The sequence below is a fragment of the Glycine max genome, chromosome 13 (genome assembly GCF_000004515.6).
Source record: "Glycine max cultivar Williams 82 chromosome 13, Glycine_max_v4.0, whole genome shotgun sequence".
NCBI lineage: Eukaryota > Viridiplantae > Streptophyta > Magnoliopsida > Fabales > Fabaceae > Glycine > Glycine max.
Genome location: NC_038249.2, coordinates 25,311,205 through 25,372,152, shown reverse-complemented (window position 1 = coordinate 25,372,152; position 60,948 = coordinate 25,311,205). Strand labels below are relative to the sequence as shown.

At 31.4% G+C, this 60,948-nt stretch overlaps 5 protein-coding genes and 1 pseudogene across 5 annotated transcripts; 2 read left to right on the top strand and 4 right to left on the bottom strand.

Annotated features, from left to right (window-relative positions):
- The first annotated feature begins 3,026 nt into the window (after nucleotides 1–3,026).
- LOC100810777 (serine/threonine-protein kinase SRPK) lies at nucleotides 3,027–11,610 on the top strand. Its single transcript, XM_014765539.3, has 4 exons — nucleotides 3,027–3,531; nucleotides 4,304–5,266; nucleotides 10,671–10,718; nucleotides 10,810–11,610. Exons 1-4 carry the CDS (start codon nucleotides 3,331–3,333, stop codon nucleotides 11,236–11,238), a joined length of 1,641 nt encoding a protein of 546 aa, XP_014621025.2. The 5' UTR covers nucleotides 3,027–3,330; the 3' UTR covers nucleotides 11,239–11,610.
- Nucleotides 11,611–14,422: 2,812 nt separating this feature from the next.
- On the bottom strand, nucleotides 14,423–17,832 carry LOC100804918 (sulfite exporter TauE/SafE family protein 4). Its single transcript, XM_006594115.4, has 12 exons — nucleotides 17,598–17,832; nucleotides 17,162–17,321; nucleotides 16,761–16,961; nucleotides 16,579–16,640; nucleotides 16,397–16,454; nucleotides 16,174–16,229; nucleotides 15,979–16,065; nucleotides 15,840–15,890; nucleotides 15,498–15,737; nucleotides 15,296–15,389; nucleotides 15,009–15,149; nucleotides 14,423–14,879 (listed from the first exon to the last, which is right to left on the bottom strand). Exons 1-12 carry the CDS (start codon nucleotides 17,757–17,759, stop codon nucleotides 14,797–14,799), a joined length of 1,395 nt encoding a protein of 464 aa, XP_006594178.1. The 5' UTR covers nucleotides 17,760–17,832; the 3' UTR covers nucleotides 14,423–14,796.
- Nucleotides 17,833–33,136: 15,304 nt separating this feature from the next.
- On the bottom strand, nucleotides 33,137–35,477 carry MP2 (maturation polypeptide). The gene is given in 2 exon segments (NM_001251617.1): nucleotides 33,137–33,664; nucleotides 34,266–35,477. Coding segments are annotated over 2 exon segments (1,392 nt in total). The 5' UTR covers nucleotides 35,421–35,477; the 3' UTR covers nucleotides 33,137–33,427.
- A 1,211-nt stretch (nucleotides 35,478–36,688) lies between these two features.
- On the bottom strand, nucleotides 36,689–43,008 carry LOC100777099 (probable glycosyltransferase At5g03795). Its single transcript, XM_003541392.5, has 4 exons — nucleotides 42,574–43,008; nucleotides 38,554–38,792; nucleotides 37,981–38,329; nucleotides 36,689–37,409 (listed from the first exon to the last, which is right to left on the bottom strand). Exons 1-4 carry the CDS (start codon nucleotides 42,790–42,792, stop codon nucleotides 36,741–36,743), a joined length of 1,476 nt encoding a protein of 491 aa, XP_003541440.1. The 5' UTR covers nucleotides 42,793–43,008; the 3' UTR covers nucleotides 36,689–36,740.
- Nucleotides 43,009–46,321: 3,313 nt separating this feature from the next.
- On the top strand, nucleotides 46,322–46,847 carry LOC100776033 (blue-light photoreceptor PHR2-like; annotated as a pseudogene).
- Nucleotides 46,848–53,770: 6,923 nt separating this feature from the next.
- On the bottom strand, nucleotides 53,771–56,876 carry LOC100817730 (probable glycosyltransferase At5g03795). Its single transcript, XM_003542519.5, has 4 exons — nucleotides 56,490–56,876; nucleotides 55,780–56,018; nucleotides 54,957–55,305; nucleotides 53,771–54,534 (listed from the first exon to the last, which is right to left on the bottom strand). The coding sequence occupies exons 1-4, from the start codon at nucleotides 56,748–56,750 to the stop codon at nucleotides 53,866–53,868; spliced, it is 1,518 nt and encodes a 505-aa protein (XP_003542567.1). The 5' UTR covers nucleotides 56,751–56,876; the 3' UTR covers nucleotides 53,771–53,865.
- Nucleotides 56,877–60,948: the final 4,072 nt, after the last annotated feature.

The following is a 60,948-nucleotide window of genomic DNA, read 5'->3' as shown; positions in this document are numbered from 1 at the left end:
ACACAAAATCTGATATATAACCACACAAATAATTATGGGCTAGTCAAATTGATACTAGCGACACAAAATCAAAAATGATTATCAACCCAAAAAAGTAAAAAACCAATTGATTATTAACTCAAAGGCAAAAACTAATTGATTATGATATAGGGGGATTGAGAGTAGATTGATGCATTAACAAGGTGTGGCTAATTTGATCAAGTGATGGTAGAGTGAAGCTTATTCGAGAACCAATCAATGTCACTAACGAGCAAATCTGACCACGATGGGGTAACGGTGCGAGGTTCTTGAGCACAATAAGAAAAGGAAGAGTTTGTTCAGGAAAGTAAATATTATATCGATCCTTTATAAGGCAAAAATGACCTTAATCAAAGGCAACAAAAAGGTTAAATACCTTAATCATACTTAGAGACAAATTATCAAATTGGTAATATGCTAACGAGACCTAAGGTCCAAAAAAAATTGTATATTTATATTGTTGAGATTTTCAAATAAAAGACAACTATTCATTCAAATTTATTATTCTTATTTATTGCTCAAAGTTAAGATTATATTTAAACGTTGAAGAATCTTTTATAAATATTTCACCTTTCACACAAATATCATACCAAACATTGGAATAGGACAAGTATGAACAAATGATACAATTAAAGAGAAAAGGTAATCTCCACTCTTAAGCAGACACAAATATCATGTCAATTTTCAGTGTAATTGTCACGTTAATAAGAAAGTAAGACACGATAAAAATCACCACTTATAAACTCCTCTAATCTCTATTTTATTGTCAAACAACACAAATATTTATTACTAACATGTTTGTATTGTCGTCTCATTACTTTGGATGCAGATCATTCTGAACTTAATAATAGTTATTTCTATGTCAATTTAACTATTGGAGGTGAATTCTTGTAAATACGTGACCTTTGTACTCTAAACTAAACACATGCTACCGTCTCTATTTCTATTCCCTCCATTCAATTTCTAGCTTATTTTATACTACCAAACACAACAATAAAAGGGTATTAGAATATATTGGTAACATTTGCCTTTTAAATTTCTTTATACTATTTTCTTTCAAATCTGAGTTAGGTATAAACTATCAAGTATACACGGTATTCTGTTTTTATTTTTGCATTTCATAATAGATGATAGGTTAAATTACTTATTTGGTTCTTATTGTTTCATGGTTCTTACCTTTTTAGTCCTTATAGTTTGAAAGTATTTTTTTTAGTCTTTATAATTTATATTTTAATTCTCTTTTAGTTCCTTTAGTTTAAAAATGTTTTTTTAATCTCTATAATGAACTATAAAGATTAAAAAGATCACTTTCAAAAAACTATACGAACTAAAATAGAATTAAAATGTAAATTATAAGGATTAAAAAACTATTTTCAAACTAAAAAAACTAAAAATTATGAAATTATATAAACCAAATGAATAATTTAATCTAGATTATAAAAGGTTCTTTAATTGGTATCTTAGATTTTCAATAATTAATATTTAATATAAGCGTCTTATTTTATTACAATTAATCGTTAAGTACAAGGAAGAATCAATACCCTCACAAAGGTAAGTAAAAAAAAAAAGAAGAGAAAATTTCCTTAGTTATTAAAATTATTACCATTAACATAAACATTGTTTAGAAGTTAATAATTAAAGTGATGGTTGACAAGGTTATCAAACTCGAGAGTTTACATAAACTCGTGAGAATTTTATAGACTCGACTCGTAGACTCAACTCTTAGACTCATAAGAGTCTATTTCATATAAAAATAATAATAAAATATCTATAAATAATATACTAATTAAACATTGCAAATATAATAAAGCAAAATAATAAATCATAAAGTTCAGAATATTTAAATAATCAAGTATAATAATAATACATCACTAGTAGAGTAGATGTTATAATAGTGGTAGATCATTTCTCATCGAGGATTTCATGTTATTAGAGAACAAAAGTTTGATATCATTAAAGGTGGAAATTTTGTATTTGAGAATAACGCACTAAATGAAGATATGTTGAATGCTAAACACAAAATAATAAAAAATGACTTACATTTTAGTCTTATTTTTTTAACTTGTTAACTCGTTAACTCGGTGATAAACTCGAGAGTCTACCGAATTTACTTAGAGTTTACTCAAGAGTCAACTCACACAGGAGAAGTGGACTCGTAAACTCGTAAGAATTAGCGAGTTAACTCGAGAATTTAATTTGATAAGCCTGATGGCCGATAAATAGTTTTACCAAGGATCAATGATTGATTAGATTTGCCGAGGACTATATTTAGGTTCATGATTGAATAGTTGGTATTCATATTTTACTGTTTAAAATAAATAATCAGCTAAGTCATAAATCTCATTAGACCATTAACATCAAATCACTACAAACAAAAGAAAAAAGTGATTAGTTAAATGTCATGCCTTTTCTGGCTGGACCAATTCTAACTAAACTTCTTCTTGGGAAGATATTTTACGCGAGAATATTTTATCAAGTTAATATACTCAATTATACTGGTTAAACTAATTTTATTTAACAATTCTGTCATTTTGGTTTTCAACAGCGTAAGCACTTTTGCATAGCCCAATCACTTTGTACTGCAATTAAACCTCCACAAAAGTATTTTTCTGTTTTCCACGCGAATGATAAGCTGCCATCCCATCATGACATTCTTAAAAACATTGGTGCCATTATCTCTTATATATTTATATACATTATATGAAAAAAAATATTATACTTAAAAATTACCTTAAATTTTTTTAAAGCAATTATAATAAAATAAAAAAATATTAATATTTAATTAGATGATAGCATAATTTTTTTAATAGTTTTAACATATTTTGATTAAATTCTATGAGAAAAAAAGTGATACACCAATAATGTAAAACATCCAATATATAAATAAATCACCATATATTTGAATAAAAGCCAAAACAAAAGCTAATAAATACTTTACATTATACCAATATCAAAATTCAAACAATGCCAATAAATAAAAGCCAAAACAAAAGCTAATAATTTATTTGAATATATCTTTTTATGTTAGAGAGAGGTAGGACACATGAGGAGGTAGTGGGGTGCAATGAAAAAGGGAAGGGAAGGGGGGTGGGATTGGAATGAGTATACTATACATGTTGTTGTGGTGTGGATGAAGAAGACACCTCACTGAATTAAATTAACCAGGGAAAACCCACTCTTGCTCATTTCCCTTCTCTTTCTCTAAAACACCAAACCCCTCTTTTTTTCTTTCTATCAAACACAGTGCGTGCTTTTTTGTTCGTGTTCTTGTTCTTTCGTTCTCCTAATTGTTTCGGTTTATGAGTGAATGAAATGGGGGACAAGCACCAGCAGCACCAGGAAGACAGCAGCGATTTCACCTCCGAGGACGAAGGCACCGAAGATTACCGCCGCGGCGGCTACCACGCCGTCCGAATCGGCGACACCTTCAACGCCGGTCGCTACGTCGTTCAGAGTAAACTCGGTTGGGGCCATTTCTCCACTGTCTGGCTCGCTTGGGACACCAAACATTCTGTCTGTTCCTCTCTCTCTCCCTCCCTCTCTTAAACTTTTTGTTTGGGATCTTTTTTTTTTCTTTCCCTAATACGTTGTTTTAGGTTAACTCATGAAATTCTTTTGTTTTTCTCTTTTTTGAGTTCAGCTTCGTGTTAGTCTGGTTAATTTCCAATCTAGACAGAATACGGGAAATTATTGGCATTTAGCAACGGTTGACACTAAATTAGGAGCAATTTTTTTTCTTCGAATTTTGTTGACTTGCTTTGTTTTTTTTTTTTTTTGATTAATTTGTAATCTAGAGTCAATTCAAGAGATTATTGGCATTTGGCCATGGTTTGACACTAAACTAGGAGCAGTTTTTGTTTTTCTGATTTTGTTGAGTTGTTTTGTTTGTGTTTTAGTCTGCTTAGTTTATAATCTAGAAACAATACAAGAGATTATAGGCATTAACAATGGTTTTGGCACTAAAATAGTAGCAATTTTTGATTTTCGAATTTTGTTGACATGTTTGGTTTTTGTTTTAGTCTGATTAATTTCTAGTCTAGAAACATTACAAGAGATTATTGGCGTTTAGCAACGGTTGACACTAAATTGTAGGAGTGATTTTTTGTTTTTCAAATTTTGTTGATTTGTTTTGTTTTTTTGTTTTGATTGATGTATAATCTAGAAACAATAGAAGAGATTATTGGCATTAGGCGATGGTTTGGCACTAAACTGGGAGCAGTTTTTGATTTTCGAATTTTGTTGACTTGTTTTGTTTTTGTTGTTTTTTGTGTGTGGAGATCTGCAGAGATACGTGGCTTTGAAAGTTCAGAAGAGTGCTCAGCACTACACCGAGGCGGCCATGGATGAGATAAAAATTTTGCAGCAGATTGCGGAGGGAGATCCTGATGATAAGAAATGTGTGGTGAAGCTTTTGGACCATTTCAAGCATTCTGGTCCCAATGGGCAGCATGTTTGCATGGTGTTTGAGTACCTTGGGGACAATCTTTTGACTCTTATTAAGTACTCAGATTATCGAGGGTTGCCTATTGCCATGGTTAAGGAGATTTGCTTTCATATTCTGGTTGGATTGGATTACTTGCACAAGCAGCTTTCTATCATACATACTGACTTGAAGCCCGAAAACATCCTGCTCTTGTCGACAATTGATCCGTCTAAGGATCCTAGGAAGTCTGGTGCACAGCTTATTCTTCCGGATAGTAAAGATAAGATGGCACTGGAGTCAGCAGGGGTGAAAGATATGAAGACGTTGAATGGGGATTTGATTAAGAATCATAAAAAAAAGATTAAGAGAAAAGCTAAGCAAGCAGCCCATGGATGTGTTGAAAAGGAAGCTTCTGAAGGAGTTGAGGGTAATGCTGAAACCTCTGGGGCTGTGGAGTTGTCTCCCAATGCGAGTTCTGCAAGAGAACAGGCTTCTAGTTCGGCAGGAACTAGTCGGTTATCCGATGCTGATGCAACAAAGTTGAAAGAGCAGGGTAACAAAAGAGGAAGCCGCTCTATGAGACAGAAGCTGCTGGCATTGGTTGATCTCAAGTGCAAGTTAGTGGACTTTGGTAATGCCTGCTGGACATATAAACAGTTTACTAATGATATTCAGACAAGACAGTATCGGTGCCCGGAGGTGATCCTTGGGTCAAAATATTCTACGTCTGCAGATCTTTGGTCTTTTGCTTGCATTTGTTTTGAGCTTGCAACTGGAGATGTGTTATTTGATCCTCACAGTGGTGAGAACTTTGATAGGGATGAGGTATGTGTATTTTGTTTACTTCTTTATATGTTCTACCTGATCATTTTTACTCCATGAAGTGAAAATTTTAGGTTCCATGGTCCTTGATTTTTCAAAAAGAGGGTTGGAATTTAATGAAATATATAAATTATAACATATTCAATAATAATTTGAGATTGCCATCCTTACCAGTTATTGGAATCAGCCTATGTTTTTTTCGCTAGCATATCCCCTCTCTGCCCCCCAACAAAACTAAGAAATAAGATTTCTTGTGACGTTTAGACACAAACTTAGGGTGTTTGAAAACTGCAGACTAGATAAAAGATATGCCATATGGTAAGGTACATTTGATGAAGGTTGAATCAGATCTGTGAAAGTCTGGTATTGATCATGAAATGGGCTGCAGGAACAATGTGGCACTATCCAAGTAAATGAAAGGACTATATATATGGACTTTTTGAAGTTCAAACTCATGAAGGTCTTTGAATCCTAACGCAGAAACTACTTAATGTGAATCATACTTCAGAACTGAAGTTAATAAACCTGCAATGAAAAGCTCAAATATCATAGAAACCATAAATAGAACCACTGACTGAAGTAAAACCCCTTCACTGAAAACCCTTTATCTTAAACTATCAGTAAACCAAAGCACCTAATTTTAACCCATAGAATGCTGCAGTTAAAGCCCAAGTCTTGATCAAAACCATATATGGCTCTCAATGAGTGCAACACTTATTACTCTTAATTATTGTGTAACATCCAATATATCATTGATTAAAAAAAGCAAATTATTTATGCTTCATTGTGTGGAACATCCCATATCCTATTCATGAAGTTAGTTTTTCATCTTTCCTTGTTTATATGGTAGTGGCTTTTGAGGGCATGATGTGTATGATTCCAGGCCACATATAACTGGCTATTGGCATCTTTGATCCTGGTGAGCTTTCAGTGGAACATAAACTGACTAGCCCAGTCTTGGAAGATCTTTTTTTCATTTATGTAGCAACAATTTACTTAGATTTTTGTTTTTGTTGTAAACAAAGAATTTTAGAAGAGACTAGAGAGGAGTAAATAAGAGAGGATAAGTTGTGTCTTCTAACATAGAGAAATGGGAAATGAGACAAATTTCTTTACAAAGTTATGCTGCCTTACTAGACAATATAGGTTAGGAATGTAAGCATTGGGAAAAAGAATGGGGTAGCACAGTAAAAGCCCTAGTAATAAGGAGATTAGATTGATGGTTGGTAGGCCAGGTGTTAGAAGTAGAGGGAGACTGAAAAGCTATAGGTGAAACAATTATTAAGTATTTAGAATCAGAAGTCAATAATTTGTTTATAGACATGGGTGCTAACAACTTAATTAAGTGCTTATCATAAGTTGTTTTATAATCAAAGAGGAAAAGGAGTTAACCCATTTCTCATACAAGTTGTTTGTTGTTTTCATAACATACCTTGAAGGGCATACTAAAAAAGCTGAAAAAAACTTGTGGACATATCATTTACCAAAAAAAAAACTTGTGGACATATCATAAGCTATTCTTGTAAGCTCTCCCAAATACTTACACAAGTGTTTGTGTCATAAGATAAGCTCAAATAAGTTTTAAATAAGCTTTTCTAAATGCATTATGACGGAGTATTATAACATCATTTGATCCTTGTAGTCAACCCCATCTAGTGGGAAAACGCTTGGCTGTTGTTATTGTTGAAAAGTTATCTAGTCTTGTTGAATATTAGTTATGGAAAGTAGCAACACATTAGTAAACACGATGGGGTAAACATTGAATAGAAGTTAAATCTAAATTCTGTCAGAGGTACTTCAGCTCTAAAATATCCTTTTAATGAGTTTGGTATACCACTGAACACAAATACACTTGACAAGGAAGAACTAATTTATGTTCCCAGAAATGTTGCCCAAGAACTGAGTGAAATAATGAAATAGAGTAAAATAAAATGCCTTGTTTCAGAGCTGCTTAATAGTACTAAAATTGAAGGTCTTTGTAAGAGCATTTACTGATGTAATTATACAATCAGGTTGCTAGTTTATGGAGTTTTTTATTTTTATTTTTATTATTTTTAATATGTAGGCTGTACTGGAAACTGAGTTTTGATATTTCAGATACATCATTGACTAACACAAATTGGTTATCATAACTTCTAGTCTTGGCATTTGTAAAATCATGACCATCGTGTATTGGATTCCAGCATGCTACGAAAATAACCAATGTTTTACAATTATTGTCTAAATATTTTTAAGTTAAAATATCTAATTTTACAAATGCTTTTTTCTGCCTTGCTTTTGTCCTCCTTGTTCCTTGCAACTCTTCTTTTCCTTAATAATATTATTGTATTTCTATCATTAAAAGGAATATAATATATCTCGGTAGAAGGCCATAAGATTGTAAAATTGTGTGATTTCATGATTTAACTAGCGATCTTGACTACATTGGGTTAGACGATCCAAACCCATCTTTTCTTTTTTATCCCATCAGATTTCTGCTGCTCGTTTTTGTTTTATTATTATCTTTATCTTCTTTGATTACGCCATTTCTATCATGGCTGCTGCTTCTGCTATGGGCTCCACATGAAAAGTGGCTGCCATGCGGAACCCACTCTGCCACTGCCATAGAATGGTGGCCTGTTAAAAACCTGCCACCATAATCCGCCATGGTGATTACATGGCCACTTTTTTAACAGCACTGACTCTGGTTATAGTAAGGTTTTCCTGTAGAATTAGGTGATGAAGTGGTGATAGGTAAAATGAAGTGAATTTTGGTGATCTGCAGCACCTGTGATATCCTATTACTTTATTGATACATTATGGCTCTATAAAAAAAATTGCTACTAGGATGGGTATTAAGAAATAATATTTCTACGAACTGAATTTAAAGTGGATGTGTAGTGACATGGAATGAATAGATGTGTAGGGGATAATCTCAATTAAAGGTGGGGTGACGTAGAAAAATCTAATATAGACTATATGTATAACAGAATGCAATTGAACATGTGGGGAGAGAAATTGAAAATAAAATGGGGGTGGAGATTGGAGAATTATCCAAGTAAAAGTTATTAGGGTGATACATTAACAAGAAAATGAGTACTTTGTAGAACATTATCACTTAAAATAGTAGTTAGTGGCAATAAAGAGTTAATGCCTAGTATTTCATATAATTTCTTAAGCATATTGTTGCTGAACCTAGCATTATGGGTTGAATTGATGTTGCTGAAAGTTACATCCTCTTCAGCTGTGTTAACTTGTACGCCCTTCCATTTTCTTTCCTAAATTCCAAATAAAAGATATTCATTATTGAGAAGCCCTTTGGAAATCCAAATTTCAGAGCTCCCTCTAAAGTGGAGTCATTTGCTTGTAATGTAGCACTAAATAGCATCAAGGCTCATAATTTCTTGCGGGTTCTAGACCTAACAAGATTTTATTTCTTGAATCTTAATGTTAATAGATGTTTAAAGTGTTGTTCAAATTCAAAGACAGCTGTTGATTTAGTTGCATAGGAACTTAGTCCAGCTCCAGCAGGCAATTATAAATGGAGTTGGCCTTTGGTGTGTTTAATGAATTTTGGCTTAGGTTTCCTTGGATAATTTGGAGCCGTTCTTTATTGAGTTTGAATGTTTGGCGGACGCAAGGATGTTAAAGTTTATGACTATTTGTTTTTTTTTTTTATATGCTGTCATGTGATGCCTTTGGCTGGTGTGGAATGATGGGATAGCTTTGAAATCTCTCCTTAGGGAGAAAATGAGAAAGGCATGGTTATTTATCCAGACATTCTTAAAGTGGAAAGAGCTAATCAGAAACATGTTAAGCTGAAGTTCTAAGACAAGATGCCAAAATGTATCTTCCCAATTTTTTGTGAACAGTATAACCATTAATTTCACAATTCAATTTGATTTGCAAGTCACCCTTTGAGAGAGTGAAAATGGTGCATTTTGAAAACCAACCTATGATGGATAGCATTGAGTCATGAACCTTATGATCCACAAGTTTGAAAATCAACCTCAAGATGTGCATTTTGAGTTTTTGACATCCATGCTTGGTAACATAATCTGTCTAAAGCAGGAAATTGTGTGCTTTCTGTTAGTTGACCTCGTGAACTAGCCATTAAGTAAAGTTAAATCCAGGAGGTCACCATTCCTATATAAATGCATTAATGCCCCTCATAGTAGGAGTAACCTCATCACCTATTAATTTTTCATTATGAAATTTCAAAGCATTGAAATAATTCCCTGCAGAAGAGCACAAAAGCAATATACAAAACTCAGCTCCTTTCAAGGAAGAGGGCTTGGCCCAAGCATTATGTGATAATAGCCTGTACGTAGTAAACCACCAACCGCCAATGTCCCCTTCCTATAATATCAAGACAGACTGCAGACTGCAACTGTGACATGGAGATTGCCAATCTTTTTAGATACCCTAGTGGTTGGTTTTAGATGAAGGCAAAATTCTGTCATGAACCAATTATTTTGAAAGCTTAAGCTGTTAGGTGAAGACACATTAATGCTTTTATTTTATATTATTTTCTTTTTTATGTTAAATCTCTAACATACCCAAATGTAAAAGATATTTGTCTCAAAGCATGTAAAATGCATAAACATACTTATCTTGTGCTGAAATTCAACTTTTTAATGAAACACGAAAGAATGAGGATAACATGGATTATTGAACTATAGGCTACATTAATCATAGAGATTTTGATAACATGTCACATACATACTATTCCAAAAACTCAAGTGGTTATTTTAAGACTTATGAATTGTTTTATATTACATCTCTAACATAACATGTCCCACACACAAGAGCTCTTCATACCTGTGGCGTGGACAATGACCAGAAGAACTCTTGTGCTAAAATTCAACATTTTATTGGAAGAATGAGGGTTGCAAGGATTGAACTTTAGATCTCATGGTCACAGGCTGTGAGTACAATGTTGTGAACATACTATTGAAAAAATGTAAGTTGTTAGGTGAAAGACACATGAATGATTTTATATTACATCTCCAACATGTGATATGGGCTTTCATATCACCAGCAAGGAATAGAGCTTAACCTTGCGGGTTGTGGCACCATAGTCCAAAGTAAATCCCACCAACATCCCTTTCCTACAATATCAAGACATACTGAAGTTTGTTCCATTTTAAATTTTGGCCTGCCTAAGTATTATGCAAAATTTCTATTAAAAGAATATATTATTTTAGGCAAATTGATCTGTGTGCCGTTTACATATGGAACTTATTGGATGTGCTTATTTATTCCAAGGTCTACATAATAATATGCTTTGCTTGGGAGTAACTTCATTCTTTTTGTTATGATGGTTTTATTTTCAGTACTGACATTTTGAAATAGTTTACTTGTATTTGCTCTTCAGTTTTGATGTTAATGTCTGATGTATATGTGTTCTGTTTTTAATTTATCTCAGGACCACTTAGCATTAATGATGGAACTTCTTGGAATGATGCCACGTAAGGTAACAATATTGTTCTATCCATTTCTTGGGTCTTAATATTTATGGTTCATTGGTTTGTGATTAACTTGAGTCTGTGGATTATAATTCTCAGATAGCACTTGGTGGCCGTTATTCCCGTGATTTCTTTAATAGATATGGTGACTTAAGGCACATCCGGCGGTTGCGATTCTGGCCCTTGAATAAAGTCCTCGTGGAGAAGTATGACTTCAGTGAGAAAGATGCAAATGATATGACAGACTTTTTGGTTCCCATCCTTGACTTTGTTCCTGAGAAGCGGCCAACAGCTGGTCAGTGCCTTCTCCATCCATGGATGAATGTTGGTCCACGCCTTTTGCAGCCATCTATGCCTTCTAATCACAACCCTGCTGCTGAAACTTCTGCTTCGGATCAGAAGAAAAGGGACAAAGATGAGAGGGAGGCCATGGAGGCAGGAATTGGAAATATTGTTATCAATTCAGATTCAAAACCACTAATGCATTCTCCATCAAAGAAAGTCTTCCAAGGCAGCAGCCTGAAGTAGTTCATCTGGCAGGAGCTCTTTCCCGTGTGACAGTTAGTATGTTCTTAGCGTGCCCCTGTACATTTCCCTCATTCATTGATGTTCTTGGGAATTGTTTTGGGAGCATGTTCGTTTAGCCTTTGGTTGGTTTCCAGAACTGCTGGTTTGGATGGGGTAGGACTTGATTGAAGCCGGGTGCCAGCTAAATCCTTTCAGGTCTTCCACAACTCACTACTAAGAATACCATTATGATATACTCTCTGCCTTGTTTCTCATGCTTACGATAGGTCAAAGATGCCTTTGTCAATTGGTACCATCGACTTGTTTGTGAACAGTGTTCATTATCATGTACTCTTATGCTGAATGATATTATTATAAACATGTTTCAAGTCATTCTTCGATTTTTGGTCTTTGGGTTCTGTGTCCTGTTTCTTCTCTTAGTAATTTCATTTTTAATTTTATAGTAACAAGAATGTTGAAATCAATGGTGGATTTGTTTCTTGTATTTCGTTTCTTTTCCTTTTATATTTGAGCAAATGGAGGGGAAATTAGTCTCGTACCGAGGTTACGGTCTGTCACAGAATCTAGTAATGAAGGAGCACAGAAACTAGGAATGAGGAGTATGAAGTTCTTAAAGTAAATTTTGTTGATGTTATTTGATTGTGCCAGTTAAATCAATTTTCATTGCTTCATGTTTTTACTGATTTGTTTTTCCAGATTATCATTATTAATTTATTAGTATTATTTACTTCGATGCAGTAATTATAAAATCCTAGTTGAGAGACTAATTCTTGATGTAAGTTACTTAAAACTCGTTAGTTGGGTCTGCAAAATATAACATACTCTCTACAATAAAAACCATTTTTCCTTTGCTAAATTCATTGAGAAAAGCTGATGCTAATAATCGGCTAAATAATTGGCCATATATTTTTTGGCTGCAAATATGAAAAAAAGCCAAATCCTTTTTATTTGTGTGCATGCATTTTAATTTGTTTTATGGGAAGTGATTTTTTCTAGACCACGTGTATGGTAGCGTGACTGCATACTCAAGACTCAAGCTTGAGTCTAGGCAAATTAAAACAATCTTATGCTAGTTTATGTATGTGTTTGATGGTAGAGAAGTGATGTTTTAACAATTTTATTATTTAAATATAAAAAATTAAAACCATAACATTACAAGTTCTGTAGTTTATCTTTATTTTCCATCTAATTTCTATCTTTTTCATGTATACATTAAAAAAATACACGTGAAGATTTAAAGACATTTTTTTAGCTGTCCAATATGAGCAAACATTTTTCGTGTTTTAATTTGCCCACGAGAAGCATCTGATTTTCATGCTGAAGTAGTGAAAAACCTCCCTTCCGATACTTATCTTTTAAAAAATGCTAAATGGAAAATAATTCTTGTACACTTTATTTTTTAGGTGTAACAAGAAGAAGGAAGAGATAGAGAGAAAAAGTAAAAGGAGAAAACTTGAAAGATATAATAAATTATGTAACGAAACAAAAAGAGAAAGTAAAATAAAGTAGAAAATGATAAAAATATTCTATAGGTATTGAATATACCATTATTGCTTCAAATACTAATAATTATTAACCAAGTATAGCTAATTGTTGATCTTCAAGGACAAGCTGAGAGAGACTTCTTTTATTTTATTTGTTTCCTCCGAAATTGTTTTCTTAATTAATTAACGTTCCTTATTCTTGAATCAACGTCAGATTAACCATTAACAATTGGCCAGAAGCCACCCTCAAAAACATTCAATTATTGTCTGGGAACAATATGATTTGTTTATGCCTCTCTGTTTCTTTCTAAATTTAAACAACATTAATATTATTCAATGGAGCCAATGATGGTTGCTGGGGTTTGGAATTGCATCTTATCAGTTACTAAGAGGAAGTAGATTATATATACGTATCAGAATCCTTCGAGTGATCTTTTGACAAGGGACACATTAACTATAAAAGATATTTTTTATAAATATATGGCTATAAGTAAAATTCTTTTTTTTTTATGCAAATTAAAAAAATCGATATCTAACTGATTGGATCTAGCTCAATAATTGAATAAGGTGCATGGATTATTAAAAAAATTTGACATTTCTTAAATAATAAATTGTGTTGTTTAAATGAGGCTGAACCACTACAATTAAGTTCCAAAGCATTTGATCAGATCTCATTGAGAAGAGAAATCGAGACAATTAAAATTTTAAAATGTTTTAGCAATAAAGTAATTCTTTAGTTGACAAAAAGAACATCAGTTTTATATTAGTGAATCTAGAGAACTTCCTCTTTAATACCTTATAGTAAAAAATTCATGTAAAATGACAAAGTTAAATGTTATAGTATTGTAGCAAAAAAGATAGGCTGAATGAGATACTATTGATCCGGCAACGTGGCCACATTGATGATGACCACTCTGTACGTAGAACACGACAAGAATCCAACGATGCATACCGTACCTCAATTTCCACACTGAAAACGAATTCTGTATACAAAAATTTCGGTTCATTCAATTTGTTGAAAGAATCCAAACACACATTAGAACAGCGACATTTATTTATTTATTTAATTTCATACTTCACTTTTGACTGAAGACCGTAACGCTGGAAGGATATGCATATAGCATGATATGAATGATGAACCCCTAAAAATTTCGTCCACCGTAACCCTGGAAGGATATATAAGTTTGAATATTTTTGTAACTTTATAGCAATGTGTTAAAGAAAATGTAATGTTGTTAGTTAAATTAGTCAATTTAGTGTCGATTACAATATCCAACAACTCAATTTAGTGTCGGTTACAATATCCAACAATTTTTCTTCATGGATCAAAGATGATCATATGTGTGATCGTGATTCATCCAATAAAATTTTACACACTAAAATAATTAATTATAATTTTTTTTATTAAATAGATCGTTGTTGCATATCATATAAATACAGAAGAACCTTGGATCATTTTGCCAATTCCATGAGTTATATGGTATTATTATGGATGAATTATTGCACATGTTTATTGTATGGATATAATTTATATATTAATATTCGTCTTAGTTCATTCCAAGGTCTAACAAGTCTTAAGGCATATTGAATATTATAATAATCTTTTTAGATCTCAGCTTCTTGAGCTCCACTCATTTTATATGAGAATATCTGAACTTTTTGGGGGCAGAGGTATCTTGATCTTTTTGAACATCCAAACATATAAAACAACTGATATCATTTCCATTATTCTTTTTCTCTGACACAAATTCAATACATCTGAAACCACTCTAAGATGTGTTAGCGAGGAGCTAACACTCATCCACAATTTTATTAAACCACTATAAGATATGTTGTGTTAGCGAGGAGCTAACACAGCAACACTCATTTACAAATTTATTCTCACTGATAGTAAGGCAAGAAGATAGCCTTATAATTTGACACTGATCTTCCCTGCTGGTCAACTAGGCATTGACCAACATTTGTTAGTGTCATTGTCCTACACACTTAATTTTACAAGCTTTTTTTCACACCAACTTTGGATTTTTCTTTTTGTTTACTATGCCCAATGCAGTGCACTCTAGAATAAAATATATCACTGACTGGAACAGAAGCCTAAGAATCCCATGAACTCATGGTTGTTTATCATTTGAATGCTGTTCTCAATGCCAACGACACCTGAAAAAAAAATGTTACAATTAGACACTTCAATGCAAAATGTGTTACATACTTACATTAATATATAGTTAGTACTTAAGCAGAAAACTAATATAGATCAATAGATGAGGTCGGTTTAGTTTTCTTTACCCATGGTGAGGGCGCTAGCAAAAATGACACCTGAGAGGATGAATACAATGATTGATGCCCTCCCAAGACATGTAATCAATCTTCTTACAAAGAACTGTCCCCAGAACCCAGCCAAAACAGACACTGAGGTGAGGTATAATGCTGCAAAGAAATACAATGAAGTATGCTAGAGTTATTATGCTTATATTTATAAATAAGATCACATCAAAATCAAGAGACTCTAGATTGATAGTATTAATGGCCTAGCAAATTGAAGAAAATAACTACCAAGAGTTTATATAAATTACCATAAGGAATGGGGAACCTCTTGAGAAGGTAGAATTCAACCACTGACAAAGATGATGAAAACATCATCACAAATGTTGCTGTAGCACTAGCAACCTACAAGATTATGATCAAATATTCTTTTAAAGTTAAGTTTCTAGAATTATGCTCCTAATTTAACTAGTGTTAGCTCAATTGAGAGAGCATATATACTATATACTTTACCTGAGGAATGACACCAATCTCTAGAAGAAGAGGTCCTAAAACAAACCCACCTCCAGAACCAAGTAGGCCTCCAACAATTCCCCCTACAATGCCACACAATGCACAAAATGCAAGGTTAATAGCAGTCCATTCTATAGAAGCCTCACAGATGCATTCTGAGTTCCCTGTGTTCATCCTCCTTTTATGCTCCTTGTACAACTTCACTGCTTCATAGCCAAACACCAAAAGTGCAATTGGAAGCTGAAACAGAAAGAGAACAAGTGCAAAGCAAATTAGTCCAACTCCACTGCATAATAAGTTCAGTAACAAGTTGAGGTTATGTAATTGGTCTTATCATCTAACCTGCAAGCCAAAAAGCACCCAATACCATGCACTGCATGCCTCTACATCATTCTGCAGACCATAAACAAATGTTACGTACATTATCACAACCGAATAGTCTTGTGAGTGACAGAGAGAAGAAAGGGGTGAGGGAACTTGCCTTGATGACTTGAACTAGTAGGAAACCAACCCACACCACTATCAGTACCAGAATCCTTTTCCACCTAAGGTTGAGACATAAAATTTCCTGAATAGTTTTCAGGTGAGAAAAAGGTTGACTAAGCAAAATTTACACACTCATTTCAAATAGAGCAAAATGACTAATTTGTCAAATGTATAAGAGAAATTTACATACCATAGTTGATTTCTTTTCTTTAGGAATCAACGGTTCATATTTTGTGTCGATTCTAACTGCAAATTTCAGAAAACAAAGTCATTATTAACATTCAATACGCAGTCAAAGAAACAATCATATGCTTAAAACATCGAAATCCTTCATGAATAGAAAATTTTCTACACTATTCAATTTTTTTTTTCTTTAGTATGATGCAGAGATACTATTGTGAAAGTGTACATGCCTGTCTTATCTTCACCCTGAGAATCAACCAAAGTCGCTCGCTGCATGGTCTTTTCTCTCTGCAAAATAGCAAACAAAGATTAAAGACAAAAAGTTTATAAGTGACTTTTCCCAAAAAGTAAAAACTTGTGTTGGTTGCTTAAAAGAATTAATGTTGACAGTCTCAAATCATGAATTTTCGACCTTGAAAATGGTCTCTTCCCTCCACATCTCGATTCCTTTGAAGAAAGACCTTGAAGAAGTCCCTGCACAAAAATTAAAAACAAATTATTTCTTTTTCAAATAATGAAACAACACTTTTCTATGACTGTGGCCCAAAAATTGATTTATTCAAAATTGCAAGTAATTTTTTTTACTACACATACCTATGAAGAGAATGATGATGAGAACAGTGATAAGCCAGTAGGGGAAGACAACACTGAGAGCAACACCGACAGTGATTCCAAGCATGAGCATAGGCTGAAACAGAAGAGCCAGATCATAGTCTAATATGGGCACCTCTTTTGTTGGATGTGGCACTCTCACATTATACCAAACCGATGATGTTGATGCCCCCATTATCATACCTGGACAACAAACAAGTCAATAACACCAAAACCAAACTTTTTTCACAACTCAAAACACCAACCACAACCAACAATTATATATGAGCAGTGCTACACACACAAAAAAAAAAGACACATATGTGAGCACAGATTTCAACCAATTTTTGAGGAACCACAATCAAGAAATTAACACCATAGGCATAAGAAAAAGTGTTAATTACATTTAGAAAGAGCAGCAGCAGACTTAGTATCAAAGCCAAGAATCAGATTGAGCATGGGAACGAAAATGCCTCCCCCTCCAACCCCACCAACGGTTCCACATGCTGAACCAAGAAACCCAATAACCGTTGCCAACAAAAGTCTCCAACTTGGCTCCAAGTCCTGCACACAACACAACCATGCATTAACCCTTTTTTTTGTGTTACCCCGAATATTCTCACCATGAGTCAAAGACTAATCTCTCGACTAGCTAATGAGATTCATTTAAGAAATTATCTTCTCCTTACAAATATTTTTTCACACACAGATTTCGAAGATTGAACTGATCACATACTTAAAAGACATGATTATCTGTTAACTATACCATGCCATGTTGGTATGCATTAACCTTTTTTGTTCACGATAACACCTGAAAAATGGTTGAGAAAAAGTACTTACGGGCCAAACTTTAAGAGTTTCAGACACACGAGAGGCTAACAAAGTAACTGCCTTGTTATCATCATCATGGATGTGGTTGGTGATAAAAAGCGCAGACAGAACAGCACAAGAGAAAGCAGATAGGACATAAGCGATGAAGCCTCTTGAAGACAACATTGGCATGGCGAAGAACAAAAGCAACAGCTGCAACAACAACAATGATCAATATAAGAAGAAGTTGTCTTATGTTTATATGGTTTTGTTGTGTTCCACATAGTGCATTTATTAAATTGTATAACTGCTACTTCTTTAGTCACGTGGCACCGTCTCACTGGACGGTGGTTCATGAATATCACTTTTGTGTCACGCTTGATTGATTGACTATTATATATTTATTTTTTCCTTTTGTTTTCTTCCCTATTGCATCAAGATTAATATAGACAAGAATATTCTATAAAAGTATGAGGAATCCTTGTTCGTCTAAGCAATCAACATGAGGCCGAGGATTGGTGACCTTACTTCTTGAGTGGAGAGAAAATCCACTAAAATTGAACATGGTGACTTGATACTTTTGTACGTTAAATGATTAATGAGGATAAATAATTGGACTAAAACGTTCACGGTGAAATTTAAATGTTCTTTATAAGCATTTATTTTAAATCAATAAACTTCAAAGTCAACCAGAAATCTTTAAATGCAGAAAAAATATAAAAAAAATTAAAAAATACAAAATAAACGATAATATATAGTACCTTTTCTTATATATAAGAAATAAATATATCATTCGTTAAAATTAATAAAAGTGATTAAATTTGTTAGTTTTAATTAATAGTGTATTATTTGGATTTGACAAGTATCCCTATTTATTGGCCGATCGAGTAACCTACTTAGTATCTAGAGAATGTGAGAGAGCTAATTAAGATAAGAACAAAACTCTTTTTTATAAAAAAAGATAAAGATATTCTCTAATATAAAAAATTATTTATCATAAGAGGAAAGATAAGATCACATTGATAGAAAAAAAATCAAACATTTCCCTAATTATACTATCTAACGCGAGAAATTGAGATCATATAAGGGTTATCAAGGTTTAGGTAAATCAATTTTAATCCAACCTTGATACTTGCTTTTCTTACATCTACTTGTTAACTTAAGCGTTAGAGTGTATTTTTAGGTACATTCACCGACTCCGTGAAGAACATCAATGTGAAAAGATTATGTCAAGTATGATAAGAACATTTAACATTGACTATGAGAGTATGAGACCGAAAGAAAACTTTAAGTAATGGTTATTTTTTTGAAAGATAATTTTTTCAACCAACAATTATATCTTATTTTGCTAATAGCCCAATAAATACGCCTAATTTCATGAGAAATTGATGTATATCATTAATAGATCTCACTATTAATTAAGAGTGAAAAATTAGTAATTAACATGCTTGAAAGTAGTCCCATGTTTCTTAAAATTTAAAAATATTATATTAATGTATATAGAAATTTTTTTATTTTCAAATATATTTATAAACTATTTTTAAAAAATAATGAAAATAAAATTTTGATGTATATTTAAAAATGACAATTCTAATGAAATTAACATTCTCTTTAAGGATTAAAATTTAATTTAAAGAACATGCATATATATGCAAAGAGAAAAAAAGTTATACATTAATAGTGTAAAAAATTCTATACCGTTATTTAATCACAACTTATGATGAATGATAAATTTATTGATTTTTATGATAATTATTTCAACAGTCATCCTTAAACTAATATTATTTGTAACTTCTTATGCTATACTCATGGTAAAAGAAAAACAGAACATTACTAAAACCAATTACTAATTAAGCTTTTAGGATTTTTAGCTTTGTGTGAAAAAAAAAACTTTAACTTAAGTTACATGCCAAGATCACAAAAAATAAAAATTGATGTTCTCTAATTTTATTTTATTTCTTTTGATTTTCTTATGCCGGTTAATATTTTTTTCCACATATTTCTGTTTCTTTTTTTGTCTTTATTTTTATTATGCGAGAGAGACATTAAAGAATAAGGCTTTGTTCAATTATTTATAATATAATTTGATATTAGTATGAGAGTAATTATTCAAAACTCATTAATTACAAATTTGATTATTAGTTGTCAAGAATGAAGAGTGGTTAATTCTATTTCCTCTTCCATAATTTTAATTAGAACTGTGTCTATACTTTTAATCTACACATTAAAGTGATAATGGATTTAGGCTGCTCTGTCAACTCATATTTATAACATGCTTTATACGTTCCATTTTTCTTTTTAGTCTTAATTTATACATTCCTCTAATTATATAATAATCATATTATTTAAAATTAATTACAATATAAATACTTATTTTATAGAATTAGCTGACTAATTAAGTTAACGCATTTATCTTTATAATACGTTTCCTTTATACTAATACTAGTTAGTTGCTCGTGTATATGCACGGGTTGCTCCACTTTACTCCGATTTTTTATTTTATTTTATTTGTTTTAGTTATTGGTCTATTTGGTCACTTCAAATTCCAAGTATCATCATCCTTCAATCTTTGAGTTGGGGATTACTTAGTCCAAGAAACCAATAGGGATAATGTTATTGTCGGCTTGTCACTCTCGATTTAGTTGAGGTTCATTTAGTCTAGGTTACCAATTAATCTACATGAATTTAACATTCTCGACTAGTCGGTCTCGATCTAGATAGAGTTCATTTAGTCCAAGAAGCCAATTGGTTTACTTGAATCTAATATTCTTGACTAGTCAGTCTCAATCTAGTCGAAATTGGCTTAATCTAAGAAACCAAATTGGTCTACTTGGATTTAATTTTCTCAACTAATCAATATCAATCTAGTTGGAGTTAACTTAGTCCAAGGAGTCGATTGGTCTACTTGAACCTATTATTCTCAGCTAGTCGATGTCGATCTAGTCTTAGTCCAAGAAGCCGGTGGGTCTACTTGGATCTAATATTCTTGACTAGTTGGTCTTGATCTAGTCAGAGTTGACTTAGTCCAAAAAGCCGATTTGTATATTGGGATCTAATTTTCTCGACTAGTTAGTCTCAACCTAGTTGGATACTTAGTCCAAGAAGTTGATTGGTCTAGTTGAATTTATTATTCTCTTCTAGTTAGTCTTGATCTAGCCGGAGTTTACTTAGTCCAAGAAGCCGATTGGTCTACTTGAATCTTATATTCTCGATTAGTCGGTCTCGATCTAGTCGGAGTTAACTTAGTTCAAGAGATCGATTGGTCTACTTGGATTTAATTTTCTTGACTTGTCGGTCTCAATCTAGTATTAGTCCAAGAAGCTGATGGGTCTAATTGGATTAAATATTCTCGACTAGTTAGTCTCGATCTAGTCAAGGTTATTTTAGTTTAAGAAGTCGATTGGTCTAGTTGGATCTATTATTCTTGACTACTCAGTCTTGATCTAGTTGGAGTTTACTTAGTGCAAGAAGCCAATTGGTCTATTTGCATATAATATTCTCAATAAGCCAGTCTCAATCTAGTCAAAGTTGATTTAGTCCAAGAAGTCGACGGGTCTACTTGGATCTAATATTCCCGACTAGTTGATCTTGATTCTAGTTTAAGTTGTCTTAGTCAAAGAAGTCGATTGATCTACTCAGATCTAACATTCTTGACTAGTCGGTATTGATCTAGTCAGGGTTCGTTTAGTCCAAGAAACTAATTGGTCTATTTGGATTTAATATACTCGACTAGTCAGTCCCAATCTACTCATAGTTTACTTTGTCCAAGAAGTCGATTGATCTACTTGAATCTTATATTCTTGACTAGTTGAATTTGACTTAGTACAAGAAGTCGATAGGTCTAATTGGATCTAATTTTCTCGACCAATTGATCTCCATCTAGTCAAAGTTGACTTAGTCCTATTATTCTCAACTAATTGGTCTTAATCTAGTCGAAGTTTACTTAGTCTAAGAAGCTAATTGGTCTACTTGAATCTCTTATTCTCAACTAGTCGGTCTCGATCTAGTTGGAGTTAACTTAGTCCAAGAAGTCGATTGGTATACTGGGATCTAATGTACTCGACTAGTCGGTCTTGATCTAGTTGGAGTTTACTTAGTCCAAGAAGTTGCATAGTCTACTTGGATATATTATTCTTGACTAGTGGTCTTAATCTAGTCGGAGTTTACTTAGTCCTAGAAGCCAATTGGTGTACTTGAATCTTATATTCTTGACTAGTTGGAGTTGAATTTGTCCAATAAATTGGTTGGTCTACTTGGATTTATTATTCTTGACTAGGTGATCTCAATCTAGTCTTTGTCCAAGAAGCAGATAGGTCTAATTGGATTTGATATTCTTGACTAGTTAGTCTTGATCTAGTCAAAGTTGTCTTAATCCAAGAAACCAATTTGTCTACTTTGATCTATTATTCTTGACTAGTCGATCTTAATCTAGTCGAATTTTAGTTAGTTCAAGGAGCCGATTGGTCTACTTAGATCTATTGTTCTTGACTACTTGGTCTCAATCTAGTTGGAGTTTATGTAACGCAAGAAGCCGATTGGTGTACTTGGATCCAATACTCTTGACTAGTTAGTCTTGATCTAGTCAAGGTTCATTTAGTCCAAGGAGTCGATTGACCTACTTGGTTCTAATATTCTCGACTAGCCGGCATCAATCTAGCTAGAGTTTATTTAGTCCAAGAAGTTAATTGATTTACTCGGATCTAACATTCTCGACTAGTCGGCATCGATTTAGTCAAGGTTCATTTAGTCCAAAAAAATCGATTGATCTACTTGAATCTAATGTTTTCAACTCGTCAATTTTGATCTAGTCAGAATTTATTTAATCCTAAGAGATCGATTGGCATACAACCTACTCGAATCATTTATTATAACACATTTAGCATCGCATCGGAGAATTTTGGATGGCTGCACTACTACAAAAAGATGATTCTACATCGGTTATATGACTCTTTTAAAGACGGTTTTGAACCGCCTTTGTAGCGAACGACATTGAAAATCAAAACTTTCTACAACAGGTCTTAAATAACCGTCTTAGAAAAGCTATAGATTCTAAGACGGTTCTCAGGAAAATAATCATCTTAGAATTGTCACATTCTTAGAATATAATTTTTTAAAAAAAATAAAAAATTTATGATTCTAAGACGATTTTTTAGAGAACCATCTTAGAATGTATTTATTTCGACAACATATTCAATTCATTTCTCCATTTGTTTCTTTTGTTTTATAAATTATTTTATAAAGCAACTTGTTTCTTTTTTCTTCTTGCTTTATTTATATATCTTCTCATATTATAAATTAGTTCATTATAAGATATTATAATTAAGATATAGATATAAAATAACACGAAATAACAGAATATAAAACTATTACTATGTAATTTAATTTATACAAAATCAATTAATTTATTGTATTATTTTTTTGAGTTCCAATATATTTTAGAATGTACACAATATTAAATTTCTATTATCTCAAATGATATTCACAAGTGTCTTGTGGAAAATACGTTATTATGTTATCTACATACATATAATCAGCTTCAACTTAATTAAGGAAAAAGAAAATAGCACATATTACTCTAAATAATGAGAGTTATCATCATGTAGCTTTTCACTTTGGCACACAATCCTATATGTAGGCTAGATCATACAAATCAAGACCATCTAAACCCACACCAAGGCAAGCACGTCCTAACTGTTGAAGAATAGTAAGTAAAGTTTTCCCATTTCTCAATCCCAAGCAACCATATTAAACTAATTTATAATTAGACATTGGAAACACCACAAATCCTCCTTAATTTGAGTGCCTCTCAAAAATCACCAACGGGTTATATTAATAAATATAAACTAGCATTGGAGAGAAAAAAAGAAAAAAGACTTGGGCCAATGACACGACATTCTTATTAGTTCCTGCAAATCAAGGTACTAACTAGTAATCCAACAATAACACTGAGAAGTGCTATTTTATTAGTTCCTGCACGTAGGTTCTGTTATCAGTGAACTAATAATAGAACTCATCACACACACTAATTGCAAAACTATATCCATTTCTAACTCAGCCACCTAATTGCAAATTAAAGATTGAGATGTCAATATGTACAGTAAGAAATATTCTTGCTTGATTTAAATAAAATTAACCAACAAGTTCAAACTTTAAAGTGTAAGTTTTATTTGCAAATTATTTTGGAGTGGATACAATATTGGATACGTTAATTATTTAACAATCTTTTTAGGTAAAGCCTTCCTCAGAATGGTGACTCTAGGATTTACATACTCCACTTGTTCACTTCCAACGCAAATTGCAAGAAATCAATGGTAATTTAAAATTGAAATTCAATCCACTGCACTATGAATGTATCAAAATTAAATCCAAACTTAAAACCATACAATTCAAAGCATTCTATAAAAGGAAAAACAGACCTGAATCCACGGTTTCCCCCAATACCACAAAATTCCAAACAAAGACTTCTGCTTTCTATCCAATCATAACATCACCAGGAGCAGCTAATCACTAACTACTACGTTTAAAGATCATGAACACAGAATCAATCCACCATAATTATCAAGAAACTGGGACTTAACCAATAAAGCAGCAATGCAAAAAGAAGATCTCATACTAGAATAAACAAGATACCATATGAAGATCCACTGTGAAGCCCGGATACGTGAAAAAAGGAAAAGTATCAGTGTCGCACCCATATCCGACACCGATACTCCATGGATACGGTCGAATACGTATCCTAGGAGTATCCAATTTTTTTTATTTTTTTTAAAATACAAGATACGGCTGGGATACGGCTTAGATACGGCTTCCTAAGGCTAGACATGGCTTCAATATGATTCCAATACGGCTCAGAAACAACTACAACGTTTAACCCCTTTTTTTTATGATTTTTTAAATGCAGAAACTTTATTATTTCGCAAAACCCATTTGCTTCTCTTCTTCTCCACGCTTACGAAGCTCAAACCCATTTTCTTTTCTTCTCCACACTACGTGACAACTGAAAACAAAGTTTCAAAGTGATTCTCTTCCGTGTCAACGTGATTCTTCTTCCTCGTTTATGGTTTTGCAAGCCATCTTCAACGGCACCTTCTTCTCGACGACGACTTCTTCTTCAACAACTCTCTTCATTGGCAGTTCTGCAAGCACTCTTGTTGCCGTCGATTCTCGTCATCATCGGTTCCCATCATTGTTGTTTTCAGCCACTCTTGCAAGCACTCTTATTGCCGTCAATTCTCGTCATCATCAGTTCTACAAGTTTTCAATCAGTATGGTGAATTAGTTCATGTGAAGATTCCAGCTGGCAAGCGATGTGGATTTGTCCAATTTGCGGACAGGTAATAAAACCTCTCCTATATTAAACATACCCCATGTGTGATAGCATTTTCTAGTCTAGGCAACATTAATATTATGTCCTAATTTTTCATGTTTTATTTTTTAATATGAATTTGAAGCTATTCCAATGAAAAATCTAACTGTTCTAGAAAAAAAATTTGAAACTATATATAACTTTTTATATATTTTATTAACGTATCCAAGATGTATCGTATCTTTAATTTTAAAATTTTTCCGTATCTCCGTATCTCCGTATCTGTGTCGTATCGTATCCATATCGTATCTCGTATCTAGGCTTCATAGGACATCCACAATGAAATTCATCATTAAACCCAAATAATTGCTAAGCCATCTCAAAAGACTATTAATGAATATTAAATAAATTATCCAAACCCACTCAACATAACAAATTACCTCACTAACCCGATCGCATTGCATGCTTCCAATTAACGGTTCCCCCAATTCAATTCAAACAAATTGCAATTAAAAATAAAAAGGTTATAGAGAGAGAAAGCGAACAACGAACCTCGGCTTCGAGCTTGGTGATGTAAGCAATAAGTGCAAACTTATCTTTGTGCTTAATCGATTCCTCATCGAAGCCAGCGTCACAGAGGCGCTTCCAGATCTGTTCGTCAGAGAGAGGGTTTCTCAAAACCCTAGAACCCGGTGTAATGGACAAGTGCTTCAAGGAAGAATTCAGAGTTGACAACTCCACCTCCGACTAACTCCGAAATGCAATTCTTCAAAAAATCACAAAACCCTCTCTCTCTTCACTAATCGTGGCTTCGCTTCTTTCTACACGCATGGGAAGGAGTTTATTATAGAAGGAAGAGATTCTTGGAACAGAACCACACGCATTGTGCAAATTAGGGTTTCGGTTTTGGAAGTGTGATTTGGATGATGCTGCTTCTGTCGGGGAGATTCTGATTCCAGTGAAAGGAAGAAAAGGAGAGAGAGATTTTGTTTGTGTGTGCCTTTTTGTATTGAGGAAAAGAGAGAGAGAAAGAGAGAGAGAGAGAGAGAGAGAGATGCAATGTTGGGAGACGAGGGCGAAGTAGGCATTGGAAGGGTCGTCGAGGAGAGCGGTGGCGAAGAGGTGGCGAGTGGCGGAGATAAGGGTTGGGGAGGAGCGGAAGGTGGGTTTGGAGGAGATGAATTTGTTACTGAAAAGAGGGAAAAGACGGAGCGTGAGGTTGAAGGGGTACAGTCGTGACTTTAATTATGCTTTTGCAAATACATTCTAAGGCGGTTTTATAAATAATCATCGTAGAACAACTTATTTGAAGATGGGTAAACAAAATCGTCTTTGTTTTAAATTTTAATATTTACAAAAATATCACCGGCATGCTTTCTAAGACAGGTCTATGACAATCGTCGTCGAAATCACGTCATAAAAAATAGGTTTTTTTAGTAGTGGTGATGTCAGCCATGCTATGGTAGCTAGGATATTTTATGGCAATACATTAATGCCTATCATGCATTATTAATATATTAATGCCAATATTTCACTTCTGCTCACGAGGAAACTAATGGCACTGTGAACATCATCAATGACGAAACTCTTAATAACATGATGGCATGGAAGCTAAAATCATGGCATAATACTACGCTTACCGCAACAGGAAAATGTTAATGTTATATGCACATGATAATAATGTATCTAAAGCTAGATATTTTAAGGGAGCTATTGGTAAGGATGTCTATTCCCGATAGTTGTTATATAGCAAATTAAAAAATTGCTAATATAGGGTGAATAGCAAGATAACATAATATCCCTATTTGATGTGGACTTGCCAAAAATTACGCCACCAAAAGCACCACTGTTTGCTTTCGCGCATATACCGAATACCAGCTTTATGATCAAGTAAATATTAGCACCGATCAGTGGCAGAATATTATAGCATAAGCAGGAAACTAATTGCTTAATGATAGCATGATCACGTACATATGATGTTATAATGGCTTAACATAACAACATACAACATGCTTTTATGTGGACTACACACTTCAACAGTTATCATATATACAACATCGGTTCGTCAACATTTTAATAGTGAAAAAGGTCATCTATAATATTGATGATACTTTTGGGCATAAGGTATTATTGTCATGCCATTACCTATTGTAGGCACTTGCACTTTCTGGCTCTACATATTTTATATAGTGTCCGTGCATCAACATGATAAATATCATGACATAGCATACATGAAATGGACTGTTGGTTTTTGAAAGTAATTGCCATACGATGAGAGATACCAGGCGCATGATATTTATTACTTTTGGCAAAATAATGTGTAACTTTTGCTTTCTCTGTCATGCATTGTGAGTAGATGCCGGAAACTGGGAATTCCTTTCTTTGATGGCTCCTTTATCATCCTTTTTAGGAATTATCTCACAATGCGTTTATAGTAAACATGACATCCCTACATCAACCATCACGTATTGGGGGATATTTTTCTTCTCCAATATGAGGGATTAAACATTGATAGGCATAATTCATGGTATCTGAAGAAATTGAAGAGTGTACAAAAATAATAATCCAATGCTAAGGTTAATTATTATAACACTGTATGAATGATAAGAATTATCCACATATTTCTCACTCAAATTTCTTCGTTATAAGAATATATCAAGACTGATACAGTTTAATATGCCGTAAAGGTGAAGTAAGCAATAACGGAAGTAGGAGAGATTGAGCCGTAACTGAGGCGAGTAGCCTCATAGTCTCGTTGGGGCACGAATGCGTGAGCAAATAATTTGTAGGATGATTACGAGAGCGTAGTCTCTTGATTAATTTGTGTGGCCGGAAAATTAATTTTTATCGGAACCATGGTAGCTAGGATATTTTATGGCAATACATTAATATCATGCATTATGAGCGCCAAATATTCTTATTAAATTTGGTAAAAAAATAAATTAGAATGATGTTCTGCCATGAGTTTCTCTCCGAATGATGATGAAATATACCTAAGAAAAGTCTTCGACGATCAAGGTATAATAATTGGATTAAAAGTTATTTTACCTCAACATTAATAACCCATTTTATAAAGGTAAAATCAGATAATAAAATCTCAAATTTTTTAGTGAGTTAATAAAAATAAGGAAAAATAATTTTATCTTATATTTTCTTTAATAATAAATAATATTTGATTTTATGAAATATTTTTATCTTTCTTATAAAACTTTCTTTTTTTTTTAATTATATTTATCAAATTCTCTAGATTTTGAGTAGACTATTCAATCAATCACACCAAATACGAATATTTAATGAGTCTGAGTAGTACTCGATCTTTTCAAAGGAAATAGTTTAGTGTCACCAAACATGTTATGAATTATTTTTTTCTTATATGTATATATTTAGAAATTAGAAACAAACTTCAAAAAATTAATTTAAAATATAAAATAAGTGATTTTTATTAAACGATTTTTTCTATTTTTTTAAAAATATTTTTTCATAAATTGTCTCTTTAATTTTTTTTTCTTCATTTAAATATTTTCCTTCGTGTTTGTAATAATTTTCTCTCATACATTCTAGTTGTCATAATCTGTTGCGTCATTTTCTCTACTTTCCACATTGGCACAAAAGAATATGGTGAAAAAAACTATCATTCGATTCTATACTTTGGACTTTGGAGTTCAAATCCTAATGAAATTGCCCTCCTCCGCAATCTATCACATCTAAGATTAATTTTTTTTCCTTTAAATTTAGGTTTAAGGAATTATTATGATAAGTAAAGTTTACACACTGTCTATTGAAAAAAATAAAGTCTTACATTGATTAAAAATATCATCTTAAATTTATAGAATGTGAATTTGAGCTTAATTTAACCCCAAAAATTAATTTAAGTGGTGATGATTATCCCTCACTTATATACTATATCTTGACTTTAGTTTTAGCATGTGAGACTTGAGTTTTTTTTCAATATAATCAATTATAAATTATTAAAATAATTATTTTAAAAGTTTATTAACTTAATATATCTAATAGGATGTGATTGAATAATAATATAAAAGACTTTTGATGAGTAAAAATAGTACTTACACAGGAGTAATTGTATCTCACATAGTAGTATATCGTGGACCTAAGTTTCAATATTAAATCATTGAAACTAGTTATATTTCAAGAATAACCAAAATTATTACACTAAACAATTGAGATAATTAAAAGAAGATTGAAGTATTTTTATGATTTTTGATTTTAATAGAAACCAAATTAATTGTCGCAAAAAAAAAAAAGATTTAAGCGATATTAAAAGCGACTACGGATCATGATTCACTAACACCAATTTTTTCTCAATCTCAATTCTCATGAAATTCCTCCCGTTTAATGATGTTCTTTGCCTTAAATTAATACTTCAATTATCATAGATATATTAATTTAAGTCAAAGGATATAATCAAATCTAGGGATTATCAATTAAGAATTAATTAATTTATTAAAGATTACCCAAATAGTTTGATAATATAATTTGATGTAAAACATTTTCTACCTAAGCCTACCAAACATACGCAGATAATCATCACAGTACATCTGATTAAACATAAGAATAATCAATTCCAAATAAAAATTAAGTAGAAATAAGGAAGTGAATTAATTAACATAAAACATGAGAAATTCCATTAAGAAGAGATAAATGGGTATAATTGAAGAACTACATTATAACCCTCAAACTAGAGTGACTAGTCGCTCATGATTAAAGCACAACTAGAAAGCTCATATGAAATTAACATGGACATACCAATAAGGGAAGAATGATTATCACGATCCATCCTTATAGTATTGCCTATGTTCCACAACCCTCAAAACCCTAAAAATACTCCCTAATTGATAAAAATGTCATAAGTCACTTTTATAGACTTCATCCCCCTTATTTATAACTACCTAAGAATAATAACTCATATGAGGCACACTACAACTGTGTTGAAATTTGCCACGACCGTGGTAAAAAACTATGGAGCTAAAGCTCTAGAACATTGTGGAATGAATACGATAATCCTGATGCGGATTACGACAATAATTAATTCACCTCTATCGTCATCGAAAGACTAACACTATTCAGAAGGGGAGTCTTCATATTATCATGGTTGTCCTGCTTCGGACAATCGTACTAAATGTACCATGGTCATGTGCAAGTGTCAAAGTCTTTAAATCTTTAGATGAAATGTAAATTTTGACTCTTTTTACTAAATGATTATGCTTTTGCATGACAAAATTAACATCCAAACATGAATTTCTACAAAAAAAAAATAAAATGAAAAGAACACAAAAATTCTCACAAAATATCACTTTAAAAGTAATTTATCACTCTTTTTTTTTTGCTAAATACTCTTTATATATTATCAATATATAAATTATTTACTCTTCTTATTTAATCAAATTATGTATTAAAATATATTCGAATTTATAGTTTTTACATAAAAATATACATCCAAACCCACAAGGATATTTTCTAAAAAATCCATCCAAATCCAATTCAACAATATATATATATATATATATATATATATATATATATATATATATATATATATATTATTTGCTATCTAACTCATAATCATGACACAGAAAATTAATTAATCTCCAGACTCCCAGGTGTATCATTAATTCCGCAATTGAAAGTTTTGTTAGAGTTTATAATTACCATGTTGTGCTTATCAAAATGGCTACTGCTTGTACTAGTACCTCATGCAAGCTGCCAAGTTTGACATTTTTTTTATATTAGTAAGATGAAGGCAAATCTCTTGCTGAGCAAGTGAGGATTTAAACGTACAAACGCAAGTGGTGCAATAATAGATGTGTAATAATGGAGCGGTACCGCAGCCACACAATGATATGAACAACCAACATGAGGTGAACGAAGAACCTTTCCAATTTAAGATTTTTGATGTTTTGCAAGAATCCAAATGGTGAATGGAAAGGTTGGTCCCAGCCCCCAGGGGTAAGAAAACTTATTGTAAAGTCATGCATCTAAAAGATTTATAACAGAAATAGAAAATATATACTAAAAAGCTAACTTTTTTTTTGGGTGCAAAAGAACCAACATTCCCTACCACTTTTTTGTCGTGTGTTTCTATGAAAAAAAACAGCAATAAACTTTTTTATTTCTAAAATTTATTACAAATAACCAAACTTTATTGATTTCAATTCTAATTTAATGAATCTTATTTATAATATTGTAATTTATAATAAATTTTAGGTTTAAATATGTTTTTAGTCATTTAAAGTTGAATCATTTTCTTTTTAGTTCTCCAAATTTAAAGTTAATTTTTTTAGTCCTTAAAATCTATAAAATACTCTTTTTAATCCTTCTATACAACATGGGTCAAACATAAAATAAAATATTCACAATTTGTGACAATTTTTTATTGTCAAAATTTAATTTTCTATTTTATATTTTAAATTACACTTTTGGTGATTAAAAGTTGTCATAATCTAGTGAAAAAAAATAAAAACTCATTCATCGCTTTAAAAATTACTTTAATTTTTTTATTGACTTGATTTTAGCAATTTCAAATCACCAAAAAATCGTACTTTGAAATATAAAACATAAAATTAAATTATGATGATAAAAAATAAGAACATTTTGCGGATTTAATGAACTTAAAAAAACAATTTTAAATTTGAAGAATTAAAAAAAGTGACTCACATTTAAGAGATTAAAAACATATTTAAACTTAAATTTTAATTAATAATAAAATATGTATTAAAAAGTGTATTCACTTATATTTATTTAGAAAAAAAAATCAATCATATTTTTAATAAATTATACACGTCTTTCTGGTTATGTTTGTTTGAGTGACTGGTATGCTACTATTATGAGGTCACCGGAATTCTATACTCTTGGTCTTGGGTGTCTATAAAAAATATTTTAATGTCCAATCAGTTCCTATATTTCAATATAAATAATAAGGCCAGGGTTGGAACAGAACATACTTAAAGCTCCTAAAGACTAGGAAAAATATTTGGGCCAGGTAGGAAGAGGAAAGGCCCAATAATAATGGGTACTGTAATATAGGTTGCTACCTGTTGCTACCTGCACTCCCATTTTGCTTCCTGCACTCTTTTCGGAATGTATATTAACTTTCCAAATTGGAAGGAAAAAAGAGAGTGCATTCCAAAATGTAACTTCACATTTCAAAATGGACATTCGACAAGAAGAACAAACTGTAGAAAACAACATGAGATGTGTAGAAAGCAATGACTTGTAATATAATGGGGAGATGTCATAAAGTAGAAACCTGAATAAAACACTGGGCAAAACATTTGAATCCTACACCTCTCAATTTTTAAACATTCTCAAACTACCCACTTCATATTATATCTTTTCTCTTCCTCAGCATGCTACTCCACGAGGGAGTCCCACCCGTTCTTGTACTTCATTTGTGTTTGCTCTGTCATTAGGTCTTCCTCTTCGTCTCCATTTGTGCCGACTCCACCATTGATTTCTTCCAACTACATAGCTCCGGTGAGGTTGGGTTGACGTGCAAGTGCATTTTCGCCTTTTTTATACTAAGCTTTTATTTTATGGACAATCCTTTCCAGAAGATGAATAGTGACAACTGTATTCATAACTGGTATTCCAAAAGCTTTTATTTTTGGTTAGGGAATGATCATTCAGGAACACAACTTTCATTTAGAATAGGTGTTTCATAATAGTAAAACAAAGCTTCCGGAATACTTGTTACAAAAATATGTTTTTTTTTTTACATACAATTCGAAATGTTGATTGCATTTTTTGGAACACCTATTTTGGAATCAGAAAGCCTATTCCTTTGTTCTAGAATGACTATTCTCTAAGCTATTCTAGTTCTCTAAGCTATTCTAGAATAAGAATAATTGTTCCAAAAATCTATTCCAAAAGGTAAAATTTACCTTTTAGAATGATCATTTCAAAATGGAGATTCCAAATAAAAGGATTATTTTTATCCACACAAATAATTTTTAGAATGATCATTTCAAAATGGAGATTCCAAGTGAAAGGATTATTTTTATCCACACAAATAAAATGAAAGATGCGCGATACAAGTTGGAAGGTAATTTTAATTATTAACTTTTATTTAATATAAATAATATGAAAAAAGAATTAAAGATGATACAGACAGTGATAAGTCATAGCATTAGACAAAATAGTTAAAATTCATACTGGCTAAGTTAATATCTGGTGTTTTATGTATTTGTTAGTGAATGAAATTAAAAAAGAAAAAAGGATCATTCAGTTCAGTTCAGTCCAGTCCAATAGATCCAAATTCTATGATGGATGAAAATAAGTTTTAGATGATACTGCCCATAAGGCATCTCTTCTCATCACTACGTGTACAAGAACGCGCAAAATGTTTATTGTTGAAATGGTTCCCACGGAGCCTAGAACCAATCTTCAAAACCTTACACGTACTACACATTTTTTTTTTTTTGAAGAGAATGTAAACAAGCAAACCAAAATGTAAAAACATACAACATGACAATATATACTATATAAACTGCATGCGTCTATATATACTAATATTGTTGTATCATAGATCACGTTTTAATTATTTCTTGCGGCGCTCCACATTGACGACACCCTCTTCATCGAAGCGTCCTACATCGTTGAAGGTCTGTCCCGCAATCTGGTCGGCGGCTTTCAGCGTTTCCGCAATTGCCCCTGGTCGACTCTCTTCCACTTTCACCACCACCTTGTCTCCACGGCCCCCATACCCTTCTTTACCTTGAAGCTTTGGCTCTTCCATTTTCCTCCTTGCAGTTTCACCTGCACCACTCACATTTTCCTGCATCACATCACATCCACAAAAACTATTCAATTTTCTCAAACATCAACAACTAGTATATGCACATTAATGTACCCATGTATAATCAGAGTGACGGATTCAGAAAGTTCAAATACATAAAATTAGGAAAACAAAACATACACATTCATGGCAGTGCAGATAAGTAACGACCTAGATTGTTAATAAATAAGTACAACTAGTTTTTAGGTTTTCAATCTTATAAGTGATTTTAGTCCCCTCATCTCATATATCAAAATATGGAGAGAGAAAGTGTTTTTCATCCTCAACCTTCTTCATTAGTGGCATTCGAAGATTCATGATTAAAATCTACTCTTCTGCCACACTTCACACCATTGCATCTACTTATCTAACACATTTTCAGATATATGTGGTGAGATTCATGGACAAAATGTACTTACATCAGCACATTTCAGATATATGCATATTAAAAATGATAACTTTTTAGTCCTTTAAGCAGACGAGGACGAAATCCACTACATTCCACAGATACATGCACCATTTTAAAGAGAATAAAAGTAATTTCAACTAATCTCGAAGGAAAAATAAACAAATTATCCTTTAAAAGATGCAAAGTTGAGACCTTGGTGTTCTCCTTTGCCTGTGCAGTTTTCTGCTTCGCCGCATCCGTTGTCTCAGCGGTCCTGTCCTTCGCTGCATCCTTCATCTCCAAAGCCTTATTCTTCGTCACTTCCGCGGTCTCCGCGGTCTTGTTTTTCGCGGCCTCCGCCGTCTCCGCGGCTCTGTCCTTGATCTCCCCCGCCTTATTCTTCGCCGCCTCCGCGGTCTCCGCCGTCTTTTTCTTTGTTGCCTCCTTCATCTCCCCTGCCTTATTCGCCGTCGCCTCGGCGGTCTCCGAAGCCATCTCTTTAGTTTCCTCTTTCTTGCCGCTCAAGTAACCCACGGCCCTCTTCGCCGCATCCGAAGCCGTGTCCTTCAGCTCCCCAAGCTTCCCCAACGTCGTATCTTTCCCCTCTTTCGCCTTCTCCGCAGTGTAATCCTTATACTCTCCCATCTTATTCACAGTGGCATCTTTCCCCTCTTTCGTTTTCTCCGCAGCATAGTCCTTATACTCTCCCATTTTATTCACAGTAGCATCTTTCCCCTCTTTGGCTTTCTCCGCAGCATAGTCCTTATACTCTCCCATCTTATTCACAGTAGCATCTTTTCTCTCCTTAGCTTTCTCCGCAGAGTAATCCTTGTATTCTCCACCCTTCTCCATGGTCGTCTTCTTCGCTTCCTTCGCTTTCTGCGAAGCATAATCTGTGTACTCTCCAGCTTTTTCCATCGTTGCATCTTTTGTTTCCTTGGCCTTCTGAGAAGCGTAATCTGCGTACTCTCCGACCTTGGAACCGGTTTTGTTGTTGTTGTTGTCCGTGGCAGAATCGTAGATATCATGAGTCTTTGTGGCTGATATGTCCCTTACTTCCCCCGTTGCCGACACGTCATCGGGCTGAATGTTAACATCGTGAATAACCTCTGTATTACTGTACGCGTTATTAGTAGCTTCTTTCTTGCCAACGACAGCTTCCTTGGCGTTCTCGTAGGTGTCTTGCACCGCCTTAAACATGGACCCGATTACACCACGTTTTTGTTGATCTTCCTGATGATGTTGTTGTTGTTGTTCAGCAACAACACCGAAATCACGGTCTCTTCTTTCTCTGTTGACTTGTTCGAGTTCTTTGGCAGCAACTTTCGCAGCTGCCTCAGCTCGCTCCTCTTGTTTCTTGGACGCCATTGAAAAATTGTTTAGTTCTTAACACACTACTTTTCACTCAAGTGGAACACTTTTGTGTAGATATTGAGATTGAGATGTGGAGGAATGGAAGGAGGGTTTGATAATTTATATATAGGTGAGGGTTGTGTTGTGAGTGACACGTGTGCTTGGGAGGTGTGACACGTTGTTATGAGATGCTCTTTTGGTGGTGACATGTGTCTTAACGATTGAAAGCATCTAATAATGAAATGTAACGTAAAAGATGTGTGTGAGCTTAGGAATGAGATATATATTTGGAAATCGGTGTTGTTATCGGTCACTCGGTCCCTTACCTTCCCTAGAAGGTGGCAGCGTGTTGGGGGAAGGAGTAACCAAATCCAAGTCAAACGATTCCATCCTTGTCTAAATGTGCATCCCACTCGAGTGGTGAAATTAAAATCAAAACGATTCCAACCTTGTTTAAACGTGCATCTTTTTTTAAATTTTCACCAACTATTTAATATAAGTAAAACAATTAATTATTTTAAATTTTAAAATATTAATGAATTACTCATGTTTTTAACATAAAATTTCATGAGCTTGAATTCCATCGAACTTTCCTTTTTTTTTTTATTTTAAATTTTAAAATATTAATGAATTACTCATGTTTTTAACATAAAATTTCATGAGCTTGAATTCCATCGAACTTTCCTTTTTTTTTTTTATTCTTTTCTAAGTATTAGTGTTCTTATGAAAAAAATTAACAAAATAAAATTTTCAAAAACATAAAAAAAACAAAATAGAAATTTTAAAATTTAATGTAATAAAGTAAAAAAAAATTACTAAAACATAATAAACTAAAAAGCAACGTTTAACCAAAAAATAAAGAGACTAAAGAAATGTAAAAAAATGAGACAAAAGATCACTGCTGAACTTATTGTAAGTTTCGTTGGTTTACAAATTTTCATGAGTTTTATTTTTCTGACCTGTATTTAACATAACTCTAGCTCCATATTACTGTCTATGTTCCAAAATGACTATAATTTTAACCTTTAAAAAAATATTTAAATTGGTTGATATTGAAATATTCAAAATATTTATTCTAATTTTCACATATATATATACATAATGTTGTTTTAAAAAATTTACTAATATATTTATTGAAATTAAGAGAGAAAACAAGAATATTCTAATAATTAAAATTATCCCCCAACTAAATATTAATTCTCTTAAAATATTTATTTTCTAGTTTTGTGTAAAGAAAATCTTAAACATTAGTTAATTTGGGATGGAATAATGAAAGGGCATCATTGTCTATGAAGTAATTTATTAAACATGAAGCCATAAGTCACAACTTAAGAGTCATTGATCATCACGGACTCTGAAGTTGAGTCTCCTAAGCCACACAGAATGAAGGATCATGTGAAACACATCGAATCGCTTGGGTGGAGAATGAACCTCAAAGTGTCTTCTAATTTGTCCTACTCTTCTCTGCATTCTTATATGCTGCCTTGGGGAAATACTCATCAAAATGTCCTTCAAGATGGGTATGTCTTTCACTGAAAGCTCAACTGAGAACGACTTCCAATTCAAAACGTCACTAAAAGGAGGAACATAGTGCTCTGAAATGAGCACAGGAACACACCCTGTGTAAATTGCTTCCACCACTCTAGGGCTAGCGACCTCATACCCACTAGGGCAGAGGCAAAACTTGCTCTTCCTCAACATGCCATAGTAAGAAACACCCTTTGGGAGGTACTTGTGAACTTGAATATCTTCATCCTTGTTTTCCCAATGCTCAAGAAGAATTGGCCTAATGGGGCCATGAACTCCCCCAGCGAAGAAAGCCAAAATTGAACGTTTAGATGCAGATGGCCCACCAACGAAACCATTTATTGAACCGGTTTGGAGATTGATTTCAGGAAATGAAACATCCTTTGCAGGCTTGAATCCTTCAGAGGTGTTGGCATTGCAAAGTACTCGAATAGAGTTCTTGTGCAGGTAAGGTAAGGAGAATGATGCTTCTGGCCCCTACACATAATAAAAAAAAGACAATAACAAAATTAATTAGTGAAATTTTCATACCTCAAATTATTAAATAAATAATACATGCAATCGCGTCTGTCCAATCACAAACTATTAAATACAGTAAGTTTATTGACTTTTTAATAATAATTATTTTGAAAATTATATTAAAAATAATTTTTGATTGATTAATAATATAAAAACTTTTACAATTATAATTTTTTTAATTATGTTTTTGATACAAAGTATTTATCAATTTTATTTCAATTTTATTAATAACTAATTTTTGTCAAAAAGAACTTAACTTATCACTTTTAATGAAATTTATTCTTTCAAATCATGTTTTTTTTAGTACACAAGACTTAAACTCAAAATTTTATTTAAAAAAATCAAAAAACCTTACTTAAAAGGATCAAACTCAAAATTTTATTTAAAAAAATCAAAAAACCTTACTTAAAAGGATCAAGTCAAGTACCACTTAAATCATAGACTTGTTGGTATTAAAATATAAATTATTTATGCATTCTAAATCAACAATGTAGGGAATGATGAATTAGTGGTGCTGAGGTATGTTTACCCAGTCATGGCATGCAAGCATGAAGTGATCAGCTCCAAGGCTTCTATTCCAATAAGGGTATCTTGTAGCAATGAGATTGACATAGTCTATGACTGTTTTTTTAATAGGGCCAAAGTCACGTGAGTCTCTTTCATACACAAATCGAACCATCATTACTACACTAAAAGGAAGGAAAAACACATGTGCTTTCTTGGGATCTTTAGTTCGAAAATGGTCATTCATTTCAATAGCATGTATGAAGTTACCCTCCATGGAGTATATGCTTTTGCAAGGTCCATTGTGGAAAACTGGAGTCTCCCCTTCTTCGTACACAAATACTTTGAACTGTTTCTCCATTTCTAAGTAGCTCCTGTCATAGCAATTTTTCAAGGAGTGATTTGTTATGAGCAGTGAATTAATATAGCAAAAAAAATGCATGTAACATTGTTCACTTATTGTGCTTGTGGTATTGAAAGAATTGTTGTGCACATTTGACCATTCTCCAATATTGATTGGGATTTTTGTATACTATTACTATGCAAATTTGTAATTGGTCATTGTGAAGAGCAGTGCATGGCATAGTGCATTATGTACCTGTGAAATGCCTTAGCATTCCAATACATTGGACCTGTTGGAACATAATCTGAATCTAGTGTTCGATTCCTGTTTCTGGCTTCTCTGATTGCAGCTCGAGCTTGTGCTAGAACAACTTCGGTTCTATCTAAGAAACTGAACTTTCTTTTCTGCTTCAGTCTTGGGTGAGATTCATCTGGTTTATTCACAGGAGCTAAATTGAACTCGGGTTTGGAGACATTGAAAACTTCAGTTTCTTTCTGTTCAAAAAAACGCAAGTCATTAACTTTTGTTAAACTGTCAAATATGCTTAGATTTCAATTTAAATGACAATTTGATATAAAGAATTATCTAATTCTCATTCTTGCTCCAAAACCAATAAAAAATTATCATTCACTTAATCACAAAGCATAAGAAGAACAATTAATAAAAATATATATTAAGAGATTGATCACTCTCAACAAATATTTTTACACACTTTTTTACACACAGGTCATAAATCAAATTCATGATTACATACTTAAAAGACAAGATTATTTATCATGCCACATACCATGCTGAAGGGACAAGGTTACTTCCACATTTAAGGTAATACAATAATTATTGCTGAATATATATTTATTCTTAGAAAAGTTATAATCTCACCTTCAATCATTATTTATTCCATAGAGGAAGGGGTTGAGAAAATTTATTTCCATTGGGCTGGAATCCATGCATCATGCGAGTAAAAATTTATATTTATTCTCCCAGGTCCCAACTACCCATTACACTCACTACACTCTAATTCACGTAAATATTGAACTCATACCAGATTAATTGTCCCATGTTGGTAAATCAATACACAACAGCAATTAGTATGAAAAAATAGCTAGTGTGCAAACATATATTCTTGCTAACAATTTCTGTTATTTCAATTGACCCGATATTTGCCTTAAAATCAATCAATATTTTTTTTACAGTTTTATAATATGAAATTTGCTTCTTTTAATTCTTGGTGTCACCCTTGAATCGTACATGCAGTTGTATTTGTTTTTTTTTTTTTTAATGGTGATCCTCAGTGCAAAAAATAATAATAATTTTAACACAATACTGATATTTTATTAATTATAATATACATATTACTGAAAAAAAAAATGTGCATCAAACACATCTTTAATTATTCCTAAGATTATCAAAAAGATTCCAACCCAACTTTAATAGTTAACCAAACACATTTATCTAAAAATACCTAGGTATAGCATTCTCATAGTATATTCTCACGAATAATCTTTATGAGAATCAAGAAATAATCCGTAAAACAAATGCTTTTAACAATTTTTTTAAAAAAAATAATAAGCCTGACACTCTAATTAATTTTTTTTGGTGTATTGACACCCTAATTAATATTACACCACAGAAAAGATAATTACTTCCATTAAAATTAATTCACATAATATGCAACTGATTTGGAAAGATCAAATTTTTTCCAAACAATTATAAATACAACTCAAACACATTTAAAATGTGCAATCATGATTTTAAAGACATTTAATGTATCTCATACTCCTCTCTTTATTCCATTAAAGATTAAATTCTAATTTTGTTGGTCCCATTAATTTTCTAAATTATGGTCCTTCTAATTTTAAATTGTAACATTTAATTTTCCAATTTTACAAATTAATGATTTTGATTCATCTGTTAGATTATTAACTAATAATTGTGAATAATAAAGTTATTAAATTAATTATAAATTAGTAAAAACCATTATATTCATAATTATTAGTTAATAATCTAATAAATGAACCAAAATCGTTAATTTTTAAAATCAGGAGGATCAAACATTCTAATTAAAAATCATGAAAACAAAAATCATGGATTTGAAAAATTAACCAAACCAAAAGTTTCAATTTAGCCTGACCAAAAATAAGGAAATGTTACTGGTGCTATAAGGGAACTCATTAAGAAAGAAAAAAAAGAAAAAAAATTTATTGGAATGCAAAAAAATGAACTTCCTCTGATTTTAAAATGAACAAATGAACTCCCACATGATTTCCAATAAAATCTTTTACCTTTTATTTTCTTAATTAATGTTCTTAGAACAATTTATTAATTTTTCTTGAATTGTATAAAAAATCTAGGACGATAATTATTATGGGATGAAGGGTATTCTTAACTCTTAAGGCAGTTCATATTTTCAAATCCAAGTGAATATTAATTACAAATCTTCCTACAAAATCTTACTAAATATAAAAATATTAAAAAAAATTACGTTCTAAAACATAAAAAAATATTTTTTAATTAATACTTTTTCTATAAAATATTTTTAGAAAGGTTTACCAAAAAAATATAAAATTACTCAACCCAAATACGGGATCTAGATCGAAAGTACAAACAGAGAGGCAGGGCTTTCTCCACAAATAAAATAAAAGAAAACATTTAGCATTTTAACAAAAGAAATAATAGCTAGGGAAATGCTCCAAAAGTCACACTACAAGACAAGCTGCGTAATTTACAAACTTACGAAAGGGAAAGAGGGAAAAGAAAGAATAATCCAGAACTTTATGCCTGAAATTCGCAACTAAGTTGTTCCTATATGATTGGTACATAAATTAAGCAACGATTAAAAAGTAACATCCAATTTACAAAAACAACTCTGCGTTAGTTCAAATCCTTTCATTGACAAAGAACAAATTGGCAGTTCCATGGCAAAGTAAAGCAACAACAATACGAAAATTCTTAATTTTTTGTTTTTTGAAATTGGTCCAGATAAACCTTATGACTAATTTTTGTAAAAATAAAATAAAATAATTGACCATTTTTAATGAAGTCTTTCTTTTTAACTTTATTTTCATCTGTAAATTAAGCTCAAACATGAAATTTTCGTTAAAGAGACTAAGTTCCACTTAAACTTAACTAACAAGATATAAGTTCATTGGGTTTTTGTTGCAAGATGATGCTGTAATACTTAATGGCAATACTTCTGCCATAAAAGAAATAATACCAAAAACATACATCACTATAATTATAACACAGCAAAATATTTGTATACAAAATGCTTGCCAAGTGTTTACCCATAAGAGAAAGAAAAAAGAAAAAAAGAAAATGAAAAAGCATGACGGACATAAGAGGAGAATCAGGAAATTACAAAGCATGTAATGTGAGTGCATGTGCTCGAGAATTATCACTGTTGGACGCAACATAGAACAGCGGGAAGCGTATTAGAGTAGAATTTGGAAGAAAAGCATCTGTGAGTACAAAATTTCGAGTTTCGTTAGCTTGTAAAGGCTAAAGACTAAACTCTTATTTTGGATAGCAGTTATAGAGTTAGCTCTAGTCACCCATGACCCATCATTACTCTTCTCAAAGTAAGAAGAAATGTCGCGTTCTCCTGGTTTTGAGAAATAATCTTTGACACAAAATCTATTTCAAGAACCTAATGAAAGATGATTTTTCTTTTTTTTAACAGTGTAACGAAAATATAAGAAATAAAATAATTTTATATTATCATATAATCACCTATTATTATTGGTATGATTTTCAAGTCAATATTAATGAAAATCAATAGTATGTGATTAAACAATAGTCTATAATTATTTTAGACTATTAATATATATATATATATATATATATATATATATATTATTTTTTATTTTTTAAAATAAGTTAATTCAAAACCATTATTATTAATCATTGGAAAAAATATTAAGTGAAAGATAATTAAATAAAAACGGGTGGCATTAATTACATTTGTTTATTTTTTAAATATAATAACTTCATCTAATCTTTGCATTAATTAACGAAAAAAATAATTTATATACTTTCTGTGTAAAGCAATTTTATTTAATTATAAACTATCATAAACTTTTTACTTTATAATAATTATTTATACTCACAGTATATAATCACTGGACTCTTAGTTAATTCTCTAAGGGATGTTTCTACACAGATTAAAGATCTTGCTAAGAAAATGTAAATTAAACAGTAAAATTAGAATTGAAAGAAAATCGATCACCATTACCAAAGCAGAGAAATTAAGAAAGAGTGAAAGAAGTGAGGTCTTACAGATTGATGAAGTATTTGTGAAGAGGAATTTGAAGAAGAAGGAAGAGGAGTAAATGAGACAGAACAATCTGCAATGAAGCCCCATCTGCAAAGGCTTGGACCCTTCACAGAAGCAAAGCCAACAACCACAATGAGAGGCACCAAGAACAAGAGCTTCAGTGTTGAAAATGCTTCTGAACCCCACCATGCACAGCAATTCCATCTGCTACTACAACCCATATTGAGAATTTGTGAAGAATTAATTGGGACAACTCAAGACTCTATTTAACAAAGCATCACACTTTTCATCACTACTCTTGGCACAGCTGGCTGGTGAGTTTCTTTAACTACAGTTACATTTGATAGCTGCAGAATTCATGCATGTAGCTGTTTTGTCTCTTTTTGCTACCAAAACAGTAGAGAGAGAAATTGAGAGGGGTAAGGAAACATGGGATCCAAAACTGTCTGGTAGGGTGGTGGGGTTATTATATATTAAATATAAAATCTGATTTAACTTTGAAATATTAATATACGACACTCTTTAGTGTATATATTTATTAATCTTTTATCCATTTATAAATTTTTACTCCAAAATTAACTTTTTGATTTTCTTTTGATTCAATAACTTAAACTAGCTCATTTAATAAAGAAAAGAGAATAGTAAAATTTAATTTCAATAAAGAAAAAGCACACGAATTGAAAAGTGAGAATTCAACCGTTTTTATATTAAAGCTCTTTTTATTAATTTTAAATTAATAAATTATATATTAAAATATCTTAAAATAGTTATAATTATTTGATAATGTGAAATTTTTATACTAATAGTATATAAAAAATAAACTCATTGAATATTATCTTGAATTAAAAGTGTATTTTCTAGGCACATGATTTTTCTTTTTTCTTTTTGTATATATATACAATTTATGTTGTGGCAAGCATTCCAATTCCAACTCTACGTTCTTCAAATATACGAGTATTGCACCTTACACTTGAATTGCCATGTAACTTCTTGGATATAAGAAGTTTTTGTTTTTCCTGCATATTACGAATTGGACTTTTGATGTCCATTCCTTCGTCGTGTTCCAATTAGAGTTGCTTTCAAGGAGCTGTGGCACATGGATATGGATGTAAAAATAAAATAAAATAAAAACTTTTTGGATTGAGTCTTGCCATTTGGATTTTCGCTATATATTTTTGCTTTTTCTTTTGCCCTTTGTTCCCACGTGTTGTTGCTGCATGTATTCTTTTCTTGACGTGTCAATTTAAAACTGAAGTGAAGATTTAAGAAGCATGCTTTGAGTGGACCTGAAAGAGAACTAAGAAGTTATTGAGCGATTATTACTTTCATATAGAGTATTCATTGTTTGTGCCTCGCTTCAGATTTGCATGCAGTGGTCAATTTTTCTTTTTTTCAAATATGTTAACAGGTGTTTTAAAGATTTTGATTATGACACTTAAAAATAAAAATATTTTTATTAGAAGACAAAATATTTTATCGTTTGTGATTTTTTTCACACTCTCTTATAATTTATATAATAAATATGTTTTTTTAATTTTTTATTAACCAATGGTATAACGACACTAATTATCCTAAACCTTTCCTTTTTACTCAATTTAATATAATACCTTTTTCTTATATACAGTACTTCCGTCGAAAGCTGGTCCTATCTATAAAGCTCAAATTGAGAGCGGTACTTATGTTTTATATAAGATGTAATTTATAATACTTCTTGTAATAATTATTTTTAAATTTAAATGCACCTAATTAAAAGAAAGGTTATATTGATCAAAAAATTATAATGACAAACAAGTAGAAGAGAATGAAAATAAAAGAAATATTGACGACAAATGATAGTATATATATATATATATATAAATATAAATTTAGGACCTATTTATTGATATCAATTAAATTAATTATTTTTTAATTGTGATAAATTGAGTAATTTGGTCTTATAAATAAGAGAAGAGGGTTTAAGAAATAAATATTTAATTCATTAAGATTAATAAAAAATAATTAAATTCATTTTTTAAATTAATATTATAATAAATTCAAATTTTATTAAAAAAATATCGATAGTGATAGTACGTATTAATAATTTAAGTGATAGTTTATACATAACATTACTCATAAATTAAAGAATAATACTATTAATAACTCAATAAATATATTCATTTTCATTATAAAAAAAGTGATATTTGTGTTGGATTATCTACGTTGAACCCTCCCACACACCCATAACCAACAGTGTGTTTTGTGTTGGATTATCTGTGTTGAACCCTGTCTGAATTTGGATTGATCTTTTTTTGTTTTTTTGTTCAAAATCATTGTTATGCGTAGACATGGCAACAAGGAGGAGATAGATATGTGATTTGCAGTTTCTTTTCCATTTCCTCAAAATCATTCTCGTACTGATCTCCATCCTCGCCCGTATCCACCTTATAATTAAAAAATATTTTTTTGCAAAAAAATACATAAGGAAATAAACTTTTTAAAAAATGAATAAAATTAAATATATTATTTATTCAAGGAATCAAGTTTAAAAAGTTAATTTTAAAAAATTAATAAAGTTAAATATATTATTTATTCAAGGAATCAAGTTTAAAAGTTAATTTTAAAAAAATTGAACAAAGCTAAAAAAATTAAATAAAATAAGGGTATTTTAATAATTATATATGTCGGGTAGGGGACACTTAGATACGTACCCATATTGTTCTCGCATCCTCATCTTAAAAAGTCAAGCATTATCCATACCCATATTGATATTCAACCAGAACGAGAATTATCTCCTAAGGTCGGGACGAGACGATACCCATTGTTTGTCATGTCCAGCTCTGAGTTTGATATGATACAAACACCAAAATGAATAGGATCCCTTAAAGAATTCAAACTTAGGTAAGTGACTTTTAGTTTTGTTTTAGGAAAACATATTGATGGCACAATCTAAAAATAAGTGAAAAAGTAAGTAATAAGTTATAGGTTAATATATATGAATATCTTTTGCTGATAAAAAAAAAGAAAAAATCTCAAAAAAAAGAAAATTCATTTCATTCCAATTCAACTTGTCTCTATATTACAAAGTTATCTCTATTTATAGGCTAGGCTTCCCTTTAAACATTCACTAGAAACTGAATTCTCACTTAAATTAAATTTCCACTAATCATTTAAATTGATTAGGAAATCTAAAAATCATAAAAACTGACTTATAAAAGATATCAAAATTCATATGAATTTATTACATCAAAATTAAATACAAAAATTCATTAAAAAATAAAAAAAAGCTTTAATTGATTCTTTGGACCAAAAGTTACTTCATCCAAATAAACTTCAACTCACAATTATATTGATTCATGAAAATTTATATTAAATTTGATTGTTAACTTACTTTTAGAATTAAAATATTAATTCAAACATAAATTACTTTACCTTAAAATTATTTTTAATTAAAATGAATTTTTTATTATTAAATGTGTATGTTTTAAGTTTACATAACTCTTACATCAGAATTGAGATAATTTATTATATATATATATATATATATATATATATATATATATATATATATATATATATATATATAATTGAATGAATTAAGACGTCAAAATAATTTGAAATTATCAGTAACACTACTATAAAAATGATCTTTTAAGATGCAGGTTTTAAGACGGTTATATAAAAACCGATGTAATATGTAAAGTAGTGATAATTTTGTAAATAATTACAATTTTTTAAAGGCAGTTTTTTGAAAACCGTTTTTGAAAACATTTTATGACGTCGGTTTCTTCAACAACCGATTTTAAATACAATATTTTAAAGACGGTTTTAAAAACCTATCTTTGTCAAAAGAGTTTTCCTTTTATATTCTCACTGCCTCTCTCTCACTCGTGCCCTCCCAGTCCTTCCAAAACCTTCTTCAAATCCACCGTCTCTGCCAACCCCCTCCACACCCCTTCTTTCCCTCGAGCCCCACCGCCCCCGCGACCCCTCCAACACTGTTGCCCTCCGCCATGCTGCAATAGTCTGGTTCTGCAACGACCTTGGTCTCCTCGACAACGATGGCCTCACCGCCGCCAACAAAGAAGCCCTCGTTGTCCTCCCCGTCTACTGCTTCGACAAGATCAACCCCTATCATGTTGCCTTCCTCATCGACTCCGTCTTCAACCTCCGCTGTAACTTCTAGGCACGCCAGTCCAATGTCGTTGTGCGCATCGGGAAGCTCAAGGTGATGTTGGTGGAGCTTGCCAAGGCAGTTGGGGCCAATGTCGTGTATGCACACCACTTCTCTTGTCTTTAAAACTTTTTTCTCTATCTCTCTACTTTTTTATTTAAAAATTTTGAATTTTTTGTTTCAAGGTTGTGGTTGTTTTTTTTATTTTGATGTTTCCGCGTGGTGGGTATGCTTCAAAATTTTTACTTGAGTTCGTTTTTTGCTTTAACCCCTTTGGATTTTTTTTTCTCGTTGTAGGTTTTTGGTAAGAAACTTTGTGTTTTTTCCTTTTGACTATGTTTAGGTTAATTGAACTCAGATTTGGGATGATTGTGGTTATTCCATATTTAATTGAGACTCTAATTTTAATGTTTTTTGTTGAGGTTGTTCTTTGGGAATAATCAATAAATAGGATTGTAATTTGTGGGGCTTTTACGACTATATTTGTTTCTTAATCATGCCACACATTTCAAGTCCAAACGCATTCAACTAGAATTTTCAAGGTACAAAGTACCTACATGCCTCCATATTTTTTGTACTTGCATGAAAAACTATTAGTTTTCCACCTTCCAAGGCAAATTTCAAACTTAGTTGTTCGTTCTTCCCATACCCTTTTTGGCCTTTATCCCAATTTTGTTCCTATCCAATTGTATGTGCTTCTGCAGGTTGTATATGCATAAAGTCAACTACTGAGGTCGTGTGCTAGAAGCAAAATAAAGAACAATTTGATCTTTGTTCAATTTGGTGGATCATTGGGTCGTTGATGTCATTGTGAAGCATAAGAAGCTTTTGTTAAAAATATAAGGGGTTTCCAAATGATGGTTATGTCGTGTTGGAAGCAAATTGTTGATGGTGATGAAGGAGATGAGAGTGGGAGAGTTGATGGTCTTTTACGGTACAAGGATTTGGGGAACCACCTTTATGGGGAATTCTCAATGGTTGTGGTTCAGGACAATAGTTCATTAGAGGACCGAGGTGAACTTGAGTCTAGACCCTTGAGTTCTAATCACTTGGGTCCTCAAGGGACTTTTATAGGTGTTTATGATGGCCATGATGGAAGTGAGGCTTCATAGTTTGTTGGTGACAATCTCTTCTGCAATCTCAAAAGTATGTTTTTCATCTTTTATTATGAACATATAGATTCAATTTCATTCAGAATATTGTTTTTTTTTCTAGATATTGTTATATCCAGATTTTGAAATGGATTCAAGACTAAGGAATCCAAGCCATTTATAGCATGGTTTGGAAAAATCATGGCGACACCATGGTTTTTGAGATAGCCACCATGATTTTAAAGGGTATCCAAACATTCTATTTGTCTATTATGACCAATTAATTGATCATGTATTTTAAACTCTCCAATTAAACGCATTTTTCACACAAAAAGTCCTAGTGACCCTTCAACCAAAATTATAACTTTCTATGTATATCTAAGCCTCATGCACTAGGCCACGAACCCTTTTGTTTTTAGTTTGTTACTTCGCTGAATCAATTTCATGTGTGATCCAGGGCTTGCAGCTGAAAATCAAGGTATAAGTTGTAAAATTTGAACTGAGAATATTCAAATCATTACATTTTTTCATTGTTCCCTGTCTTGTAACTTGCTCTCATGAAATCATTACATAAATCCCCGTTGTCATAGAATTCACTCTCTTGATCTAAGTTCTACATGACCTGAGTGATATCATTCCTTGATCACAAATGCAAGCAGTTTGGAGCTTGCTCGAGATTTCGTTCTGTTTTGTCATTGAGTTTTACAGACAAAGCAGTGCTAGTTTATATTAGTTTTCTCTAGTTTGCATTGTAGTGATTGTGTTGTGCCATTATTTGAGAAGTTTTCCTGCTGTTCTAATGTCCCTCAACTAATGCACCAATACTTCATGATACAGATAATTGAGAATATGGGATTTATGAATAATGTGAAGAGCTTTGGCAAATTTGACTAGTCAATTAGGAACATGACATGCCTCAACAAGATTCGTATGTGCCTTATTCTCTTTGCCCTTTCCCGATGGTCAGCCTCATGGGCAAAAGGATCAAACTAGTCACTATACCACAGTTCCTAATTATCTGGAACAAAAAAAGACTCAGAAGCTTCTTCTTCTTGGAATTCAAGGATCTGGTACTAGCACTATATTTAAGCAGGTATGGCTTTTATTTCAAATATTTAGATGTATGTTTATGGTAAATACTTCTGAGATAAGCAACTATGTTGTTTCAAATCTAACGTAGTAAAGATGTATGAAAAGTTATTTCATGTTTCATTGTTTTGTTTTACTTCTAATATTCTTTATTTCTCTCTTCTCCCTCCCTCCCTTCTTTCTTTGATTCTTTTATTGGGAGGCGAAAGAGTAGGAGTTGATATGAAACTAAGTAGAAGTTTTTGTAGTCTCTTCATTTACACTAATGAAATTAAAATATTTTTTCTGTCTTAGTGTTTAAGATTGATTTTCTTCTAACTTGATTCTCCTTTATGGCACTCTGGCAATTGTTGAGCAGGCCAAGTTTTTGTATGGGAACAGATTTTCTGATGAAGAGCTTCAGGATGTCAAATTGATGATCTAGAGTAACATGTATAAATATCTTAGTAGTTTAGTTGATGGAAGAGAGTGCTTTGAAGAGGAGGTTGTTTCTAGAATGAATGGACAAGGTTCTCCCGATCAAACTATGGAAACAGGTAATATTTCATACCATGGTAATTTTGTTTTCAAGTTTCCACTTCATGTGTTTATTGTTTGGCTAACAGGAGACAGTGCATGAAAAAAAATACTGTAAGTTCATTCAATACCTTATCATCAACTACATATAGTAGCACCTATACATTTCATTTGTTCTTGAATCAGTTAATTTCTCTGTATTTCTCAGGCTCCCTAACCCTGAGCATGGGTGGAGGAACTTACTCTTCTTCATGGCTTGGATCATTAGAAAGATAGGATACAATATTTCTAAATTTTAGTTTTTTCTATTGAAACATGGATATTTTCATCATTGATTTTGCTATATTATTTATAACGTATTCTATTGGGGGAATTAAAGGATAGCTAGGTAAATTGAGCAGTTGAAATTTTGTGTGAACCTTTTGTTTTCTTAATTTCAATTTCCAAGTACTCTTTCTTTGTTATCTAATTGTCAAGTTCTGTTTCAATGCCATATCTGATATCCTCTAGTTGGAAACTTTTTAATAATGAAAAAAAAATTCAAAATTGATAGGATTCTACTACTATGATTTTAAGCACTTACTAAGTGCCACAACATTTTGGGGGGATGAACGAAATTTACCCTAATACAAAGAACCTTGCTTGCTGAATGCTAGTGAAGACATTAAATTTTAAAAGTATTCTGGGTGGAATAGCTAATTGAATGGGACATGGCATACCACCTTCACCCTGTGTAAATTTTTTAAGTATCCCATAAATTTAGGAGCTAGTTCAGAAATTGTGTTGCATGATTGATAATTTTGTGACTTGTAATATTTATTTTCCTAAATAAGCTGCAAAATGTCGCATCTTATTAAGGTGGACACATATGTGGTTCTTTTTATCGCTGATTATGTAACTTTCCTGGTATTAAATTATACTAAGTTGAGTTTTTGTCTCTTGGTAGGTAACAAAAATGTTTACCAAAATATATATATAGAAACACAAGTTGATTTCTGTTTTATCTAAGAAATGACTAAGCTGCTGCAAATGTGTTGTTTCTGAATTATAGATGCGTCAAAGTTAAATCCCACGACCAACTTTTATGTTAATCCTATAATGGCATCATAATGCTTCAAGTATATAACCTGATTTCAATATGTATTCATGTAGTAATGGTGAAGCAAGTAATACTAGTGAATGCATCTATTCCCTCAACCCAAGGCTAAAACATTTCTCTGACTAGCTCCTTGACATTATAGCCATGGGGGATTTAGATGCCTTCTTCCCTGCAGCCACATGGGAATGTGCACCATTAGTTGAAGAAGTATGGAGGGACCTTGCAATACAAGAAACCTTCAAAAGAAAAGATGAGCTTCACTTTCTTCCAGATGTTGTTGAGTACTTAAGTCGGGTAATTATTTAACTTTTGTCCTTGAATATGTATATTTTTGTTCAGTTAAAGTTGTCAGGCATCAGATATTTACTAAATCTTCCCTTAGCCATCAATTTTTTTCCTACAATCTTTTACTAATTTTATGTTATAAGCAGAGGTGTTAATATTTCCAACATGCTTTATCTGCATATCAAATTATGCTATCACTTTGCTAATTGTGCCTTCACCTATATATCATTATATCTCAGTGCAATATTCATCTTGTTTTTTATTAGGATTTGTTGGAAAGGAATATTGTAGCACACATTAATCATGTCATGTGGATTGGAGTAGATGAATATAAAATGGATTGGAGTAGTTTACCAAATGGGAGGTGTATGAATAAGCTTATCAAGTAGACAAGACAAAGCTTGCCAATATATTTGTATGTCAAAATATTTTAATTCTTTTTTTTTAAAAAAATGCATTCTAAGACGGTTTCCTGAAAAATCATCTTAGAATCCTAAAATTATTTTTTTTATTTTAAAATAACATTTTAAGACGGTTCTCTGAAAAAACTGTCTTAGATTGTAAGCATTGAAAAACCGTCTTAGAATCCTAAATTTATTTTAATTTTTTTTATAAAAAATTATATACTAAGACGATTATTTGAAAATCATCTTAGAATGATATTTTTCTGAGAACCGTCTTAGAATGTGTAGTTTTTTTAAGACGGTTTTTTAACTTTCTACGACGTTGACTACAAAGATGGTTGAAAATCGTCTTTAAATGTATCATAGAACCAATGTAGAAACATCTTTTTGCATTGTTCCCTGATCAATTTGAAGCCATTTGAATGCCTTAAATTGTAGGATAGGATATTTCCCACCTTTTTCCTCAAACCTCACAAGCATCTAAACTGAAAGTCAATATTATTTGTCCAAGACATGTATTTATAGAAGAAGAAAAAAGTGAAAAAAAGACCTATTCTTTCATGTGAAAATACATTACCTTTTAAATCAACAAGGCAAGGTAACTGAAAATAATTTCGTGTACATAATTATATGAAAAGATTTGGTTGAAGTTTCATGTAAAGAGAAAAGGTAACTCCGAATTTAAACTCAATATGTTTTCACTATTCACGTGTGTAGATGGAATTGTTAATATACACACATTAATGAGTTTTCACTATTCACGTGTGTGTATGTATAGATGGGATTGTTAATATACACACATTTCTTTTTTAATTGGTACTAAAATTTTAGGACAAAAGGCCCAACTTTCTCATTTGTTTTAATTAATTTATTTTAGGGTTGTTTTAGTAATTTAATATCTATTTTATTTTTAAAATATAAAAATCTTCATTATTTTTGAAAAGGGAGATTCGTGGTGTAGTTTTTGCTTAAAATTAATCTAATTCAAATAAGAAAGTTAAGTGTCAGTCATTAATTAGACAAAACTTGAATAATAACTAATTCAACAATCAATGATATAAATGAATAACAAAAGTTTTAACAATTAAACTTAAAGTAAAACAATAATTTTTATTAAGTTAAATAATACTTAAATAATAATCATTGAACTTAAAAGTAAAAAATCATACATTATATTTGTTTTTAAGCTCCAACAACTAAACTTAAAATAATAAAAAAAAACAACATTCGTAATTTTTGTTTTTAATAAAAAACTTAGAAAGTAAATATCCAACAACAAAACACTAATTATCACAATAGTCTAAAACCATAAAAACTTGAAAAATACATCTTCAACAAAACTATACTAGATCTCCAACCTTAACAACATAACACAAAATTATCCATTGACAAGAGTTGTATCTTGTATAAAATAAAGCATCATTAATTAAAATAAAATATAATTATTTACATTTTAAAAATAAACATAATTTAGAAATTATATATCACACCATTTCAAGCAAATTATAAAAATAAAAAATTACTAGATCGATTTGATTTTCGCTTGTCAAACTGCAAAAAGAATCAAACCGTGTGGTTTGAAAAAGGAAAAAAAAACTAAATCAATAAACATCAGTTTTTCTTGCGGTTTTCAATTTTATTTTTTTTCAATTTTCGATTTTACTCTCCATTTGATTTGATTCTAAACATTGTTTTTCTCGTCTCTCTCCGTGATCGCATTCACGGTGATGGATCTTCTTCCTTTCTCCTACTTCACTTATGTGCTCTTATTCTGTTTCTCACATACAAGACTAAGATAATGCTTAACTTAACTTTTGATATCTTTGCCTTTTTTTACCACATGGTTTTCTCAGATAATTAATTGATCAATCAGCAAAATGAGTTTTTTAATCAAGTATAATAATTGTTCAAAGAAGGTCCGTCATAGGATTCTGCATTTTCCCTGATCTTATCGGGCATGGTTCTCGGTCTCGGAACTAGTTCAAGGGCAGAGAATGTTGTGAACATAATTGGTTTAATCATGTATATTAATTGTTCCGCTCTAAGATAAATTTCTACCTGTTCATCTTAATCCAGCGGCATCAATGGTAGTGGCTGTCGGGCGACATTGTCCATGGTGGTGTAAAACAAAAAGAAAACGTGTTTGTGAAAACGTTGCAACTAAAATTGGAAGTTTCTGAACAAGAAGATGGATGGATTTGGAAACATGGGGATAGAAGAGATGATTAGGAGATAGAAACATTTATTTTTTTAAAAAAAAAACAATGATAAAGTACTACAATACCCCTAAAATAAATTAATTAAAAAAAATTAAAAGTTGGATTTTCTGTCTTTAATTTTTGGTATACGTTGTTAATATATATTAACAGATAAAAAAAATGTGTGTGCATTAATGATCCTTATATATATACACACACATGTAATAAAAGAATTTCCTTAATTTAATTATGTGAGAATCTTATTCTCATAAAACACCTTTAGAGAGAGAAAAAATGATCCACAAATGATGTATAAAAAAAATACAGGATAAATGTGAAAATTGATGTGAAAACAAAAGATCACAACTGAATTTAAATAGTTATATTTTTCTTGCCTCTGGATTTACATTATTCCCAAAGTGAATATGGTGAAGTAATTTATTAGTTATTGTCACTTACAAATCATTGATCATCAAGGACTCTGAAATTAAGTCTCCTAAGCCACACAGAATGAAGTATCATATGAAACACATCATATCGCTTGGGTGGAGAATGTACCTCAAAGTGTCTCCGAATTTGTCTCACTCTTTTTTGCATTCTTATGTACTTCCTTGGAGAAATATTCATCAAAATGTCCTTCAAGTTGGGAATTTCTTTCATAGAAACCTCAACTGAGAACATCTTCCAATTCAAAACATCACTGAAAGGAGGGACATAGTGATCCGAAATGAGCACAGGAACACACCCTGTGTAAATTGCCTCCACCACTCTAGGGCTTGCCACCTCATACCCACTAGGGCAGAGGCAAAACTTGCTCTTCCTCAACATGCCATAGTAAGAAACACCCTTTGGGAGGTACTGGTGAACTTGAATATCTTCATCCTTTTTTTCCCAATGCTCAAGAAGAATTGGCCTAATGGGGCCATGAATGCCTCCAGCAAAGAATGCCAAAATTGAACGTTGAGATGCAGATGGCCCACCAAGTAAACCATCTATTGGACCACGTTGGAGATTAATTTCTGGAAATGAAACATCCTTTCTAGGGTCGAATCCTTCAGAGGTGTTGGCATTGCAAAGTACACGAATAGAGTTCTTACGCAAGTAAGGTGAGAATTTTGAAGCCTCTGGCCCCTATACATATATAAATGAGACAATAATGAAACTAATTAGAACAAGGTTTTCATATATCAAATTAATTATTAAGTATACACCATGCTCAACATAAAGGTTTCTTACACAACTTTTTTATGTGTAAAGATCAAAGACAGGTATCGATTTACAACAACTCACGAATCATGTTTAACCTTCAACCGAGTTAAAGCCCTTGGCTCTGATACCATCATTTAATCACAAACCAGCATGCATGATAATTTTCTTGACTTTTATAACAGTCATTTTAAAAATCATACCTAAAACGATTTATGATTGATTAACTACATAAAGACTATGTATATAGATATGATAGTGAATGTTTATTAATTAAACTTCAAATTATCGATGCCTTTTAAAACAATAATGCAGGGATTATGAACTAGTGGTAATAAGATGTTCACCCAATCATGGCAAGAGAGCATGAAGTGATCAGCTCCAAGGCTTCGATTCCAATAAGGGTATCTTGCAGCAATGACATTGATATAGTCCCTGACTGTTCTTTTTATGGGGCCAAAATCGTGTGAGTCCCTTATGTACACGTATCGAACCATCATTACTACGCTAAAAGGAAGGAAAAACACATGTGCTTTCTTGGGATCTCTTGTTCTAAAATGCTCATTCATTTCAATAGCATGGATGAAGCTCCCCTCCGTGGAGTATATGCTGGCGCATGGTCCTTCATGGAAAACTGGAAGTTCCCCCTCTTCATAGACAAATACTTTGAATTGTTTCTCCATTTCTAAGTAGCTCCTATTGTAGCAATTTTTTGAAGAGATGGAGATTAATAAGTGATTTGTAATGAACAATGGATATAACTCAAAATTGCATATAACATTATTCACTTGTTATACTTGTGGAGAAATTATTTGATGGTTGTAGACCACTACATGTGCATGATTTTGAACAATCTATTCATGACAAATGGCCAAGTTTTTTTTTAAAGTACGAGAAAAAGTTAATAAAACTTGGTTACAAATGAAGATTGGTCGAAATCATGATTACCAAATGGTCTAGGACCCTATGATAATTTTTCATGCTTGTGGTATTGAAAGAATTGATTGTGCCCATTTGACCATCCGTAGATATTGATTGGAACTCATATATAACATTAAAATGCATATTTGTAATTCGTCATTATGAAGAACAGGGGAAATTTTGAAAGAAGACAGTACGTTAGAAGGAAATAATGAACAGTTCAGAGAGAAAAAGCAGTGCACTATGTACCTGTGAAATTCCTTAGGATTCCAATACATTGGACCTACTGGAACATAATCTGAATCTTGTGTTTGATTCCAATTTTCAGCTTCTCTGATTGCAGCTCGAGCTTGTGCTAGAACAGCTTCAGTTTTATCTAAGAAACTGAATTTTCTTTTCCGCTTCTGTCTTGGGTGAGATTCATCAGATTCATTTGCAGGAGCTAAATTGAACCCGGGTTTGGAGACATTGAAAACTTCAGTTTCATTCTGTTAAAAAAACACAAGTCATAAACTTTAGTTAAAGTATCAAATATGCTAAGATTTCAATTTAAATGAGAACTTGATACATTTTTTTTTTTTTCTTTTAAATTATAATTTTCATTTCCTGAATTACAATTTTTGTTCTCTTATTTTTTAATAATTTTAATTTCCATATTTTGAAAGTCTGTAATTTTAATCTAATTCTTTAGTTTGCGTACATTTATTTATTTTATTTTAGTATTTGTTTTCCATTCCGACGGACTAAATAAAAATAAAAAAGAATGTGAGTATGTACAACATCAATAACAAGAGAGATGTTTATGTTAAAAAAATGCATGCAAAATGTTTACCCAAAAATGTCTCAGAGGAGAATCAGGAAATCACAACGCATGTGAGTGGTCGAAAATTTAGAATTAAAAGAAAGTCACCATTCATTCACCAAAAAGGAGATAAAGAGTAAGAAAAGTGAGCACTTACAGATTGATGAAGTGTTTGTAAAGAGGAATTTGAAGGAGGATCAAGAAGTGTTTGTGACGAGGAATTTGAAGGAGTAATTAGAGAGCTCCACGAGGCATAACGTTTTGCAATAAAATCTCTTCCGTTATAAACAGTTGAACCCTTTATAGAAGCAAAGCCCGCAAGCACTAAGAGAGGCACCATGAACAAGAAGAGCCTCATTGTAGAAGAAGCTTCTGAACCCCTCCATGCACAACAATTAATCCATCTGCTACTACCCATATTATTGTGTATGTATGCTTTTGCAGAATTGGGACACAAATTAAGACAAGTCTATTTAACGATTTCTTTACCGTTACATTTGATGGTATATCAGAAATTCATGCATGTAGCTGTGTGGTTATCATTTTCTTACGTTGTTTACGAAACTGTAGAGAGAGACATATAGCTGTCAAAAAACAAAACAGCAGAGATAAGTAAAAGGACCACTGAACCAGTGGGGTGAGGTCGTGTGGGGACCAGTGGGGTGAGGTCGTGTGGGGAACCAGTGGGATTGGGATGTTTTATTTTTGTATAATATTAATTATTTTAGAATAAATTATATTTTTCGTCATCCAATTTTTTTATTCTTGTGATTTTGATCCTTTAATTTTTGCATATTAATCTTAGTTTCCAAACTTTTTTTTTCATTTAATGTTTTCGTCCATTAAGTAATGATTTGATGTTATTTTTATTATATTTTTTGTGGTTAAATCATTTAAATTTATATTGAAATGTCAAGTAACATAATTTTAAGGAAATATTTACAATATGAAAGAATTTATTTTTGGAGTAAAATTGATTTTTGATTTTGAGTTGAAATTAATGTTTCAAGACGCTTTTAAGTTAAATAAAAAATGTATTGAACTTTATAATTAAATTATTTTTAGGATAAAATAAATATATTTAAATATAAACCATCATTTTACTTCAAAATTAATTTAATTTGAAATCAATTTTATTAATGCTTACCCTAAAATTTTTATGTTTCAATTTCACGTGACTTTTCTATGAGAATTGAGATAGTTTATTATGTTAAATTTTTTATATATCATAATAATTAATTGGATCATAGCTGAATGAATTATAAGAATAATTAAGACAAGAAAATAATTACTAAAGCTAGTCACTAATATTTATCTCAGCTGGATGCCATTGTTCCTTGATGAATTTGTAGTCATTTGAATGACTTATTCTTAGATTGTAGGATTGAATTTACCTCCTTTTTTTCTCTAACTTCGTAAGTAAGTGTGTAAACTGAAACTGAAAGTCAATGTCATATGTTCCAAAACATATATTTATAAGAAGAAAAAAATGATATAAAACCTATAGTACTTTCACGTAGAATTCGTCTTTTTTTTCTTAATTTGTAGGTTTGAATTTTAGTTTTGAGAAAGTTTACAATAATAATTTATAAACACTATTCAATTAACTAGTAACTTCCCATTACATAAAATTAATTGGTTGTCGAAAGATATAGGTAAAAACTAAAAAAATTAACTTATGAAATTATAAGTATTCGGTAAAACTAATTGTCAAATAATTGAAAAGTATAAAATGACAAAAAAATCATAAAATTATAATTTATTTAAAAATGATAACTAGGAAATTTGATAAATATATTGAAGTAGGAAATTTGATAAATATATTGAAGATAAAAATGAAAGAAAATAAAAAAAATATAAACAAGCATTTTATAAAAAATATATTAAAAAATACTAAAAAAATTAGTTAAACAAATTTTTAAATTAATAAAAAAAACAAACAACTAACTAAAATATCTTACCCAACAAAACCAATACAATACTTTGTTTATATCACTTCATTTTACATCCTTTCACAGAAATTCCATTTTAAATCAAGATGCTACCTTCGATCTTTATGTTTAAAAGAAATACTTATTTTATCAAAACCAATAAATATGCTAAATTAATTAATTTTAATCAATAATAAATATAAATTTTATTTTGAAAATACCCATAAAGTATTATACTAACTTTGAATATATATATATATATATTAAGGATACTTAAAAAAAAAGTATAAGGGATTTTGTATTATATGATGGGTGCATATAATATATTATATATTGCACAAGGAATGCCAAATTCCAATAAAGAAGGTTGTACTTATTCATATTGATGTAAATACGTACATATAAAACTAAAAAAAAAAAAAAACATTTCAATTGCCAAACCACTTGTCATGTGATGGCGATTCCTATGGCACATTTGAAGAACCCCTTATTTCCAATATCGATAACACCAAGAATTAAGCCACGTGATTCACACCTCTAGAAACAAGTTGAAGTTCTATTAATGTGTTTATGGAATGTTTGTGTCACAACGGTAGTACATATAGTCTGTATAAACTTATAATATTTATATTAATAGCTTAATATTTGTCAGATAGTTTTTTTTTTTCTCATCATAATATTAATATAAAATAATTTTTTTCGGAAGTAACTAATGTTCGTCAAAATAATAATTAACACCAATGAAAACTGACATCACAGTATAACACTAAAGTATTAATATACGTACGACACTTTTTAGTGTAGTTTTCTTAATATTTTAACCATTCATTCATCAAATTAACTCATTAAATAAGGAAATGAGAATAGTAAAAATTACCATTTTTAATAAATTAAAAACATTTGAATTGACGAGTGAGAATCCATCTTCTATAGGGGTGCAAAACGAAACGAAAACGATACAGGAAAAACCAAAAAATAAAAATCAATCTAATTAACAGAATAGTAGATAGCGTCCTAGAAAGAGACCACTTGGAATTAGACAACAAGGAGGAATTATATATTTCGTCACTTTAACCGGAAATTATTATGTTTTCTAAATTACTACAATTTCTGTTCATTTTTATAATATATAGTATAATGTAGGGTTATTAATTATTTTTTATGAATTAAAAAATTTAAATACATATCAAGTAAATATTGATTGAAACTATAAACATATAATTATCTCCAACTACTTAATTAGACTGTTTTTATTTGACGTAATCTAACATTTAATGTCAAAGTTTTTTATTACAAAAATCACGTTTAACATATTTTAAAAGGGATTTAAATATGTTTTAGTTTGGTTTCTGTAAGTTAATATTTTTTTACTTTTGATTCCTGAAATTTTTTTTTTAATTTTAGTTTTGGTAAATTGACATTTTTTTAATTTTGACCCTATCTCTTTTCAACTTTAATTCCGGTAAGATTTTAATTTTTATTTTATTTATAGTTTCATTGTTCGAATTTATAGGAAACAAAATTAAAAAATCACAAACTTACAAACACACTCAAAATGTTTAAAATATCTTATCAAAATTAAAATTGAAAAGAAACAAACTAAAAAAAATTAAAAGCACCTATAAGCCTTTATAAGACACATGAGTGATGTAAAACAAACACATGTACAATTAATTTCTCCACTTTGACACCCACAGATGGTGACTATAAGAGGAAGATGGTCCCAATGTAATAGCACCGACAGAATCCATTATTGATTAAGAGCTTATTGTAAGCGGAGTGAAGGACAAAACTCTTGAAAGAGGGCAATAACGGAGACAATGCAGTGAAAAGATTAGGGAACTAGATATACTTAGAGGGGGGAGTTTGTGCTGGAGGTTATGTATTTTCTGAAAGTACTTATATTTATCCATTCTGCACGGACACTAGCTGTGGAGATTTTTTATGTTGTATTCTGATTGTTTGGTTTGCCTTTTGTTCACCAACTTGTGACAGACCTGTTAATGAAATCACTTTATTTCCCGTGGAAAAAAACAAAAAAGGGAGACAATACAGAATATTTTCCGAGTATGAGATGCAAAGGGGAGTGAAATGTTATCGTTCAAAACAATAATTAATCTTTATTAGAATTGTATGAATACATATAAAATAAATATTTTTTTAATATGATTTATTTCCTATTTAAAATTACCATTTAAATCTTGTTTATTTAATTAAGAGGTATAAATGAGGTATAAGTTGTTATCACTTATATTATTCAATGTTGATAATTGAGGAATGCAAATGCATCCCTCATTGTTAAAAACTTATATAAATATCTTAAGTGATATATTTTGCTTTCCTAATTTTGTATATTTAAATTCATTGCTCTTAACTTTTCACTCCTTTTATGATAATAATTTTTTTTTTCATTTTTAAATAAATTATCCTCCCTAACTTAAGGTCCTACTTCATTCACTGTTAGTTTACATGCTGAAAGAGAAAGTAAAGAGTAATTACTGAGAATATTGAACAATTAGGTGTATATTTGGATTAACTCGGAATAAAAAAGGGTAGTTAATTAATAATATATGAAAACTAATTTAGTTTTTATATAATTTAAAATCGAAAACTTATAACCACTTCAAATAGGGATTCCAATTTTTAGTTTTGTGATTTTCTTTTTGTAGTGCAAAGCAAGAGATT

Bases quoted from the DNA above. Each gene is read 5' to 3' on its own strand.
- LOC100810777 (XM_014765539.3), top strand. From the start codon at position 3,331: ATGGGGGACAAGCACCAGCAGCACCAGGAAGACAGCAGCGATTTCACC. The intron at 3,532-4,303 runs GTCTGTTCCTCT...GGAGATCTGCAG, and splicing joins CTTGGGACACCAAACATTCT to AGATACGTGGCTTTGAAAGT. The intron at 5,267-10,670 runs GTATGTGTATTT...AATTTATCTCAG, and splicing joins AGAACTTTGATAGGGATGAG to GACCACTTAGCATTAATGAT.
- LOC100804918 (XM_006594115.4), bottom strand. From the start codon at position 17,759: ATGCCAATGTTGTCTTCAAGAGGCTTCATCGCTTATGTCCTATCTGCT. The intron at 16,962-17,161 runs GTAATTAACACT...TTTGTTGTCCAG, and splicing joins TGCTGCTGCTCTTTCTAAAT to GTATGATAATGGGGGCATCA. The intron at 16,641-16,760 runs GTATGTGTAGTA...ATTTTTGTGCAG, and splicing joins CATCATCATTCTCTTCATAG to GGACTTCTTCAAGGTCTTTC.
- LOC100777099 (XM_003541392.5), bottom strand. From the start codon at position 42,792: ATGGGTTGTAGTAGCAGATGGAATTGCTGTGCATGGTGGGGTTCAGAA. The intron at 38,793-42,573 runs GTAAGACCTCAC...TTTTTTGAACAG, and splicing joins CACAAATACTTCATCAATCT to AAAGAAACTGAAGTTTTCAA. The intron at 38,330-38,553 runs GTACATAATGCA...TTGCTATGACAG, and splicing joins AATGCTAAGGCATTTCACAG to GAGCTACTTAGAAATGGAGA.
- LOC100817730 (XM_003542519.5), bottom strand. From the start codon at position 56,750: ATGGGTAGTAGCAGATGGATTAATTGTTGTGCATGGAGGGGTTCAGAA. The intron at 55,306-55,779 runs GTACATAGTGCA...TTGCTACAATAG, and splicing joins AATCCTAAGGAATTTCACAG to GAGCTACTTAGAAATGGAGA. The intron at 54,535-54,956 runs GTGAACATCTTA...ATATATGTATAG, and splicing joins TGCTCTCTTGCCATGATTGG to GGGCCAGAGGCTTCAAAATT.